Source organism: Lissotriton vulgaris, chromosome 1_1, assembly GCF_964263255.1.
Source record: "Lissotriton vulgaris chromosome 1_1, aLisVul1.2, whole genome shotgun sequence".
Classification (NCBI taxonomy): domain Eukaryota; kingdom Metazoa; phylum Chordata; class Amphibia; order Caudata; family Salamandridae; genus Lissotriton; species Lissotriton vulgaris.
The window spans coordinates 139,043,049-139,115,137 of NC_141685.1; the positions used below are offsets into that span (position 1 = coordinate 139,043,049).

The 72,089-nt window shown below is 46.1% G+C and overlaps 1 long non-coding RNA gene across 1 annotated transcript; it reads right to left on the reverse strand.

The window, feature by feature from the left end:
- Positions 1-1,674: 1,674 nt before the first annotated feature.
- LOC147737799 (uncharacterized) lies at positions 1,675-32,666 on the reverse strand. Its single transcript, XR_015302412.1, has 3 exons — positions 32,560-32,666; positions 3,368-3,438; positions 1,675-1,744 (listed from the first exon to the last, which is right to left on the reverse strand). It is a non-coding gene; the product is annotated as an uncharacterized LOC147737799 (long non-coding RNA).
- Positions 32,667-72,089: the final 39,423 nt, after the last annotated feature.

A 72,089-nucleotide genomic window follows, 5' to 3' on the forward strand; every position in this document is an offset into this window, starting at 1 on the left:
GCCACAAACCGTGCTAGAAATGACAAGAGAAGCGTGGGAACAAGAGAAACAAGAAGACCCACAAAACCTTCTAGAATACACCCAAAGCCTAAGAAAACGCATACAGAAACTGAGATTTTGCTCACGACAATCTAGAAAAAGCTCAAAGAAGCCAGCAGATGCCTTACTTAAAGGAAAGCAGTGGCAACAGTTACAGGTCCATGACTGGGTGCTCCTACTCCTACCTTCCTCTATACCCCATAAACTGGCAGAATGGAAGGGCCCATTTGAAGTTGTTGAAAGGATAGGCCTCACTACTTACCGGTTATGCCTTTCCTTACCTAAAACCCAGATATACCACATAAATATGCTAAAGAAATAGTTGAGACCCCTCCCCAAAGGCACCTATTACGTGTTGTCTGACTCAAAACCTATTCATTCAACAGTGACTCAATTGCCCATAAACGAACATCTAACTATTGGCATTGTAAATGACAAAGTTATTAATTTTGCTATTTTCAAAACCAACACATAAATAAAAAATGTGTCATTTAAAATACAAATAGGTCAAACTTTCCTAATGCGAGACCTATTGCATTGCAAGTGCTTGTTGGCTTTGCAACCCTACTGTAAATAAAAATAAAACTGTATTTGTAAAGCGCAAACTACTCACCCTTACGAGTCTCAAGCGATGGGGGCCGTCGTGGAAATTAAGTCAGCTATTGCCAAGAGTCTCATGGTGCTGAGCTGAGCTGACGCCAGAGCCCGGGATCGATCCATGAACCCTGTGCTCCGAAGTCAGCTGCCCTGGCCGCTGCACCACACCTCTTCACCATTCGAGAAGATGGCATTGACTACTCATTTCAGGTCAGTCATAGAAAAGAGTCTGATAACAGCAATATTGACTTTCTTTTACGCATGCCTCATTTCCACGACAGGGAAACGTCTGGGGGTGGGGTGTGTCTGGTAGCCCCTGTGGTAGACGATGGGATAGAGGATAAGGTGTGCAATGCCATCCCTTCATATATTTCTCCCCTCCTATATTCACAGTCCCCTTTTACCAGTTGTCCGCTTTGCTGTCATCAAGAAGTGGAGAGAGGGGAATTGGCAGGTGGCCCCTTAAGCCGGAGCTGAGGACGGACATCAGAGGATACACGCTTCAAGAAGGTGGGGTGGAGAGCGCGTCAGGTTGGTCAGTAGTTGGTCCAGCTACACATAGCACGGGAACGCGAGGCGGAGAAACCAGCGGGGGAAGACCGGAAAGACGGAGAAGACCTAACAGTGTTCCGAGAGAGAAAACCGGAGCCCAGGGGAGCTCACAGCTTGTCAGCGAGCGGAACACCCGAACCTGGCAGAGGAGGGAAAGCCGAAACAGATGGAGACCAGACCTCACTGAAGGACGCAAAGTCACCACGCCACGGCCCAAGAGGGGCGTGGCTCTTCCAGGTGCGGGGGCGTCTACAGGCTTTTGAAAAGGGGCTGAGTCAAAGAGGGACGGGAGGGGAGGGGAGGCTGAGGGGTGAAAGGGACCCAGGAAAAAGGAAATCAGTGAGACAGAAAAGAAAGACAAGAGCAGAAATCATCTGCTACTCTTCTTCTTTTGGTTGGTCCAACCCCCTCCCTTCACATATATGCATAGCAATTATTTATCCCTCACATCCTCCCTTGATTTAACCATAAAGCAAAAACACTTACCTGAGTCTTTACCTTCTGTCCAAGAGACGACCGCGGCCGAGGCTCACCTAAGGGGCTGAAGTGGAAGACCCTGAGGGAAAGAAGAATATAACAGAGACAATCAATCATTGTGATTTCCTGTAATACTAATAAAAAGTGCATACCAAGAAATTATTCAATGCAGTGTGCTCCTTCTTGACCAACTCTTCTACAACGGGGAGCTACATACTCTCCCTACAGGGAATGGGAGATAGACACACAGAGACCAACAGACACACACAGACACACAGGAAAGCAAAGTAGGGAAACGCTACATACAGTTTGTATATGTTTGCATATGTACATTATTTTAGAAAGATGGTGGAACTATTGATTTTGTTCAATGTGCTTATTTTGCTAATTACTTTTATCTGCTTCTATTATCAGTGCTCTCCACACCACTGGATCCTAGCAAGCCGGGCTGAAGACGGCTGGAATGCCAGAAACCGGTCCTTGGAAGCTTGTTTCCGGTCCGGGGAAGGCATGGCTTGGCAGTTCCGGCTGGACTGTTCCCTTGAGGCACAGGGTCAGACTGATTTGCATATGGCCATGTCTGAACTGGGGTGGTGTGGAGTGCAAAAAAGCGATGGATTTAGGCCCAGATCTCTGTACTGGGGTGAATGTATGACATTGTTCTGCATTCTGTCCATCAACTGTGGTTTTTGCAACTGTCACCTCGAGTGGGATGGGTATGCTCAGACGTGAGTCCCATGCTCTCCACACCACTGAATTCAAGCAAGCCGGGCTGAAGACGGCTGGAATGCCAGAAACCGGTCCTCGGAAGCTTGTTTCCGGTCCAGGGAAGGCATGGCTTGGCAGTCCGGGCTGGACTGTTCCCATGAGGCACAGGGTCAGACTGATTTGCATATGGCCATGTCTGAACTGGGGTGGTGTGGAGTGCAAAAAAAACGATGGATTTAGGCCCAGATCTCTGTACTGGGGTGAATGTATGACATTGTTCTGCATTCTGTCCATCAACTGTGGTTTTTGCAATCTATTATCATTGCAGCACATAAATTCTATACAAGAATTTGGATGGTTCAATACATAATGAAAATGCTAATGTTATATTATTTTTATTTGATTTTGCACAAGAATTACCACTAAGCATAAACTCCTTCAAGCAGAAATTTAGGATTGGTACGTAAAACCACTCTATCTTTGTGAAGTTGAAAGTAAGGCTCTTGCATAGTTAATGCCTGAAGTTCATCAACTCTCCTTAGTGAGGTTATCGTTATGGGGAAAGCAACTTTCCATGATAGGAATTGTAACTGACATTTGTGCATTGGTTCAAAAGGCGGGCCCATTAGCCTTGTAAGGACTATGTTTAAGTTCCACTCTGGAGCAGGGTGAATACTTGGTGGTATAACCCTATTTAATCCTTCCATCAAGACTTTAATCACTGGTACTCTGAAGAGAGATAGGTGTTGGCTATTTTGCAAGTATGCAGCTACGACTCCCAGGTGTAAACAAATGGATGTGTAAGTTAATCCACATTGCTGTAAATACAACCGATAACAAATGATGTTCTGCACAAACGCATCAAGATGATTGATGATGTTGTTACAAAAGGCAACAAAATATTTACGTTTGCTGCATAACATGCTCTAGTAGTAGGCTTTCTAGCTTCCTTGAAAATATTCATACAGTCTGGTTGTAGTTGTAAATAACCAACCTCTATGACTTCAGGAGCCAAATCGCTAGGTTGAGATCTCTGGGAATTGGATGTCTGCTTTCTCCATGGCTCTGAGTGAGGAGACAAGGTGTGAGATGTAGCTTTTTAAAAAAATATATTTTTATTTGCATTTTCAAAACAGCGCGATACATTGTTCAGTGAAATTACTAGATGAATAGAGCACATCATCAGTCCAACAGACTATGTCATAAATACATATATATCGGAATGTAACAGTCTCGGCAGGGGGCCAGAGGCACGTGCGGCATTTTCAACACATTAATCAGAATCGGAGCTAGAACTATCATCATCTGAGGGTGGGTCACAAATGTCCCCTCTATATTTATTCCAGGCCCCCCAGATTTTACTCCATTTCTTCGGACAACCTCTATTGCGATACACTGCCCGCTCTGTAACCATTGCTGTATCTGTATCATGTGTCCAGGCCGCTAGCGTAGGCGACTCCATCCCACCCCACCTCTGCGCTATCTTCCTCTTTGCCATCATCATACCCAGTGACATCCACCCCTGTCCGGAACGTGTGAGGTCATTAGGTTCCCATATATTCAATAGGCAAAGTCTAGGATCTGGTAGTACTGAGACCCCCTCCGATTGAGACATGGTTCGCATCACTTGTGTCCAGTAGGGTGCAATTTTGAAAGTAGGGAAGAAGAAGTTGGGGATGAAGTTCCCACTCGTGGACTTGCTGCCTGTGTCTGCTGAGCAGGTCTGCGATCTGATGGTCTTCTCCTGGGAGGTGTTCTGCTAGGAGATAGATTTTCTGGTGAATCTCCCAATCCCAAATGCTTTATTCAAGGCACGACAGCTGTAGAGAGTTAGTCCCTCCCTGTTTCTGTAGGTAGTACATTGCTGTCATGCTGTCAGTGCAAACTAAGACAGTATTGCCTACAAGTTGGGTTAAAAAAGCTGAGTGCCAGGAACACTGCTAGAAGTTCCAGGTAGTTGATGTGGAGACGTTTGTGTTTGTCCGACCGCAGCCCCTGGACTCTATAATGTTGGAGATGGGCACCCCAACCGGTTAACGATGTGTCTGTGGAATCGGGTCTATGAAAGGCTGTCCTTTTGCTAAGTTTTGAGGGTTCCACCACTGCAGCGAGCGATGGTTGCGGCGGTCTACCAACACTAGATCGGTTAATAGACCCTGGGCCAGATGTACGACCCTTTAATTTTGCGCCTCGCAATGTGCGACTTATTGTGAGGCGCTAAATGAAATGCACAGTAGTTGTTATTACACTAATTAGCGATTCCCAATGGGCTTGTAAATTGCGAGGCTCATTAATATTAATGAGCCTCTCGCAATTTGTGAGCCCATTGGCAATGCCAGCCCTACCACGGATGGTGGCCTGCTGGGCTCAACAGACCACCACGTCTGGGACTGCTTTTTAATAAAGCAGCTTTTTAAAAAAAAATGCAGCCCATTTTTCTTAAAGGAAAACGGGATGCATTTAATTTTTAGAAAGTGAAACGTTTTCGTTTCATTATTTAAGGGCAGGCAATGGTCCCTGGTACCCTGCTCTTAAAAAATATTTTTAGACACAGTCATAAAGTGGAAGGGGACCCATTCCAAATTGCAACTGCATTACCACCCTCTTGAGGAGGGTGGTAATTTGGTGTGTTTCTTGTTATTTTTTAATATTGTGTTTTAGTTCAATTTCTATTGTCTTTATAGGTATTTGCTCCACAGACCCTGTCTTTTCATGTATATCCTATATGAAGTTTGAAGTTTATTGACTTGTATAGCGCTGAATCACCCATGAGGGTATCTCGGCGCTTAAGACAGTGGGGAATACCAGAAACGAAGGAAAGATTAAAAGAGGTGGGTTTTTGACATCTTTCTGAACTGAGCCAGAGTAAGTCCAGAGCGCAGGTGTGAGGGTAAATTATTCCAAAATGCCGGAGAAAGATGAGAGAATGCTTTTCCACCACTACGTTCCTTTTTGACTCAGATGCTCAGAGCATGACCTAAGAGTTCAAGCCGGGGTGTAAGCAGAGAGTTTAATTGCATGATACGAAGGGCCTTGACCATTGAGGGCTTTGTGAATAATGCAGCCTATTTTGAATTTTACCCTTTTTCCTATAGAGAGCCAATGGAGTTGGTTCAGGAGAGGTGCAGAGGGTGTTCTAGCTGGGGCGTTGACAGTAAGTTGGGCAGCGGTATTCTGCCCCACCTGAAGTCTTTTTATGGCAGATTGATTAGCTGAGAATAGGAGGGCATTGCAGTAGTCAAATCTACTAAGCACCAAGGCCTGCATCAAAGGGGAAAAATCCTTCGCAGGAGGCCAAGAATGTAAAAGCAAGATCCTGCAGTAGTGTTAGCGTGAGTATCAAAGGTAAGTTTGTGATCCATCCTGACACCTAGGTTCTTAACCACTTCTTTAGGGGTAGGGGCAGTACCCAGCTCTTCCGGCCACCAGGTACGCGACCAATAAGTGGCAGCTCCTCCAAACAACATAATTTCAGATTTGCCCGCATTAAGTTGTAAATAGTTGGCACGCATCCATGCAGCGATGGCTTTCATGCCTTCAGAGAACATCCATTCGATGTTAGGTGTGTTCTTATCTTGTAGTCATGAGGTTGGTGACTCCTCCTTCGGTCGACAGTGTGCATGGGCTTCGGCTCCATCGTAACATTGTTTTGCCAGTAGGGTTAGATGGAGAAGTGAGAAATAGAAAGGTGTAAATGCGTGATGTATCCAATTCAGATAATACAGATAATACTGGATTAGATAAAGGTAGGAGGAGGGTGGTCGTGTACAACTCTGCAGCTCTACATGCCAAGAACAGATGTATACCGGTAAGTAGCATTTTCCGTTCGAGGCATATGAGCTGCAGATTGCACACTATGCATAGACTATATAGCAGTATCCTGCTTACCGGTGGCTACCTGTATCCGTTGCAGTAGTTTGAAAAAGTGCTTTTAATACAGCCTGGCCCACACTAGCTTGTTGTTTTGCATGCACATCTACAAAATATTGTTTTGTGAAGGTGTGTGGCGTGGCCCAAGTTGCTGCTTTGCATATGTCATCTAGGGGAATGTTCCGCAAGAATGCCATCGATGCGTGTAGAATGAGCTCTAGGGGGAATGGTTAACGTGCGTTTGGCTTTAAGGTAGCATATTTGTATGCATTTTACAATTTACCTTGCACTTCCTGTCTTGGCTATAGGATTGCCTTCATGAGGTGGGGAGAAAGCTACGAAAAGCTGTTTGGTTTTCCTGAAGGGTTGTGTTCTTTCGATGTAGTCAAGTAATGCTCTTATAACATCAAGGGTGTGTAGAGTTCTCTCTGCCACTGAGTCTGGTTGGGGGAAGAATACTGGTAGCTCAATAGACTGGTTTGGATGAAAGGCAGATACTACTTTGGGTAAAAAATTTGAGTTTGTTCTAAGAACTACTTTGTTATGATAAGATTTGAAAAAATGTTCTTGTATGGTTAATGCCTGGAGTTTGCTCACTCTTCTGAGAGAAGTGATGGTGACTAAAATAGCTACTTTCCAAGTAAGGTACTGTAGTTCACATTTGTGTAAAGGTTCAAATGGAGGACCCATTAGTCTGGATGCGAAGCTTGGGCATGTTGCTTTTTGGCGTGTGGCGAACAGATCTATGTCTGGCTGTCCCCACATGTGAAAGAAAGGAAGAAGTATTTGAGGATGAAGTTACCATTTGTGGATCTGTTGTGTTTGGCGACTGACAAGATCCGCTATTTGATTGTGTACTCCTGATAGATGTTCTGCTATGAGGTATATTTTCTGTGGAATGGCCCACCTCCAGATGCTCTGTTCTAGACGGGGTAACTGGAGAGAGTGCCCCCCCGCTGTTTTTGTATGTAATACATTGCTGTCACGTTGTCTGTACGACTTAGGACAGCTTTGCCTAGGAGTTGCGGTTGAAATTAATCCAGCGCTAGAGAGATTGCCAACAATTCCAGGTAGTTGATGTGGAATTGCTTTTGTTGAGAGGTCCATAAACCTTGAATGGTATGGTTTTGGAGAGGAGCTCCCCAGCAGGTGAGCGATGCATCTGTTGTTAGCACTATCTGTGGAACTAGCTCGAGGAACGACCGTCCTTTGGAAAGATTTTTTGTGATCCACCACTGCAGAGAACGATGGGTGCGGTCGTCCACCAACACCAGATCTGTTAGTTGACCTTGAGCTTGGTTCCACTGACGTGCTCGACATTCTTGTAAAGGGCGCCTTTGCAATCTTGCATGAGGGACGAGAAAAACGCAAGATGCCATCATACCTATTGCTGCATGAACACTCTTGCTGATAGTGAGTGCTGTGGCTGAAATCTTATAACTTGGTTTTATATAGCATTTATCCTGATGGGATTGGGATATGCTAGGGCTGTGTAAGTATTCACTGTTGCCCCTAGATATTGTTGCATTGTGATGGTTGGAGATGGGATTAGTCTAGATTTACTGTGGATCCCAGACTGTGAAGCAACTGTATTGTCCGGAGTGTGTGTTGAACACAGCTGCTGTGGGAGTTTGATTTTATGAGCCAATCGTGTAGATAGGGGAAGACATGAATTTGTTGTCTTCTGAGATGGGCTGCAACTACCACGAGGCATTTGGTGAAAACCTTGGGTGCTGTGGTGACTCCGAATGGAAGCACCTTGAACTGGTAGTGTTGACCATCTACCACAGATCTGAGATACTTCCTTTGAGCGAGATGTATTGGAATGTGGAAGTAGGCATCTTTTAGATCTATAGTGGAGAGAAAGTTGCCTTGCTGTAGTAGTGGAAGCACTTGTTGTAAAGTGACCATGTGGATGTGGTCTGATTGAATGTAAACGTTGAGAGGTCTGAGGTCCAGTATTGGTCTTAGAGAGCCGTCCTTTTTTGGGATTAGGAAAAAGGGAGTAGACTCCTGTCCCCTGATGAATTATCGAAACTGGCTCTAATGCATCTTGTTGCAACATTGCGAAGACTTCCTGTTTGAGGAGCGTTAGGTGTTCTAATGACATTTGACACGGTCTTGGAGGAATGTTGGGGGGAGTAGAAGTGAGTTCCAGGCAATAACCATACTGGATAATTTGTCTTACCCGCCTGTCTGTGTGATGGAATTCCAGACAGGTAGGAACTGTGAAATGCATCCCCTGACGCGAGAAGCGCAGGGAAGTCACTCTTTATTGTTAGGGGAGATGCGGGTGTTATTACCTCTGCCTCTACCCTTATTGTTGTTACCTCTGTAATCTCCTCTATTGTATCCCCTAGAAAAGGAGCCCTGGTTGGGACATTTTTAGGATGATGTGGGTGTTCTGATGTATTAGTTTTGGAACCGGCTCTATAAAAGGAGCGACGAAAGGAGCCTCTGGCAGATGGTGACTGTAAGGCTCCCATAGACTTTGCTGTTTGTGTCTTTTTTTATTTTTTCTAGAGATGCGTCGACTGCAGGTCCAAAGAGGTGCTGTTGATCAAATGGTTGATTTAGGATCGTATTTTGCACCTCTTGCTTAAATCCAGATACCCTGAGCCAGGCGTGTCTATGTAGCAGAACACTAGTATTTATTGCACGTAACGCGGTGTCAGCTGCGTCAAGCGCACATTTGATTGAGGTATTGGTTATAAGTTTGCCGTCTTGTATAAGGTCAATGGGTTTGTCCTTATATTCTTGGGGTAGATGTTGAATGAGCTTTTCCAGCTCATCATAGTGAGCACTATCGAATCTTGCTAGAAGGGCTTGTGTGTTTGCTATTTTCCAAGAATTAGCAGCTTGAGACGCCATACGTTTACCTGACGCGTCTAATAACTTGGATTCTTTGTCAGGAGGTGGTGTGCCACCTGACCCTTGGGAGTTTGCACGTTTGCGTGCATTGGCAACTACTAGTGAATCTAAGGGAAGTGGGCCCTTAATGTACATAGGGTCACTGGGAGCTGCCTTGTATGTTTTATCTACTCTGGTGTTAAGACCCCTAGCTCTAACTGGGTCTTTGAACACCACAGGAGCATGTCTAAGGAGGCCTTGTAGCATGGGTACGACATGAGTAGATTTTTGTGGTTGGACAAAAGTCTCCAATAAAAAATCTTCTTGGGGGCGGAGCTTGCCGGCAACGATGGCGGACGCCTGAAGTGAGGGCTCCGCACCATCACTCCATATAATCCAGCAATAATCCTGAAATAGCCGAGCCCCGAGGGCTCCGGGGCTGTCGCCTGACTCCCGGGGATGCCTGGCAGTGGGAGAGGAGCCACGGAACATTTCCGCGCCGCCGGAAAAGAACGCGACCAGGAACGGAGGCGGACTGGGCCGCAAAGCCGGGCTCTTGCTTGACCCTTGCCCCGAAGGGCGTCACACGACATGCGGCCCGCCGGACGGCCCCTGCCACGGTGCATCCGTCCACCGGATCAGAGCCGCCAGAGAGGAGCGGACAGTAGCGGGTGCCGCTGACCCCACCCCCCCTAGGCAAGAGTGCACGGGGGGCTGCTGATAACTGCCTGGATCTGCTGCAACGCTGCAACCCACGAAGGGGAAAGTGCCTCGTTGTGGCGCGGCGCCATTTTGTCCTGGCCTGAGGGGAGCTGCCATTGGGGACACGTGCAGACCGGAGGGACGAGGTGATGGCCTCAGAGGCTTGACAAGCTGATCCTGCCTGATAGTTTGCGACACTGCGCCACAGAGTCGAGGGGGCCACGATCACGCTGGCGGCGCGCACCTGGATAGATTAGGTGAGCCCGGGGGCAGCTGGGGAGCGCGACTTTGGAGGTCGCTTGCCGGCCAGAGGGACACGGAGGAGCTCCGTGGAGTGATGCTGAGGAGGGGCCAACTGGGGGCTCGGGAAGCTGCAAAAGAACGAGGGACGCGGAGGTACGGAGTTCCCCCCCCCCTGCCCACTACGATCCGGTGCTGGGACCTGCGCGGGAGCTGCACACACTTCACGGGCCTGGTGGAGATCTGATTCACCCCCCCTCCTCACCCGCTGACCGGTCCTAAGGTGGAGGGGGATTGCCCCGTGCCCAGGACAGTGGGCCCAGGGCTGAAGCGGACAATAACCACTGGCAGTGAACCTGAGGGGAGTTGCAGTAACTCGGAGAGCCGGGCTGGGGAAGAGTCCAGCTGAGAAGAGAGCGGAGTGTGTGCAGAAGACCGACTGTGCGGAACCGGGTTTAGAGGTGGCGACTGCATCACTCACGAGAAGGACCCGTCTTGCAATTGCTGAGGAAGGAAAAATGGGCAAAGGTGACAAGACACAGTCCAAGCTGGCGTTTGAACAGCGCAAGTCGAAACCCCCGGAAACTCAGGACTCCTCGCCTGCACAGCTGAGCAGAGGCCCGGAGAGCACGTTCTATGCGGACATTAAGGGCCTCCTAGTTACTATGGAGAAGGGCCTTCAAGACAGCATGGCGGCGATAGGTACGAAAATTGACGCCCTCACTTATCGCATGGACCGAATGTCTGAGAGAGTGGGAAAGCACGCGGAGAGGCTAGACATGTCTGAGAGGCGCCTGACTGAAGTGGAAGAGGCCCAAATGGACCTAGATAAGGATCGCAAACAGATTGGTAAACTCCTCCAGGTCATTCAAGACAAATCAGAAGATTTGGAGGCCCGCTCTCGGCGCTCTAATATACGCATCACGGGCCTACCGGAAACGACGCAAGTGGGGAAGATGGAGCTGTTTGTGGAGAAATTACTCACTACGCTGCTGGGTGACGATGTCTTTTCGACTATGTTTATAGTGGAGAGGGCGCATCGCACGCTGGGCTCGCGACCGCGTCAGGGTGCCCCACCGAGGCCAATCATAGCGAAACTCCTGAATTACAGGGACAGGGACACTGCCCTCCGACTGGCCAGAGAGAAAGGGAAACTGCAATACGAGGGATCGTCCATTTCGCTCTACCCGGACTTCACGGCGAGGGTGCAGGAGGAACGTCGCCATTTTGCCCCGTACAAACAGCAAATTCGAGACCTAGGGTTGGACTACGCTATGCTTTATCCGGCAAAGTTACGTATTAACCGACAGGGACATTCCCTTATTTTCACTGACCCTAAGGAGCTACAGAAGGCGCTTAAAACATGGACAAAGGAACGGAGGAACAGTCCCAGGAACCAGGAAGGTGAACAAGAACCAACCAGCGGGCTGGAAGACCAAGAATAGTGATTTGGAAATGAGCCATGAACAAGCGGCCTCTGGCCGTCGAACGGGGGCATGATCCCGAGGACGATCAGAACAGAGTTGGCCACGGGCCCCCGGCGGTCCGGGGTTCGGATGGTTCCAGCTCGCTACAGGAATGCGAGAACTGCGGAGTCACCGAGCACTGGTGAGATCATTCCTGGTTAATTATTTGTTGTATTGATGCGAATGCACGCTGAAAGGTTTGGACAATGGGGTGGACTGTAGCCGATGGATCTGCACAGTAGATTGGTGTAATACTGGGACGGGGGGAGGGGGTGGTACAATATTGCTGCTGTTGGGGGTTGCCGTGGTGGCGGGGGATGGCTCGGGCCTGGGGCTTGAGCACAAAGACACTTAAGGAGAGACGGAGCTACGAAGCTCTCAATGCCATGATGTGGTATGAAAGTACTACCTGTGCTGATATTGGCGACCTCTGCCTTCGCGCTGATCGCACACATCTGTCCAGATAGGGAGTACTTGGGAAGAGGGGAGGGTAGGAGGGGGGATGTTCTTATCAAGCTAGGCCGTGTTGTTGGGGCTGGTCTGCTGTGGGAGGAGGGTGGGGGTTTCAAGGGAAACTGGGAATGTTATTGTTTGTTTGCTGATCTAGGGTGTATTTCCCCTCAGGGGACTAAAAGTGCTTGCTCTAAACTGCCACATGTTCCTACCGCTCACGACTCGTGAATGGGCAGCGGTGTCACAGCTCACCCATATATACTGAACCGCACTACTGCACCACAGGTCACGCCTTGATGGCTGAAGTAACGAGTACACAGACAAATGCACAGTCCTCCTCGCTCAGCGCCCTTACCTGGAATGTCAGAGGGTTGAATGACTACAGAAAACTCAGAAAGGTGATAAGCTACCTCAAACGTCATAACATCGACATAGCACTCCTACAGGAAACTCACTTACCGCTCACGAGTAGGATGCTACACAACAGAGGCCTGGAAGGACATATAGCGGTGGCGGGGTTCACTACACATGCAAGGGAGTCATTACGTGGGTAAACCCCAAAACGAACATACAAATACAGACGCTCAAGGCGGACTTGGAAGGCAGGTATGTTATAGCGTCCTGCAGGGGTCTGAGGTTGGACCTGCTAGTTGTCAATACATACGGCCCCAACTATGACTCCCCTGAATTCTATGACACACTAGCTAGTGAAGTTGGTGGACACGATCACCCGCACATACTATGGGGAGGAGTCTTCAATTTGACGCTTAACCCGGATAGGGACAGGTCCTCTGGTCCCCCCCGAAGACCCTCGGCGGCCGCGCAGTCGCTCACCGCGAAACTGCTAGTGTTAGACATGAGGATGTGTGGAGGAGTAGGAGTGCTGGCCGTGATGGCTTCACCCACTACTCTGCTTATCACGAGATACACACCAGAATTGACTACTGGTTTGCTACTGCAGGAATCAACCAATCTATTAAGACATGCAAAGTACTCCCGCGCACACTGTTGGATCACTCCCCAATACTAATAGTCGTAGAGACCCCGGTACGGAGGATCGCCCCTTTCACATGGCGCTTCCCACCATATTTGCTTCTTGACCCGATCTTCTGCGGTGAATTAGCGGAGTCGATCGACGTATTATTTGAAAAAAATGTAGGGTCGGTAAAGGACTTCCAGACAGTATGGGAGGCCTTTAAAGTCTACATACGGGGTATTGCAATGTCTAAACACTCAAGTGTCCTGAAGGCGACGAGGGGTAGGCTAGCGGAGCTGGAACTCCAACTACAAGCCCATGAGGAACAGAGCCGCACCAGACCGGACGACGCGACTGAGGAGGAAATCAAGCGCCTACTGATAGAGTTCCATGAAGTAGCAGATAGAGAGGTTCAACACATGGGCAAATATGCAACGGCTTGTACGTACGGGGAGGGGGAGAGGCCCGGCTTGGCGTTGGCTAACATCCTCCAGGGCCGCAGAGGGAAGCAGATGATTTCAGAGCTGAGAAAGGTAGATGGTGACAGAGTTACGGATGAGGCAGATATTGCCGCTGTCTTCAGAGACTACTATTCAGAGCTCTACTCTTCCAGAAGCGGGGACATGTCGGCTGACATATTGGACTACTTGGAACACACAAAACTCCAGTTCCTTCTGAACTCTGAGAGGGAATTCCTCATGTGCCCCATACAGATTGATGAAATCAAAGATGCCCTAGCTTCAATGCGATCGGGCAGTGCGCCGGGTATAGACAGTTGACTTTTATAAAACCTTTCAGGAGCAGTTACTACCGCATATACATATGCTACTGGGGGACATCTGCGAACAGGGCAGTATGCCTGGCTCTATGAGAGAAGCCATGATTGTCACAATTCTGAAACCGGGTAAAGCGCACGACGACTGCGGATCATACCGTCCGCTGTCACTACTAAACGTAGACACTAAATCACTAAATTATATGCCAAAGTCCTGGCTACTAGACTAGCACTGTTGGCCCCTGATTTAGTGGCCCCGGAACAGGCGGGGTTCATGCCTACCAGAAACCTGACTTACAACATCAGAACGGTGCTAGGAACCATCCAACATGTGAAGCAAGATACACCGGCTGTAGCGCTTTTCTTAGACATGGAGAAGGCGTTTGACTCAGTGGAATGGCCGTTCCTCCTCCAGGTGATGCGGCGCATGGGACTTGGTGAGCCCTTCCTTCAAATGGTGGGCGTACTCTACGAGGGGCCCTCGGCAAGAGTGCGAGTGGGCAATGCAATCTCGGCGCCTCTGTACATAGGCAGGGGCACCCGTCAGGGGTGCCCACTATCCCCCCTACTATATGCACTAGCCGCAGAGCCACCGGCATGTGCGCTGAGAGAATATCACAGCCACAGGGGTGTTTGTTTCCCGACATACAAAATAGTGGTGTCCATGTATGCGGACGATACGATGTTGTATGCGCACGACCCGGCTACTTCGCTCCCCCACTTCTGAGAGAGGTGGTACGGTTCGGTGCACTATCCGGTCTTAAAGTCAACTGGGCAAAATCGATGGTGCTGCCCTTGACCCCGGTGACCACACAAGTAGAGACTGAGTTTCCTCTGAAGTGGACCGACGACCCGATCAGGTACTTGGGGATAAAAAGTTGGGGTTCCACAGGGCTCGGTGCTGAGCCCATCACTGTTTAACATCTTTATGTCCCCCCTGGCGGCGGCGGTGGAGGCTTACGGGGCCCAGATCGTGTCCTACGCCGACGACACGCAACTACTCTTCACTTGTGGTAAAGATCAACCATTTGATGGAGAGAGTATCCGGGGTTGTTTGGGCAGGGTTTTCGACTGGTTCCAGCATAACAACCTGAAGGCCAACTCCAGTAAGTCGGAGGTCCTATTCTTCGGCTGTGTCACCGACCCTGAGTGGCGGCAATGGTGGCCATATGAAATGAGCCCTCCTGTACAATCATCTGCGGTTGCTAAAAATCTTGGCGTCAAACTTGATAATAAGTTATCACTGAGAGCGCACATCCTGGGTCTGGCCGGAACCTGCTTTGGTATTCTGAAGATGCTCCGCAAGTTTCTTCCACTGCTTTCTGCGGAGCATAGGCGGATTACAGTGCAGGCGCTTATCGGGTCCCGGCTCGACTATGCCAATGCCCTCTTTCTTGGCCTCCAGGACTTCCTGGTCCAACGCCTTCAGGTGGCACAAAACTCTGCTGCCCGTGCCATCTTTGGCCTGCATAGGCGGTCACGAGCCTCTGGGTTGCTGCAGAAGCTTCATTGGCTGCCTATCCGTAAGCGGATTATGTTCAAATCCCTTACGTTGATGCATAAAGCCCTGTTTGGCTCAGGGGCTGGGTATCTACGGCGTAGATTGGCCTTCTATCGTCCTGCCCGCTCACTGCGGTCCGAATCTCTTTTTACTGCCGTGGTGCCACGTGTGCGGAAGGCGCGGACTGGGGGCCGTTCCTTCAGCTTTAAGGCACCCCAGTTGTGGAACTCTCTGCCACTGGCGCTACGCAGTACCTCTAATCTGCTTCAATTCAGGAAGAGCCTGAAGACTTGGCTTTTTAATGTTTAACTGTTTTCTTTGCTGGGTTCTTTCTTTCTTTTCTGTATTAGTTTTTTCTTGTTATGTTATTACACACGGAGCCGCCTGTGGAAAGCGCCGGGACACTCTTTTAGAGTAGCTGTGCGCTATATAAGTTTATTTTAACATAACATAACATAACATAACATAACAAATACATGTAGACCTGGACCTGCTCATTAACCAGAACTATGGCAGGGCGGTCAGCAAATTGGAAGACGACATAGAGGTCTGGAACAAACTGCCGCTTACACTCATGGGCCGCATAGCCATTATGAAGATGGTGGTGTTACCAAGGTTCCTGTTCCTTTTCAATGCTCTGCCAATCGTGCTCACTAGGGCCTTCTTTCAACGCCGGACTAGCCTTATGATAAATCTAGCATGGGCAGGGAAACAGCCAAGAGTCAAATGGTCGACGCTCACTCTGCCGTATAGTATGGGGGGCTTAGCAGCCCCGGACCTTGAACTGTATTACAGGGTGGCACAGGCATCACACCTCCACACTTGGATACATGGAGACAGGCTGATCCCACATGTCCGAATGGAGCGTCTATTCGCGCATCCGTTGTCACTCCTGGCAACGATCTGCAAGCCGCAGGATCGTCGAACAGGGATTTTGGACTCTGTCACCTTAACTAACCACGCCTGGCACTCTCTCCTGAGTCGACAAGGCGGTGCCTCGCTATACTCACCAGAGATGCCATTAGATTTGATGCTATGGCTTCCACCCATGGCTGAAAGGGCGGTCACGAGTGAATTAGCAAAACTAGGATTCAGCAAAGCGGGTGACCTGTTCCGGGACGGCGTAGTCAAAACCTGGGAACAGATACGTGGAGATAGTGATAAACCCCCACTCCTTCAACGCTTTCACTTTCACAGGACCAGGAGCGCTCTCATGGAACTACTGGGCCCGGATATGGCGGAACCCCCAGACGTCCCTCAATTGACATATGTCATTAAACGAAAGGAGCCTCAGAAGCTCCTCACGAACCTCTATAAAGTAGCCATGTCACACGGTGAGCATCAACTCATGAAAGCCAGACTAGCATGACAAAGAGACCTGAATGCCTCGATTGATGACGCGACGTGGCGATATTGCTGTGAGAGCACGAAGCGAATCTCCCTCAACGGTAAACATCGGCTAATACATTTCAAGTTTCTGCAGAGGGTGCACTACACACCGGAGAGGCTTCGCAGATACGGACTGTGCCCAGAGGCGAACTGTGAACATTGCCACGCGGCTGATGCTGACTTCTTGCACCTAGCCTGGACCTGCCCAGGCATACTGGCATTCTGGTGCAAAATCTTCGCGGAAATGAGCAGAATCCTGGAAGTAGACGTAGCCCCGGACCCAGGCTTGGCTCTCATTGGCAACTCAAGAAGTCTCCCTGCTGCGCTCCGTAGGCTTACGGACAAGGGGTTGTTAATAGCCAGGAGAGTAGTAGCCCAATGTTGGATGAGAGGTCCGTTGCCCACCAAGACCAGATGGGCGCGGGATATGCTGTACTGTAGTACTCAGGCGGAAACCTACAGCGAATTGCTACCCCCAAAGAGCCGCCCAAAGATTTTCTGGGCGTTCTACCAAACTTACCTACGAGAGCAGCAGAATACGCACCCTAGTGACTCGGACAATGAGTTGCTGGGTCAGGCGGCGACCGGACCCTCGACTCTATGACATGCTGACGCTAACTACTGTCTGTGCGAGAGTAGATGTGAGGGAGTCACTGTTGATGGGGGGGAAGACGGGGAGGAGTATTTGTGGAGAGCAGGGAAATAGGACCTCACCAAGGGACACATAATACATGCACGGCCATGTTGAGGAACTTACAAGGACACAGACATGGAGGCAAGATGACCAGGGGTGGGACACGCTCCCCACTGGGGAGCGAGAGAGCAGCGGTGGAGGCAGGGTGACAAGCCAAGTTGTCACACCTTAAGAATTAGAGACGAAGCACATGTTGACTGCATGAGGGAGGGGGGCGGGGGGGGGGGGGGGGAGTTGGGATGTTGTTGGCTTGAAGAACTGGTATGCTGTGACACAAGAAATAGTAGAAGCAGGGAGGGGGTTTCAACTAGACAGTGCATATATGAAACACATACAACACGTCGGGGCACACTTTGAAATATTACAAAACTGCCTTTGTCGACAAAAAGGTTAGTCTACACAGCAAACGAACTGCACTACCTAAATAAAACCCTACACAAGATACATGACCCCCCCATATGCCAAATATCTGATCCTATTGGAGGGCCTTTTCTCTGCACTCTTTGCACAAATTGTAATTTGGCTATACCTACACCACAGAAATTGATACATGCAGCACTACTTAACGCTCGCTCGCTTCCATGTCACAAAATTGAAATATTAGAGTTGCTTAATACCTATGCCATCGATCTCCTATTTCTTACCGAAACATGGGGAGACGATGCATCTGGACCAGATTTTAAAGCTGCCATGCCAGAAAACTATTGTGTCTATAGACAGGACCGCATTTCTGCACATAAAGGCGGAGGGATTGCAATTATATACCGCAACAGCCTCCGCGTTAAAGCCATCGACTTAAAGCACAGGAGCTGTGAGGCACTTGCCTTTACGGTTATTCTTACCATGAATCAATCTTTCACAGGCACTCTTTTGTATCGACCTCCTGGCTCAAGCACTACTTTTCTCTCACAACTCCATCAATTGAGTGAGTTAGCCGTGGACCATAAACACTTCACTGTTTTGGGAGATTTTAATTTTCATCTCGAATCCCAAACTGATAAAGACACCGACCAGCTTATTAGTGATCTGCTCACTGTAGATCTTGTACAACTGATAACTGCTCCTACTCATAAGGCAGGACATACGCTTGATGGTATTTTTACCAACAATCCTTATATCATCAAGAACAAAATTCTTCCTCTAACATGGTCAGATCACTTTGCCATTCTATTTGACATTAAAACTAAAATGATAGCTTCTACAAATTCCTCTCAGAATTCCTACCGAACTGCCAGAGATTGGAAAAATTTAGATCACAATCAGCTCTCTCAGATTCTCACTGACGCTTTCATGGACATAGACAACGAAACTGACCCCAATAATGCCGCTACCAGATACACCTCCATTCTAGAAGGGGCATTTTCCGTACTCGCACCTTCCAGAACTTCCAAACATAATAGGAAGGTCCCTTCGGCCCCATGGTTTACTGAAAATCTTAGACTTCAACGACAACATTGTCGTAACCTTGAGCGCCATTGGCGCAAACACTACAATTCTTCAGACAAAACAATATACAAAGCTGCACTTCATAATTACAAGCAGAGCATAGCAACAGAAAAAAATATCTATTACACCACCCAAATAGATCAAGCTAGGTGCAGCATGAAGAAATTGTTTGAAGTCGTAAACCACCTTGCCGAACCTTCCAACCCTCCTCCTCAAACATCCCAAACACTTTGTAACAATTTGGCTGACTTCTTTTCCGACAAGGTCACATCTATATTTAAGGATTTCACTCCAAATTTCAACAATACGGACCCTCTAAATACTCCGACAAATTCGGTTCCCACTGCTCTAACGGAATTTACTACTATACATCCACAATACATTCATAAACTAATTCTGTCAATCAAATCTGGTTCCCCACTGGACCCCTGTCACCCCTCCATACTTAATACTATTCCAGACATCATCACTTTACCTCTGACACACATTTGTAACACTATGTTTTCAACAGGTTCTTACCCCACTATTTGGAAAAATACTGTAATCAGGCCACTTCTCAAAAAAACGTCACTTGATCCTTCATTACCATCCAGTTACCGTCCTATTGCATCCCTACCCTTCCCAGCTAAGATCTTTGAATCTGTCATGAATAAACAACTGTCTGACTATATTCAAAATAATGACCTCTTAGATGACACCCAGTTCGGTTTCCGACAAGGTCACGGGACAGAAACTGCCTTGATCAAGGCGGCAGATGAAATAAGGACCACGATGGATAATGGCGGACAGGCTGTCCTGATTTTGCTGGATTTATCGGCGGCTTTCGACACGGTCGATCATTCTACTTTGATCGGCCGTGTCGAGGCCATCGGTATCAAACACAAGGCCAGAGACCTTATCTCATCTTTCCTGGCCGACCGCAAACAGGCAGTTAAGCTAGGTACCTTCACGTCTCCTACTTTCAGCCTTCCTTGTGGAGTCCCTCAGGGTTCCTCGCTAAGTCCGACCCTTTTTAATATCTACGTTTCGGACTTAGCGAGGGTAATCAAAGCTTACAACATCAACCTAACAACATACGCCGATGACACCCAGTTGGTACTATCCATACACAGAAATGGACTCGAGGTTGCAGCAAACTTCAAGGACGGCATGAGGGCCATCAGCAGTTGGATGGCGTCCAACTGCTTAAAACTTAATTCAACTAAGACAGAGGTCATGCTTTTTGGAAGTATTCAGCCTTTGTGGTCCCCCTTATGGTGGCCGGAGGAAATGGGAACCCCACCGCAACCTGTCAGTAAAGTCAGAAACTTGGGAGTAATATTTGATGATAAACTCCTTTTCCATCATCACGTGAACGCGGTAGTATCATCATCATTTAACATCTTAAGGAAAATAAAAAAACTGCTCCCATATCTACCCATGACTGCTGGAAAAACACTTATATCTACACTGGTGTTTTCACGCACTGACTATTGCAACGCCCTTTTCCTCAACGCACAAAAAAAGATCATCTCTAAATTACAAATGGTACAAAATGCCTCTGCCAGAGTTCTTCTGGGCATTTCAAAATCTAGCTCTGTATCGTGTTACCTGGACCAACTGCACTGGCTTCCAGTCAGAAGTCGTACGAAGTTTAAAGCCCTCTGTATTGTCTATAAGGCAATAAACAATATGGGACCTAAATTCCTTACAAGTTCCCTTAAGCCTCTGGCTTCCTCCAGAACGCTTCGCTCCAACACGGCTCATCTGCTTCAGATACCCAGAACAAGGAGAGTTAAATGGGGAGACAGATGTTTCACCATAGCAGCTGCAAAGTTATGGAACTCCCTTCCTTTGAAAATAAAATCTAGCCCATCTCTTATCACTTTCAGAAAACAGCTAAAGACATGGCTGTTCTCTCAACGCTACGATTAATCATATGGCTGAGATACCCGCCACCCCCTCTCAACACGATCCCAAAAGGAGGGAAACCGGAAACAGTTCTTAAAGTTTTTGGATGTGGGAGGGAGTGACCCTCCCGCGGCCGTATTTATTAAAACAAAAAATTAAACATTAAACGTTTCATGTTATGTACAATTTCATTATCACATTGCGATGTTTGGCTAATCTTAACATATTCTCTAATACAGAGGTTCTCCTAGCCGAACTAGCATCCTACAAAAAACATTCTCTATAAACATTGAAATTGTACATCCTAACGTTTAAGGGCCAACGGCAAGGTCATAACCGGTGTCAAGATCCCTAACCAGACTTACCCCTCCCACTTGGGAAGGGCGACAGCACAGAGGCTTACCTCAAGTGCAACTACTAACAATTTCCCTTGACTTGTCGGGGGCACTTAAGACTCGACGCCATTTAAAGGTCGTTCGAATACTTGTGTGTGGTATCTAGAAGGTATCGTGGACCTCCCCCCACCCCACACAACTTACCGCATCTGCCGTCGCAGATGACACTGGCCCCGGGAAATTCCTCAGGAGGGGGCTGTAACCCCTCCTACACAGGAAGGGGCCTTGACCGCCTTTCCTTGACTTCCGGCGACCCGCCCTTAGACGGGACCGCCTCCCCATTGAGGGGCCAATGGCCACCTCCCCCGAGCGCTCCCATCCGTGTTGGGTGACGCCCACTCATAGGGATCTACCAATTAGTGCTCACCGATCATGACCTTACCGCCTACCAAAACATAAATACGACGATTCTTACTCGAACCTATGACAACATTGGTCGCTACGACCGAAAGAGTATGCTTAAAATGCAACACTACATCAAGTCATTTTAATCGTAACAACCTAAACGATATTCACCATACTTTATTAAGATAAACAACAAAACTGAAACTTTCACAACCTGTAAACGAAAACAGCAAAAACATACTTAGAAAATTCACTTTATTGCACAACAACTTGCTGTCCTCAGGGGCTGGTGGGTGGGTCAAAATTGGCTCTTCGTTCTGTCCCGAGCTCACGTGTAGCGAGGAGGTGCAGCTTCGGAGCACAAGAACAAGAGGACGTCTTCTGGTCTTGCGTCTCTTTTTATCCGTCTTCAGGGCGGGCGTAAACCCGCCCCTGCCCGTCCCGTGGGCGGGGCTGGTTACGTCGGTGTCTAGGCCAGCCCACTCTAGAGCGGGAAAAAGCGCGCCCCGGCTACGCCGCTTCGGGCATACCAGCCGAGACGCGCCTCCCGCCAAAAAATGGCTTCCCGGGGGGATCGAGGCACTCCGCCATACGTTCGGGGGGACCGAGTGGTCGCCCCTTTCCATATGGCTGAGATACCCGCCACCCCCTCTCAACACGATCCCAAAAGGAGGGAAACCGGAAACAGTTCTTAAAGTTTTTGGATGTGGGAGGGAGTGACCCTCCCGCGGCCGTATTTATTAAAACAAAAAATTAAACATTAAACGTTTCATGTTATGTACAATTTCATTATCACATTGCGATGTTTGGCTAATCTTAACATATTCTCTAATACAGAGGTTCTCCTAGCCGAACTAGCATCCTACAAAAAACATTCTCTATAAACATTGAAATTGTACATCCTAACGTTTAAGGGCCAACGGCAAGGTCATAACCGGTGTCAAGATCCCTAACCAGACTTACCCCTCCCACTTGGGAAGGGCGACAGCACAGAGGCTTACCTCAAGTGCAACTACTAACAATTTCCCTTGACTTGTCGGGGGCACTTAAGACTCGACGCCATTTAAAGGTCGTTCGAATACTTGTGTGTGGTATCTAGAAGGTATCGTGGACCTCCCCCCACCCCACACAACTTACCGCATCTGCCGTCGCAGATGACACTGGCCCCGGGAAATTCCTCAGGAGGGGGCTGTAACCCCTCCTACACAGGAAGGGGCCTTGACCGCCTTTCCTTGACTTCCGGCGACCCGCCCTTAGACGGGACCGCCTCCCCATTGAGGGGCCAATGGCCACCTCCCCCGAGCGCTCCCATCCGTGTTGGGTGACGCCCACTCATAGGGATCTACCAATTAGTGCTCACCGATCATGACCTTACCGCCACAGGTCCGGATAGTTGACCGGCTATCCGGACCCCCCACAAAACTCCTACCTAAAGGTCATGTTTTAACGATTTTAACCAAGCTAGGAAGTCTCCTATGAGTAACTCATTGCCCACCCTCGACAAATGCACACCATCCCTCAAATACATACTGTCATCATTAATACAACTATGTGAGATCGAATGCAATGTCTTGGAACGGAACAACCTACTCACTTTGTTATTCAATTTTTTAACGGAATGATTCAAAGCAGGGATCGAGATAGCTCCCCGCCACACTTTTCGTGGGATCATATGAGACCACGCAATTACACACCCCGGAACTCTCCTTGCTAACCAACTTACCGTGGAAAGCATAGCTTCCAGGAGAAGTCGTCTACCGGTGGTGACTAAATCATTGCCCCCCAAATGTACTATGACTATGGACGGCGGTGACCTCATCCGCTCTAACAAACCCTCAAAGAATGCTTGAAACTGGTCAATCCAGAGACCGCCCCTTCCGTGGAAGGACACTCTGTACCCGTATTCACCAGGTACGTGAATCATATCACCTGCTTTGAATACGTCTGCGGCCCGTCTCACGTATGAGTGGCCTACGACCCACACCTCCTTTCTCTCAGCCGGTGATGTGTGACCGCTGGCCTGGTGTTGGGTCAACTGCACAGTCCGCCCTGCCACACAGGCTTGCGCAACTGAAAACAAACAAAAGACAAGAAGCGTGAGTACATGATTACAGCTTCACAACATGTGCAATCGCACGTACCTCTTATAACAATTGGAGGACCAACGCCCCACACGTTTCACTTGTTCTACATTAAGACCCCTGGCTGTAGCTTCAGTGGCAGCCCCTATACGAAAGGAATGGGTCCCAAATTCACCCGGGTCCAAGCCCGCTGCGGCAATGGCCATTGCAAGCACCCGCTGAAACTGAAACCTCGTCAGCGGGGTGGCGTCTATATGCCTCAACAATGTCCCCCCCCATGATGCCACCCTTCGTGCTAGGTAATCCTCTAAGCACTGTACCGGACACATGGATGACTCGGGAATCCTGCGAATGATCGTGCAGTCCCCCCTCCCATCTTGGTCAGACTTGGACCTGAGAAAGGAGACAACCATCGCATCACCCCTGATCTGAACATGTTCCCTGCACAAGCCCCCCGCCACATCCTGTTTGTTCCTTGCAACTAGCTCACTAACTCTCATAGCCCCGTGAAATGCCAGCGTAAATGCAGTCCGGAACAAACAGGCCTCGAAAGGGGACGAGCATGTGCTAGGGAGTGTGGCCAGTAACTGGGACAATCTATCAAAACCTATCGGTCGTCTTATGTCCACTCTGCGACCCTCAAGACGTTGCCACCCACGCAGCGCTTTCTGTACTGTAAAAGACGCTGTGGGGTCCAGGATGCCATGGGCCCTGGCAACAAAGGAAATGGCGGCACGATGCCTTTGGGCCGTAGCCACCGATTTCCCAGCCTTACGTAAGGACATCAGAAAAAGTACTACCCACTCTTCCTGACCCCACAGTCCCCCTCTCTCTGCCCCTAAAAAGGCTAAATAGGCCTGAAACGCCCCTTCATATGCCTTCCTTGTCCTGGGTGCTAGACTCTCTCCCACGAGGTGACGAAGTTCGGGGCACCGAGAGACCAGAGAGCTTCGGGGAAGGGTGCCGGCTCTGGGTCCGCTGAAGGAAGGAAACCCAAGAAAGCCTGCATGTGAAAACGAGACAGTGCATCAGCAGCCTGATTCAACACCCCTGGGACATGTTTAGCTCTGAATATCACGTTCAGTTGCATACAGAGTAGGACAATTTCCTTAAGCAGCCTCAAAATCAATTTACAACGGGCTGCCTGACTATTGATGCATTCTACCACGGTCATATTGTCGGACCAGAACACAACAGAATGATCTCTGAACCCTTCCGGCCAGGTTCTCAGGGCCACCAGAATGGGAAAAAGTTCCAGGAAGGCAATATTACTCGTCAGCCCTTTTTCGTGCCACCATAGGGGCCACCTTTGTGCCGACCATTTTGTGCCGAAAATGGCGCCAAAGCCTATGCTTCCTGCTGAATCTGTCCATAGCCCAAGCTCTTCGGAGGACACGGCTGGCTTGTTCCAGACGACTCGGCCATTGAAGTCCGCCAGAAATGCTAACCAAATCCGCATGTCCTGGCGAACCTCGGCCGATAACCTCGTGCGATGATGACCCTCTTTTAGGCCAACCATCGCTTGAGCAATTGAGCGGGAAAAGGGGCGAGCCATTGGGATCACCCTCAAGGCAAAGTTCAACTTTCCCACTAATTGTTGCAACTGATGTAGCGTAACCTTGGATACATGTAAACATACTTGGAGGGCTGCCCTGAATTTCAAGATTTTGCTAGCTGGTAAACGGAAACACCCCTCCCTTGAGTCCAACTCGATCCCCAAAAACTCGAGGCAAGTCGTGGGACCCATGGTTTTACCCGGTGCCAATGGTACGCCAAAATGACCCATCAACACACAGAATTCAGCTAAGGCCTGGGCACATGCGGGATTTCCGGCGGGGCCAAGGAACAAAAAGTCGTCAAGGTAATGCATTACATTTCGGTAACCCGTTTTCGTAGTGAACACCCATTGCAGGAAAGTACTGAATTGCTCAAAGTAAGCACATGATATGGAGCATCCCATTGGCATACACCTATCCATGTAGAATGACCCCTGGAACCCGAATCCTAGCAGACGCTGATCGTCTGGGTGTACCGGGAGCAACCGGAACGCTGACTCGATGTCTGATTTCGCCATCAGCGTCCCGGGCCCCAGGCGATTCAAGATGGCTACTGCCTCATCAAACGATGCGTATCGCACCGAACAAACTTCTGGATCAATTGCTTCGTTCACCGAAAGCCCATGGGGAGCAGACAGATTATGGATCAAACGGAACTCACCTGGGTCCTTCTTGGGGACCACCCCTAACGGAGAACAAACGAAATCTGGTACCGGGGGTACACTAAACGGGCCGGCGACCCGACCCCGGCTAACCTCTTTCTGGATTTTTTCTTGCACTACAGATGTATGTTGGAAAACGGAAAGTTGGTTTTTGCACATCCCTACACCCTGAAAGTCCCCCACCGGGATGCGGAAACCATGTGTAAAACCGTTCCGCAGCACCCCGGCAGAAGTCCGATCCGGGTAGTTGCTGAGCCAGGGAATCATTGCCAGGGTATCAATCGGGGTTGGTAAAGGCGCCCCTCGGCCCAGCTTAGACCTGTTTGGCGCCTCCTTTACCCCCATTCTCACTCGATCTGGCTCTGCACGATGACTCAGGATGGGATGATCCACACGTACTACATTCGTGTTTGAATTTACACGACCCCGGAGGCCTGGTACACTTCCCCTTGTTGAAATTAAAACAGAAACCCTTTCTCCCTGTATTGCCCGCGGGTCTCGACTGGTCGTCGGTGCTCGTACTTGGTCGAAAGGGTGTCCCCACATTTTGGCGGGAGTAGTCAACAACATTGCTCCCGACCAATGGCATTCTTAACATCCCCGATTCCTTCATCTTATCCCATGTTAGAGAATCGTAACAATCCCAAGTCAAACTCTTGTTATGTTCCTTTTCTTTCCTGAACAGATTGTCGTAACAAAACCAATGGTTACCCTGATACGTTGTCGAGTAACCCATAATCCGTGATTGGTAAACGGGAAACTCAGGGAGCAACTCGGGCTTACGTTCCCCCAAAATCGATGTAAAAATACCCCATGCATTGCCCCAATTGCCAATGTTCTCATTTACCTTAAAGGCGGCCATCTTTGCGCGCCAAACACTCGGATGCATTAAGTCCTTCTGACTTTTCACATGCTCCACATCATAATGATCAACAAGCAAGGAAAAAATATTCACGTATTCCCCTGCCCAGATCTTTTCCTTTATGGCTAAAGGCACATGTTGTCCCAATCTCTCTCTACGAGAGGGTGCTGACTCGTCCCTTGCAATCGGCAATGGCCGCTTACCTGAACTGGACGCAGCTTCTGCCGCTTGCGGCTTGTCTATCCCCGCCAATGGCGCAGCCACTCTAGCTGCCTCTCTCTTCTCACGAAGCCCTTTTATCAGCGCCTGTGCCTCGGCAGTCGTGGCGCCATCACTACTATCCCCCAACCAAGCTGCTAGCTGTGCCGCCAGCTCGGGGGGCATGTCATCCTTGGGTGACGGGGTGACGACAACGGGGATTGGAATTCCCTCCATTGGAACTGGGGTCGGCGCCTCGAGCGGTGCGGAGGGAACCGGGGCGTCTCCACCGGCTGGAACCCTTTTCGGTCTCTTAGGTCCACCCCCAGCCGGCGCCGGGCCCGAACCCTCCTCCCCGTCTCGCTCCGCCAACCGTTTCTTTATCTCGGACACTTCCTTGCAAAGGTTCCGCACCATCTGGTCGGTCGACATTTTCTTAAGGACTTTCTTCGGCATCTCTCCGAGGAAGTATCTGGAAGACAAAGAAAAAGATCAAAACGCTCAAAATTGGCTCTTCGTTCTGTCCCGAGCTCACGTGTAGCGAGGAGGTGCAGCTTCGGAGCACAAGAACAAGAGGACGTCTTCTGGTCTTGCGTCTCTTTTTATCCGTCTTCAGGGCGGGCGTAAACCCGCCCCTGCCCGTCCCGTGGGCGGGGCTGGTTACGTCGGTGTCTAGGCCAGCCCACTCTAGAGCGGGAAAAAGCGCGCCCCGGCTACGCCGCTTCGGGCATACCAGCCGAGACGCGCCTCCCGCCAAAAAATGGCTTCCCGGGGGGATCGAGGCACTCCGCCATACGTTCGGGGGGACCGAGTGGTCGCCCCTTTCCATTATCCTTCTAATTGCTATCTAGAGTCCTAATTATTGGCGGCAGCCCTTAGCCCTCAGCGCCGAGACACCCTTGGGTAATTGCAGCGCTTTAAAAATTGCATAAATAAATAAATAAATACGCCGCCGGACCCCCGGGTTGTCGGCTGACGGGCTGTGTAGCGAAGTGATTGTGAACTGTCTTACATGCATAAGTTGCGGCCGGCCCGTGAGGTTGTAGGCCTGAAGCCGTGTAATTTGAGTTTGTGCATTAATAAAATATATTTTAAAAAAAAAATCATTCTTCTACGGGGTCTAAATGAAGCTTGAGCATGTGATATGTAGCCGCTCTGTTGATTAGTTGGGCAAACCCCAGATTGTCATCCGGTGGGGATGGTTTTGAGCGGTAGAAGTCCGGATCATTTGTTTGATCGGGATCAGTACTGTAATCATGCCATGGGTCTGGTTCGTGTGGTGAATCATCAGGATCTAGTGGCATTATGTTTCATCTAATTGCCCATGCCCTTGTGAATTGTCACTATCCTCTGATTCTGGAGAGTTTGGTGGTGAAATTATTAAATTAGGGTTAACAGGTGGTGGAGGTGAAGTGTTAGTCGCTATATTAATCTTCTTTGGAGGAACTGGAATTTGTGGTAAATGATCTGGTTTCCTCTTTGTAGGTGGCTTTGGGTGAATAAAGATAGTAGTCTGCTTTGGATCCGGCAAGAAAAGCTCTTTGTTTTTAAAAACAAAAATAATATGGGGGCTTGGCAGACACAACTAAGCACACCTGACGATGCTATCCGCAGCATACTCAAACCCTTGAGGTACTGCTAACCTATGGAGCGTGTAGACACCCAATTATGCATCTTTACAGAACAAACCGATCAGATACAGTAGGCACTACACACCTGGGCCCGAGAGGCCTGGCATTTAGACTTTGGCATTCCAATGGAAGATCAAGACTGGCAGCGGGCCTGTGAACTAATACGCATGGTTTCTAGTAATGCCCATTTTCGACTGATACATTATCATTTTCTGCAAAGAACCTACTTAACGCCACAACACCTTCATCGAATGGTCGGGTCTTGCCCAGATATATGCTTGCGCTGCAACACTGTGGGGCCGATTTCTTACATTAACCATGGTCCTGCGATGAAATACACTCCTTCTGGCAACCAGCTGTCATAGAAATGGTGCATGCCACACAATAAAAGTATTGAGCTGACACCCAAATGCTGGTTATTAGGCCTCTTTAGATGCCAGAAGGGCACAAGATAATCTATACATTTGGTCAGTCGCCTATGGGACTGGAATGATGTAGAATTGCAATCACATGGCTGCCCCAGCATGCCCCAACGATTGCGCTCTGGCATAGAGATGGGCCTCTTCTTCTACGGCAGACGCTTCTATCTCGTCTTGGTCAGATTCTTCCCCGAAGATATCCAGAGTGTGTTGAATGCTTTGACGCTGTCTCTCTCGCCATCGAGCCTGATGATCGGGTAGAGTCCTCTTGGACCGAAACGACTTACAAGCGTTGCAGTCTTCCTCCTTGTGCGCTGGAGAGAGCCACAAGTTACAAACTTGATGTAGGTCGGTGCGAGGGTACTTGGCGTGGCACCCAGGACAGAAATGGAATGGAGTCCGTTCCATTTGCAGATGGCTGGCCCTACGCAGCAAGGCCCGACGGTTGCCCGCGAGGTTTTCTATCGAAAATGGGGAGTTTGTCGATCTATTTGAAACGCGGAGAAGAGGTAAACGGGTACTGAAACAATACCGTTGAGGGTAGAGTGGACTGCGCACTGAGGGGAACCCGAAGAGCGGTTTCAGAGCGCAACAATACACATCCAAACCTGTTTGGTGTAAAAAACAATGGAGTTGATGCCCATGCGCACTATCACCGAAAGGTGGAGTAACCTTACCTCGTGACCGGAAAGACTTCTTCAAAGAAAAACAACTTGCAAACATCCGGACCCAACACAAGATGGCAGGAGTATGCAAAGCATGTGCATCTACAGCATACATGCCTCGAAAAGAGGATTAATGGCCCCAAATCCCTGCCGTGGTATCTTGTCAAGTCGTGGCTAAGTGTGCCATGTGATGTGGTAGGCTATAGTGCTTGGTGTGATTTGGTCATTTTTGACAAGGTGGAGTGCTGAACGGTTTGATTTTGATCTTTGTTTTTGGGATCGTGTGAAATAGTGCGGTACCTACCGTATGATGTAAATTAATTACATTGCTAATATACCATAAGGATGTGGGGTGAGTGTTATTAGGGTCGAAGCCTTGCTGATTATTCGCAGAATAACAGGTCTGGGAGGTCACTACTGACTAGAGCAGGTTAGCAGCTGCACAGGCCTTGGGCATTGATCCTATTGAGGATAATATGTGACGGGCCACTGGTGACTGGAGCTGGCTAGCAACAACGCTGGCCTCTGGTATTCATTACAAGCAGGGTAACAATACATGTCAATATGACTGGATCTGGTTGGCAGTAGAGTTGACCTCTGGTTTTGAATATTTGCAGGATTTAAAGATACAGGGTCACTACTGACTGGAGTTACTTAGCAGGATAATAGGCCTCAGGGGGCCAATACTCACTGAAGTTGGTTAGTATGATCACTAGTCCCAAGGTGCTACTAATGACTCAAGTTGGCTAGAATGATAACAGGTCCCAGGGGCCAGTACTAACAGGAGCTGGCTAGTAGGCTTACATACAGGTTCAAGGGGCCACTACTGACTGGAGCTGGCTAAAAGAATAACAGGCCCAAGGGTGGTGGGGTGCGAGTGGCACCAGTGACCGGAGTTGGCTAGAAGCATTGACGGCCTTTGGTATTGATTAAATGCAGGATTCCAGGTCACAGGAGGCACTGCTGAATATGGCTGGCTAGCAGCAGTGGTGGCCACTGGGAAGAAGGAATTGAGAAAGCATAACTGGATATACTGGTTTCTTTAACACCGATTTGGTTACACATGAATGCCACAACGTGCATTGATATATTACATTACCAAATTACAATATTCTTATATTAATTTGATGTGACTGTTCGCCTTAATATGCCTGCAAAGTTACATGATTCTATTAGGGCCCAGAACCAATTTATTTAGTGATGTCCATCTGCACAAATTGAATATTGACAAACAGGAGTGTTATTTCCAGAAACAGTGAATTCTGCAGCTTTTCTGTGTATCTTTTATCTGCATCTCACGGACTCCTCACATTCCTCTCGAGAGAAGATCCTGCCTCCTACTCATTAGTGTTGTTTTAGTAACGGCTTCTATCGCGTGTTCATGTTTCATTGACTTATATTAGACGAAAAGATTATAAAAATACATTGTGTAGCATTAGCATTATATACTCCAACTTGCTTTAGGGCGGATGCTCTCGTCCATTGCACAGACAATTGTCACTTGTTAGTTTCCTTGGCCTTTTGCTATTTTTGCATTAAATGTATGATAGATGTGTTGGCCTCCTGGTGTGCTGTGTTTTATTTTACATATCATAAGAGATGACGCGGAAATTGACAATCCAGTGTACACAATCTTCATATAAATCAACTCTCAGTATACTGTTCTGGAGGTTCAGTCCCACAGACATTATCTCTAACTGAACACCCTAGGAAGCATGTGCTTTTCACACCAGTTGCCCTCTGATGCGGCGTCCTCACTATTGGATAAGTCAATATGGCCTGAATTTTAGGAGGGTTACCGTAACTAGTGCACTCTGTTAGAGAGTGCTCACCTGTGGTAGTAAGAAGTTAATAGGCACCTTATCACCTATGCACGGTGCAGGGCTTTGAGTTACAGAGCTCCTCACGCTGTGGAGAAGATTAGTTCACAATTACCCATTTTCCCATATTTGGTCCTGATGAAATGCCAACAGATTGCTCCATGACTACACAAGGCAAGAAAAACGTTGACCTGAAGTAAAGACCCCAGCTTACCAGCAGGTCCATAGGTGATCGATACTTTCACACAGTGATAGGGGCCATTAGTTCCTCAATTTCTCTGCCACTATTTTTAATCTCAACATGGACCAGGAAGATCACATTAACTATATTGTGGCAACTGGTCGATAGTTGATCTTATATTCAGACTTCACAAATCTCACATCTTATGACACAACATCTTCCGTCCTACTATGCTCATCCGGCTTACTTAATAAAAGATCTGAGACAAAGTGCCCTCTTGTGGTGCCCGATTTAGAAAAGGGGGTGGTGATGAACAGAGTGTCTGAGTTAAACAGACCACTCTTACCCAGTCCAAAGATCAGGGCTTTATCCATCACCGTTATTTATCTCACTGCCCAATCCCAGCTCAGAACCTGACTATATGCAAATCAGTCTGTCCCTGGCCCAGTGCATCATGGGAACAGGGCAGACTAAACTACCAAGCCAATTCTTCACCAGAAAGGAGACAAGCTACCGGGGACCGGTTTCTGGCATTTCAGCCTTCTTCGGCCCGGCTTGCTTCAATCCTGATGGAGCAGTGAGAAAGGGACTCATGTCTGAGTATACCCTGCCACACCTATAGTGGCCAAAAACGATTTAGAAAAGGGGGTGGTGATGAACAGAGTGTCTGAGTTAAACAGACCACTCTTACCCAGTCCAAAGATCAGGGCTTGATCCATCACCGTTATTTATCTCACTGCCCCATCCCAGCTCAGAACCTGGCTATATGCAAATCAGTCTGTCCCTGGCCCAGTGCATCATTGTGGTGCCCGCCAGGCATTGTAGTGCCGGCCTGGTGAGGAGTATTGCCCAATGATGAAGCATGTCACCGTCAGGTGAGTGAACGCAACTTGTCTTAAAAGCACATGCTTCCTAAGGTGTCTGCTTTCAGTTACGGATAATGACTCTGGGACTGAACCTCCGGAACAGTATACTGTGATTTGACTGATTTATTTTAACAAATGTACATAGCAGATATTGGCCCTTCCTTGTGTCACAAAAATGATCGGATACCAGCCTCGGAGCACACTTCTTACAGAAGAGTACGGGGTTATCATGTTGCTGCTACAAGCTCCTTACCTGTGCGAGTTATCGGGAACGAAGCAGAGGCAGACCCAAAACCAGCCACATGTAGAGATCAATGACAATTACTGAAGAATTAATGGAGCTTCCAAGCTGGTGACCATTACTTAATTGACCTTGAAAATAAAAGACACGTTTTTAGTATTCTGGTGACTCATGACCAAAAAAACCAAAGGTTATAAATTTAATAGTGTCTCAAATACTTAAAAAATGGAACTGGATGTGCTGAATCGGATGTTGTCCCAGGTCATGCGTGACAGACACCTTCCACCACTATTGCTTATGGGAATTGTAGTTTTGTTTTTCTCATTAAAAGGATGGTCTCTAAAGTCCCAGTGTTCTAAGCAATGTTGGTCAAAATCAGAGGCCTGACGGAGGATGAAGCATGACACTGCTCTGCTTAGCAGTGAGATGACTGACAGTTCCCCAGCCCTTCCACTCTTTGACCTACAGAGGCTCGTTGGCAATTAATATTTTTTTGCAACGACAAAGAAACTTTTATTGCAGTTTCTGTCAACTGAAGAGATAAAACGCCTGGGCGTGTTTCATCAACTATAGAAAAACATGAACAATCAAGAACATGAGTTTCTGGAAAACTATCAAGCACCCAATCAGAATCAGCCGCCCTTCACACCCAGGAATTCTTGAGGCTTTGGAAAGAGTGAATTGCACGTGGTATAAGAGGAACACTACATGACTCAAAGTTCACTTCTCAGGGATGTACTGAAATGCCAGCCTCATGGCACACTTAGCCAGCTCTTCACCTCCTCCTCCTCCTCAAACTGTTGACCAGCTATCAGGGCAAATGAGCCTGCAGCAAAGCATCGCTGGCTTGGTTCCACACCTGAACAGACAAGGCGGTCAACTCCATACTCCTCCAAGTCAGCAAGCACTCGGGTCGGGCCAGTCCTAACCCCACATGAATGTTCCCCATCACAACTATTTTAATGGTACTAAGTTATGTTTCTGCCAAATGTATGAGTCAAAAAGTGAAAGGTTTTACTATGAAGTGCTGACAGAGAAATCATGAAGTTTTTCAATATTTCTGAGTCTGCCACAGTACACAGGAGCATTATTTCTCGACAGCAACAGATCATGTATGTGCCCTGTAGAAAGCATGTTTGAATGAAACATGGAATGCATTGCAGCCAAAAATCTATGCAACAACATAGAGTGCAAGATAACTTGTGTTATTATTCCAGCAGAACGAAATGCCATTCCTAATGTGTACGTTATTTTAAAGACAAACCCAGAAAAATGTCAGTGTTGTTCTTCTGCCAGTTAAAAGACTATCACCATTAATGTGCAGGAAATAAAATACTATGAGAAATCCGACTCTATGGCAGGGTGCTGCCTGCCACTATATTGCAGGTTACTTCCAAAATAATCTGATTTATACATACATACTCCAGGGTGCTGACGGCTATCGGGTCTGCACACAGCAGACTGGAGCAACTCAGGAAGGAGGTAAGCTCTACATTTCATCTTAAGCCCTTAGGTTACATTCACAGCCTGATGGGTCCGGAGCACTTTATCCTCGGTCTAACTGCGCCGAGCAGATGGACTTAGCCCATCATAGGCTGTGTTGTGTGCTGGGTGATGCCTGGCATCTTATTATCGTTGGCGGGAGGATGAAGCTCTGATAGGAGCTACTACAAGAAGAGCAGAGAAACAGGACCACAGATCGCCGCAGAGCAACAACTGCCCAGAAGCTGAAGAAAGAACTCTGGAACAGCAAACCTCCTACACCCTGGAGATTCTCCAGGATAAGCAAATGATGGTAATGAAATGCAAACTGCAGCATTAAGGTCACACACTACAACATCTTTCCCTTTAAACCAAAGGTAACAGCCTACAATAAAAAAGTAACCAAAAAGCAACAAAACTAGAAAATGCATTTCCAAATGCTGCAAAAGAGAAACAGTTAATACAAATGAACTATATTAAACTTTGTTGGTACCTTAGTAATGTACTTACTTCTTAGCTTCACTCCATCTGCAGCAATAACGCTCTGAAAGGAGAAATTACTGCTGTGAGTCTCAGAGTCTTCAGTGTTACTGGTCTCAGTCACGAAGACTGTGGTGTCGGAAGATAACTTTCTCTTATTTGGCTTTATAGTTCCCACAGTCACGTCATCGCTTTTAGCAGACACGCTACTGTCAGCAGCATCACAACTTCAGGCAGACCTGCAATGCGGATCTCACCACTCACATTGGGTGAACAGACTTGTCTCTGCTACATACATCCACTCTGTTCTCAAACTTGCTTGGGGCTGCCAAAATGCAAAGAGCTGCAATTTATTCGCCACACTTTCCTGACTACCTTGTTTTATGTTATGTTATGTTATGTTATGTTATGTTAGGTGAAACTTCTTAAGCGCACTAACACCAGAGGTTTCTTGGCGCTAACTGACAGAACAAAAACAGAATCCCAAGGCAGAAACTTAACCGGTGCTGGAGAACAGAAAAGTTTTTAAAAGCTTCCTGAATTGGAGTAAGGAACCATTAGATTTAAACCATTTGTTTTAAAAAGGTATGACATTCAAGCGTGATTCTTGGTTCATCTCCAAGCTGAATATTTTTAGAGGTTCTATTGCCACACAATAGTAGTCCCATATTTCAATTTGTCCACAGGGTGCTTCAACCTTGGTAGGTTATCACCTGCCTGTTTTGCAGATAATTTCACATAGTTTCTGTAAGAAACTGAATTATTATTTGCGGTAGATGAGGAACAATCACAACCGTTGTCAGAGTGAACTTTCAAAGCCATTCAATTAACCTAGGATCAACCCCCTGGTACCTAGGCACCGAACAGGCAGGCTTGACTTAAGGTAATATGTACAATATTTATGCAGAAACCAAAAAAGTAAAAGTAAAAATGCAAAACAATAAAAAAACCAAACCAAAATAGAAAAATTAAAGTAAAATGTATTTAACAAAATGACACTAAAATGACAAAATCCAATAAGGGGAATGAGATATGAACTGTAACGCTGTAAGAATCACCAGGTGCCAATGGATGAAGGGCCCGGGCATGGATTAGTCTCTCTGAAGCTGACTGCCAAGTCAGAGGAAACCGGAGGCCATGGCCAGCAAGCACATAGTGCAGGAATTAGCCGCAGTGGTCCAAGAAGACATCTAGTGCTCCAGGCTCAGATAGGGCTGCTGGCCTACAGGGGGATTCACGGCAGGTTTGGGCGCAAAGTGCTTAGAGTATTGAGAACAAGCATCAGATGCCCAGCAGGGCAATAGCAGACGGTCGAAGGCAGCAAGGCCAGGACGAGACTGAAAGGGAGTGACAACTCTGGCCCTCACCATCATGCAACAGTGTGAGGACAACCCGATGACAGCCACCCACTGGGGCTGGGACCCCCACGACAAGGCAAGCCGGTCTGGTGGTGTGGTAAGAGATATAGCAGCCATGTCCTCAGCGAGAAGCAAGAAGGATCAGAATCTAAAAAAGATGCTGACCATGCTCCTGATGACAGGCAGAGGAGTAGGGAGGCTCTCCGCAATGACACAAATCAGCCAAGATGCAGACACCTCTGAAGCCCCAGTTACCCACGCCTTTTTAGAGTCGCTATTCGGTGCATTACGAGGCGACTTGCAGACGCTTGCAGACGCTGAAAAGGGAAATAGCGGGGGAGATGAAGGAGATAACCGATGGAGGCCGCACGTTCCCAAACGGCATCAACGTCCTTACTCCGGCTCAAGGCTCCACATAGCAATCTCCAGGCACACACAGAAGACCTGGAGAACCGGTCTTGGCGAAACAACATCCGCGTTAAGGGAGTTACTCCTGAAGAAGAAAGGCCAGACATCACACAATACCTGCAGGGTCTCTTCAGGAGCATACTGGGCGCCCCCACCGGATATTTTGGCTTACATGCCAGACTTTCAACTAAAAGAGTGTATACTAAGTGCTGCCAGGGACAAGCAACCACTAAAATATCAGGCCGACTCCATAGCTTTGTACCAGGACCTGACTCTAATACCCCTTCAAAAGTGTTGGGTGTTCCGAGTGGCAACCAAGCGTCTTCGAAATCAAGGAATACCGTATTCTTTGGGTCACCCTTTCCGGCTGATTTTCATATGGCAGGGCAAACTCCTCCAGCTCAGATCCATGCAGGTCACTTGCCAGGTGCTGGGCATCGAGAATCCAATCCAGGAGGAGAAAGAGGGCCCACAGACCAAAACTCCTCGAGAAAGATGACATAAGCTACACGAGAGGCGTAGCACAGAGTGAGCGACGAGACCGGACCCCAAGACCATGGCACAAGAAAGACTGGCAGTGCTGGAGACACTGTCGAAGGGGACATTCCCCATGATGACACCGTGAACGACTGAGGGACAGATAAGTGACATTTGCAAGGCTGGGTGGGCGGCGAAGAAGTCTGCGGGGAGCGTTGAGACACGGGGAGTGTAGAGACACGGGGAACTGGCCACACACGTTCCCAACTATTCCGACTTCCGAGGACGCGCATGCACGAATGGTGGGCCCTGGTCAATTTGAGCTTAATGGGTTTCTAAGTTGGGGTTAGGGAGGGGAGGGTGGAGAACGGGTATGCAGGTTAAAGGCGTTGAAAAGAGGATCAAAGGGCAATGGAGGCCGGGCAGACGTTGGGAGCACAGGGGGAAGAGGGATCACAGGGACCCAAATACTGGCCAAAGCTGGTGCACTCACTATGGCGCGCTATTTCCTAGCCCACACTGAAAATTCTCACTCTCAATACGAGAGGTCTCAACAATCCCAATAAAAGGAGGTCCATCCTTTCCTACCTGGATAACATGGAGGCAGATGTGTGCATCCTCCAGGAGACACAGCTCCTCTGCAAAGATTGGCATAGAATGAGGTCACAACTCTTTCCCCAGCTGTTCTTTTCATCCACCCTGGATAAGAAGGCGGGTGGCTATTTTAGTATCCAAACGTTTTAAGGGGACAATGGGAGAAAAGGTGGCTGAAATGAAAGAGGTTGATGGGAGCAGGGCCATCGATAGCGCAGTTGTAGGTATGAGTATTTTAGATGCCGAAATTGTGTGGCAAACAGCCAGAGTTACTGCTCCCGCAATCACCCTTCACACGATATACAATCAATCCAGGGGCTGCGTCAATTGCCTATAGATAGAAACGGCTCCTCTCCCTCACCCACCAATAACCATTTCAAATGCCAACCCCACCAGGGATGGTGTTAATAGGTTAAACAGGCCCAGGGGCTCGAATCAGATCAGGTTGTCAATTACCTTGTGCATTAATGTTCCTGCCGCCCCAAGTATGAATGGCTAATCAGGATGCCCTGAGTCTGCCGCCCGCTGCTTGCCCTTATGTGTTGGTACTGGCAGGAGTACCTACTTTAAAGAGGGATCAACATGAGCCATGGGACCAGCTACGCAATAAATGTGCGGACTGGCTATCAAGGCATAGAAGCTCCCATGTATCCGAATTGAAGGAAAATAGTGATCCTGCTATTAGGTTACCTCTTGCCCTGCCAGTACCTGAGTGTACTATTCCCACACCCCACTTATCCCCCCTATGCTAACGAAGGCCTCAGCAAGTTCAGACCTCCGTATCTTAAGCTGGAATGTTGCATGGTTGTACTCTAAACTTCACCAGCCAGATTGGGTACAACGTATTAAAGACCAAGATATCCTTTTATATCAGGAAACATGGGCCACAAAAGAATTGCATATTGAGGGGTTTGAATGCCATAATATCCTAGCAACAACCCCCAAGCAGGGTCGACCATTTGGGGTTTTTATCAATCTGGGTGAATATTAAGACAGGGGGGATGCATAAAAACTGTACATACAGATAACAATAATGTTCAAGGCATATTATTTAATAGGGGAATTTCCTTTTGGATAATTCATTTTTATAACAATGATTTTCATTCTGTTCCAAATATGTATTTTATAAATGTGATTAATTTTATTGCATCTATTGGAAAATCCAAAGACTCTTTCAAGTCAGTAGGAATCTGTCTGGGGGGCGATTTTAATGCTAAGCTATCTTTGTCATGGTCAAGTGAATATTCACACAGCAGCAGACAAACATGCAATGGGGTAGAGAGCTAATGGACCATTTGACCACCCTTAACTTAATTAATGTTATGGAAATTGATGCAACTACAAAAGATAATGCCCCCCTGAACCGCCCACAGAGGGAGGGGCTGCTCATCTACAATTGATTATGTTTTTATCTCCCCCGCTTTAGAAGCAAGCTTGCTTAAAGCCGAAATTATGGCCACAATCTTTGGGGACCATAACCCAATACAAGTAACGTTACCGATGTCTCCAGTTCCAATGCCTCAGACAGAATGTGGTGCTCGGGATCTATCACCATCCACAGATAACCTCAGACTGGGCTGGCGAGGCATTAATAACGCAGACCGATTCAGTTCTATGGTTAGGGGAAACATGAATCTTATTAACATCTCTTCAGAGGCCCTGTTCCACACCCAGTGGCTATCAGCGCCTTTACCGAACTCAGTGGAGCCATTAAATCCTTGCTGTCTAAACCCATTTGTACAGTACTGCGCGAACCTCGATGGTTCAATCAGGAGTGCTCAATTGCCAACAGGAAACTCCGCAGGGCCCTATCTCAAAGCCTTAGGTGTAATGATTTGGTCAAGTCCTTAAGGTTGACATATAAGCAGGCTATTGCTAATAGGAAGGAACAGTTATTAGGTGAGCACTGGGATGCGCTCATTAATGCTGCCAGCTTAAATAATGGGAATATATTTTGGACTACCATTAAAGAGTTAAGATCAATGGGACAACCGCTAAGTGCCATCAGCTGCAACATAATGAGCACTACCTGGGAAAGTCACTTTTCCACTATTCACCAAGAGCCTGCTTTTGAATCTGACCCTTTTATGAAAAGGGTGCCACCTGGAGACTCATTATCAATAAACGAGGTAGAGGAGGCTATATGTAAACAATGGGAATATATTTTGGACTACCGTGGAGAAGCGTGGCTCAATGGTTAGAGCGGCAGACCCTGATGCAGAGGTCTGGCCCGGGACCAGGGTTCAATTCCCGCCTCGGCGGCTCTTGGACTCAATTTCCCAGGACCTGATCATTCTCGCCCCGGTGCCTAGTCTAATCATGGGTCCCACTCTGTGACTCTGGGCAATAGCTTGCTTAATCTCCACAACGGCCACGCCAGCGCTTGGATGCCTGGCTTCACCTTGGGGGTGCCCAGGAGTGGACATTTCACAGGAAAGCCAGGATGGGTTCCACAGCGGTATGAATACAGCGCTACGAGGCCTCCGGGTAGAAGTGCGCTATATAAATACTCTACATACTCTACATGTCAGAGTGCGGGCAATAAAACTCCAGGCTCTGATGGGATGCCCATCGATCTTATTAAATATAAACCAGAATTTTGGGCCCCCCTGTTGTTAAATATTTTTAATAATCTAACCAATGCCCCACTGTTTAAGACATGGTGTACTAGCACGATCGTTCCCATTTTTAAAAAGGGCGATTGCACACAACCTTGTTGCTGTAGACCAATCTCCCTCATAGATAACACCCTTAAAATTTTAGGCAGAGTTTTATACACAAAAAAGTTAACCTGGACAGAGGACAATCCGATTTTAGAACAATGCCAACTAGGTTTCAGGGGTAAAGTTGGCACAAACAAGCAATGTCTTCATCTTAATTTGATGATAGGGAAGTACACTTTTGCACAGCACTCGCCACTTTACTTAGCTTTTATGGACCTTTCCTCAGCTTTTGATTTTGTCAATAGGTCCCGTCTATGGTCCATCCTTTTAGAATATGGACTGGATGAGACCCTTGTTCATTTTTTTGCCTATCTCCATACGGACCTGAAAGCGCGGGTCAGGATTGGTGGTGGGGAGAAGTTTCCAATGACATCAGTGTAGCTAGAGGGGTCAGACAGGGGTGTGTTCTGGCCCCCCTCCTATTTATCATATATATAAACAATTTACATAAATCACTGATCACACTAACTAATGATGTTCCCAGAATTTAAAGCAAACCTCTCCCAGTGCTTTTATATGCAGATGATGTGGTTTTAATTGGTCGCACACCAAATGCACTATGCACTTTAGTTCGAGGCTTCACAGATTTTATGTCCGTGCTAGATTTATGCACAAATTTTAAGAAATCTTTTATAATGCCTGTGGGCCAAGAAAATGTCCTTGCACTGCTACTTCCCCTTATCTGGGAATGGTCTTCGCTGCGAACGGCACCTTGTGGGAACACTTGGCATATTGTAAATGTAAGTTCTCGAGGGTTTTTAACTCAGTGGAGTGGTGTGGCTCACTGGTTAGAGGCGGCAGACCCGGGAGCAGAAGTCGGCCCGGGACCAGGGTTCAATTCCCGACGCGGCAGGGTCGTGGACCTGGGTCAGCGGACTCGATAATTCTCGCTTCGGTGCCTACTCTAACCAGGGGTCCCACTCGGCAACTCTGGGCATTAGCTTGCCTAATCTCCACAATGGCCCCATCAACGCCGGGGGTGCCTGGCTCCACCTTGGGGACTCCCAGCAGGGACAATCCCACAGGGTAAGCCAGGACGGGTTCGCCAGCGGTATACAGCACCAGGATGCCGGCTGGCAACAGTGCGCTTTACAAGTAATACATCACATTACATTACATTACAATCCTCAGTCTCCCCGCCCTAAAAGATCGCGAACAATTGCAGCCATTTTAAAGATTTTTAGGATCCAGTGTGTATCAATAGCTACCTATGGGGCAAAGGTATGGGGTGTTGCCAAATGCTCTTGCGTCCAATCAAAGGAAAATAGATTTTGCAGAAAACTCTTGGGCGCTCCAATCTCCACCCCTCTGTATATATGTCACTGCAAATTGAAATTAGGATACATTGAAGACATCATAAGGGCCCGCCCGCACTATTTTGGCTAGCCATAATGAAGAATCCCGAGGCTTCTCTCACAAGGGACATCATAGAGGATAGTCTTCGCTGTGAGAAAGGGATGGACATTCCATGGCTTCCTGGGGTAGTCAAGAGTCTGGAAAGTGTTAACCTTGGTAGACTGTTTGCCAACTCGAACACAGCTGTAACAATGGACAAAAAAGTTTTAAAGACAGCATTGTACGCACTTTATAGCGCGGAAAGACTAGAAAGGGAATTTAATAAACAAACTGTTGCAAAATGTATATCCATTGAGTACCCTGAGCATTGTCTACCAAGTGATATCGCACTACCGATGTCCCAATGGGAGAGAGGCCTCCTATTCCGTCTAAGAGCTGGGACAGTAAGATATTTGCTTTGTTTTCCCTATGGGTGAATCGCAAAACTTGACTCCCTGCCATGTCCATGTGATGGTCACAGCGGTCAAACGCTTTTACACTTTTTAGTATTTAGTAAATACTATATGAAATATGCACAATGGTTGTTAATTCCGTATTTTAAAAAATTGTCATCTAATAATTTAACAGACGCTCTTGACTGCAAATTTAAATTGGACACTGTTGCATTGATCTTGCGCTTTGGCACCATTTTGAGAGTAGCTACGGCTGCACGGATATCTATGTGCGATCTATGAAGTCATTCGTATAGTACTATTCACAATATGCACTTTACCAAGGTTTACTGTTTTTTGCTACATTATGGATTGGACATTGCTATCTATATAGTTTTCTAATGGTTTTATCCTATACATGTGTTACTTTTATGGATATGTTGCTATCCGAATAAAGTCTTTTGGATTGGGATTGGATTGGCTACTTTCAGTTCTCTCATTCTTGAATGGGATTAGAAGGGTTTATTTAAGTTGGATGCTGCTTATGGCTTTCCCTGACAGTGGTCTGTGGATAATAATAATAATAATAGGGACATTTATAGAGCGCTGAGGTACGCGCACTGGCGTGTCCACGCGCTGAAAAAGTGGGAGAGGCGGCAAGTAGGGAACACAGCTGCCGAGCAGGCAGTTACTTAGCATAGAGGTGGGTTTTTAATTTCGCTCGGAACCTCGCTTCCTCAGGTTCCAGGCGCAGGTCCACTGGGAGTTTATTCCAGTAATTTGCCGCTAGGCACCTAAAGGACCTGCCTCCCATGCGGGCTTTCTTAACCCTGGGGATCCTCAGCAGACCCCCACCCGCGGATCTGAGCGCGCGAGCAGGTTCGTAAACTTCAATCAGTTTCCTCAATGGTCGAGGTGCCCTGCCATTCAAGATCCGGTGACAGGTGCAGAGGGCTTTGTATTCCACTCTGCTCCTCACAGGAAGCCAGTGTAACTTCTGCAGGGCCGCCTTCGAAGGCGCCCTTTTGGGCAGCCTGAGGATCAAATGTGCTGCCGCATTTTGCAGCACTTGGAGGCGTGCCATGCTTTTCTCTGGTGCCCCCAGGTACAGCAGGTTCCCGTAATCCAACCTGGCGGTCACCAAAGCATGTACCAGGGTTTGACGGGCTTCAATCGGGAGTAGGTCCAGGACTTTCCTCAATCTCTTCAGTACCCCAAAGCACACTCCAACCACCCGATTGATCTGGGGCCTAAAAGTAAGACCCGCATCAAACCATACCCCCGGGTTTCTAGCCTCCTGGCAGGGGGTGGGAGTTGGTCCTAAGCATGGTGGCCACCATGTTGATGACCAGGCAGACTGGGCTCTCCCTACCACCAACACCTCTGTCTTGCTGCCATTGAGTTTTAAACAGTTGATGGCCATCCACTCGGCAAGTTCTTTCATGCACGACCGGAAGCCATCTGCAGCAAGACAGGGCGTGTGTGACAGGGAGATAACCAGTTGCGTATCATCGACATACGAAACCAGTTGGAGTCCATGGCTCTCCACAATGGAGGCTACAGGCGCGACATACATATTAAAAAGGGTCGGGCTCAGGGACGAGCCCAGAGGCACGCCTTGGCCCAGCTGTACCCCTTTAGAATAGCAGTCGCCTTGCCTCACTCGGAAACTTCTCCCCGTGAGGAAGGCCTGGATCCATCTCAGCGCGGTGTTAGCGATGCCACCTCTGTTCAGACACTGTAGCAAGGTGGTATGTGCTACAGTGTCGAACGCCGCGCTGAGGTCAAGCAAGATCAGGGCCATAGTTTGGCCTTCATCTATGCCCTGTCTCAGATGTTCTGTTGCCATAAGAAGGGCGGACTCAGTAGAGTGACGTGGTCTAAAGCCAAACTGCGTGGCGTGGAGTAATCCCGTCTCCTCCACATGGTTCATGATTTGGGTATTTACCACCTTCTCCTCCACTTTGGACAGGAAAGGCAGGAGAGAGATGGGCCTCAGATTTTCTAATACCTCAAAAGCAATGTGGGGTTTCTTCCGGAGCGGGAGCGCCACTGCCTGTTTCCACCCCTCAGGCAACATTCCCGATCTGAAGGAGGTGTCCAGGACATGCCTTATGTAAGGCTCCAGTGCTTCCAGGCTGTCCCCCAAATGTTTCGGGGACACCGGGCCCAAAGGGGAGCCTGATTTAACAGAGCGGCACACCCTGACTAGGTCCTCAGGAGGGGGGGTACTAAAGTTTGTGAGAAGCCCCGCAGTCTCTATATCCTCTGATGCTACCTCAAATTCAGCCCCTGTAGGGGGGGGTTAGGAAAGGTTGAGTACATTTTCTCGACTTTGATGGAGAAGTATTCAGCGATGCGGTCACATGATTCCGTCGAGCAACTCTCCGGATCTGCAGATGAGTCTATGGTGGTCAAAGACCTATAGATGCCGAAGAGTTCTTTTGCCGAGTTTTTTTGCCCCTGAAATTTGTCCTGCATAATAGGCTGCCTTAGACTTTTTAATCAGCCTGTGATGGAGGCGCCTTTTTTCTAAAAACAGTTCCCTGGCCTGAGTATCATAGGACACCCTCCAAACTCTTTCGGCTCGCTTACATTCCGCCTTTGTTTTCCTCAGCTCTCCACTGAACCATGGGGCTGATCTTTCCTTGCGGGCACATGCGGATGTGCGGCAGAGTGGAGCAGTCTGGTCAAGCACTTCTGTGATGCGCTTATTCAGGTTAGAAACCGCCGTTTCTATGTCCTTACCACCAGGCTGGCCATCTCTGATTAGAGCTCGATTAAAATCCTCCAAGGAGAATTTAGCCCACTTCCTCCTTAAATAGTTCAGGGGGGCATGACTAGGTTTAGTGGCTTTGGGGCTGTTTATAGAGAAAGCCATCAAAAAGTGGTCTGTCCAGGGGATCGGTTCAGTTGCGGACACCTCAACCCCTCCCCAGTTAGCGAAAACCGGGTCCAAAAGATGCCCCTGCCGGTGCGTAGGGCTTGAAAGCTTCAGTTCAAGCTGAAGGGCTTGGATATCCCGACAGAATTCCTTCACTCCTGTATCCTCTGGGCAGTTTAGGTGCAGGTTCACCCAGTAGGAGGAATTTGTCCCTACGCAGTGTTGCCTCTGTTAAGCTTTCTAACAGACTCTCCCTGAACTTGGTGCAGGGCCCTGGGGGTCTATATACAAGAAATCCTTTGATCGTCATACCCCCGTTGATTTGTATAGTGAATGCTCCCGCCTCACTCTCAGCGACCAACGTAAACTCCAAAAAACAGCCCAGAGTTTTCCTAAAAATAATAGCAATCCCCCCTCCCACCCCCACTGGCCTATCCTGCCTAACCATGGAGTAACTCTCCGGCATGGCCTCGATGATATCCGAGTCGGAGAACTGGTCTAACCATGTTTCCGTGAGGAACAATAGGTCGAGCTTTCTCTCCATAAGCAGCTTGAAAATGTCGAGTCTGTGCTTACGCAGTGACCTCACATTAAGGAGACCACATGTGAGTACTTGCTCCGCCGCATCTTGCAGCAAGGTGGTAAAACGGAAACCACAGTGAGCACATTCCACCTCCTTACTAGACATGCCATGCCTGCATGATTGTGAAGTGTCTGGACATAAACTGAGGAGCTGCTCCCTGTCCCAGTTGATCTTACCAGTAGGGGTTCTGGCCCTAGCCCGCAGTCGGCCGCGGACGGGCGCAAACGGGCTCGACTTTGGCGACACTGCGGCGCGCCTTCGTCGCGCCCGCTGCGCTGCCGAGTATACATCCGCCTTATATGCCCCAGAGCGAGTGCCTCAGGAGCACTAGACCGCTAACCGGTCTCCCCCGCTCACCGGAAGTAGCAGTCTCGACCTTCCTCGCCCTCCGCGCAACGGTGCTAGTCACCGCGTCGGACCAGGGCGGGAAGGAGTGAAGAGATCAGCCCCGGCGTCCGCTACAGCAGGTAAGCCTGCAATTAACGTGACCCAGTATTTTTAAAAGTTGATATCAGGTACAATTTAAAAAGCGCTATAAACGCAATTAAAATCCTCAACGCCGAGCACAGTGGCTGTAGACACTGCCACTGCCTACTCACCACCACGCGAGCCGGCTCCTCCAGTGCCTTATATGCCCCAGAGCGAGTGCCTCAGGAGCACTAGACCGCTAACCGGTCTCCCCCGCTCACCGGAAGTAGCAGTCTCGACCTTCCTCACCCTCCGCGCAACGGTGCTAGTCACCGCGTCGGACCAGGGCGGGAAGGAGTGACGAGATCAGCCCCGGCGTCCGCTACAGCAGGTAAGCCTGCAATTAACGTGACCCAGTATTTTTAAAAGTTGATATCAGGTACAATTTAAAAAGCGCTATAAACGCAATTAAAATCCTCAGCGCCGAGCACAGTGGCTGTAGACACTGCCACTGCCTACTCACCACCTAACTCATGTTCCTGCAGCTAGCAGAAAATTAATTTCCAAGTTCGGGAGCTCTCTGAGAGGCACAGTGACAAGAGCTGACTCACAACTTTTTGTGTATTAAGTTTATGTGCAGGTCAGTGGTGTAACAAAACTTGAGCCCTCCCCCCACTTCCCCCCTGCAAAAAACATGGACGCTCTCCTTCCCCTAGACTGTCAGGACCTCTCGGGCCAGAATTAATTAAATTAAGGGTGTCAAGTATTCATATTGTAACTTCAAACTGCATATTGTTTTGTATTATCATGCATCACACTCTAATCATGGCAAAGTGTAATATTGTTTTAAACCTTCTTTGTCTAATCAATGTAGCCATGTAACTTGCTTTTTATGCGCAGAGTTTAATTCACTGCTCTGGGTAAAAGCAGCGTGTTCTGCTAATCCTTCCCTAACTTTCCAGAAGTGTCAGAGGCAGACAAGCTCGCTGAGTCATTCTTGGTTACTGAGTGAATTGGTTAAATTTTTGCAACATTTCTTCCGTGAATCTGTTTATTCTTAAATGATTGTGACAAGAGGCTCAGAGAAGATGTTTATGTATTTGTAAGGTGCATAGCTGCCCTTAGGCTTCCCAGCGCTAAGAGAAACATAACTACGGTGGACTAAGTCAAGTTGCCTGAGATCGGGAGTTGTTAGGGAAAGAGCAATTTTTTGAGTCTTTTCCTGAATGCTAATTCGTTGGTTATCATGCGCATGTCCCTGGGTAGTGTGTTCCACATTTTAGGAACCAAGTGCTTGAAGGACCTTCCTCCCCATCGTGCTCTTTTTATTCTGCCCTGTTGCATAAGAAGATCCTCTGATGACCTTAGGGTCCTACTCGGAGTATAGTGTGTAACCAATTTTTTGATTAAGACCAGTCCTCTGTCATTCATGGCTCTGTCGGGATACAGTGCCTTGAACATGATACTCGCCTGGACTGGAAGCCAGTGAAGTGTCCTCAGGGCTGCCCTGACCGACTGCTGTTTCAGGATTTGTAGCAGGGTTCTTGCTGTGGCATTCTGTACTGCCTGCAACCGGTTAATGGCGTATTTTGGTGCCCCCAGATACAGCGAGTTCCCGTAGGCCAGCTGTGACACGATTAATGCTTGGATCACAATTCTACGAGATTGTTCAGGTAGGATGGGGAGAATTTTACGAAGCATATGGAGTAAGCCAAAACATTTGCCTGAAAGTTTCTTTGCTTGGATCTCCATGCTTACATTTTTGTATAGCCAGATTCCCAGGTTTTTGATGGCAGTCTTGGGGGTTGGTCGTTCTTCCAACTGAGTAGGCCAGCTTATAAGATTCCTGGGGACTGTTTTGTTTCCCAGGAACATAAGTTCAGTTTTATCCCCATTCAGTTTAATGGACTATTTACACATCCATTCAGCTATTAGTGTCATGCACGGCCCTAGGTTGTGGTGTTGGGAGTGGGGGCCGTTCGTCACTGATAATACAAGTTGTGTATCGTCCGCGTACAACACTAGATAGACCAAATTCTTGTACAATCCCTGTAAGAGGATGCATGTAAATATTAAAAAGTGTGGTGCTCAGTGCAGAGCCCTGTAGGAGCAATCTTTGATGAGATTTGTTAAAGCAAGTGCCATTTGAAGATGCAAGTAGTGCCTGCGTGCACTTGCGGCACGTTAGAATGTCAGCGTGCGTGCGCTCGCAGTCAGCTCTTTTTGAAAGCACACACTCATGCTTGTGGCGCGCCCCTCCTTGCTCCCGCAAGGCGGATGCCGCCACAAGAGCGAGTATGTGCTTCCAAAAAGAGCAGAACGACAGCTAAAGGTCCTCCTATGCAGCGCATGCGCGCTGCTTATGCGAGACCTAAAAATGGCATCCTGTATGGTACCCTTTACATGGGTGCTTGTGTTTATCAGTTGTTTCAGTTGCATGGCCTCCTTGTCATGAATTAATCTAACTGCTGTGGTATTAACTGGTTCATCCTGATGGAATTTAAAGTCCCCCAATAATGTAATGGAGCTCTTGCTGGCAACCATGTCTGCTATTAAGCTGGGAAATTCCTCTAGGAATGGAGTGGGGGTTCCAGGGGGTCTATAGAGCAGTGTGCCTGAAAACGAGTTCGTAGCCGATGTTTTAGGCTGAATTGTACAGTTTCACTGTTGGTGGTGGTAATGGACGATATCATGCATTCATAGTCTTTTTTGTAAATGATTGCTACCCCGCCTCTCGTTTTTCCCATCCTATCTTGTCTTTGGATAAGGAAATCTGGGGTTAGTCCTTGGATTATGTCAGGGGCGGACCAGTCTTTCCACCACGTTTCAGTAATGAAGAGAATGTCAAGTTATTCATTCTCTATTAGCATTATGATTTCTGTGGTGTGTGCTGGCAAGGATCTACTGTTAATAAGTCCCATTTCTCATTGTTCATTCCTTGTGAGCCTATCTAGTTGTGGTGGCCCTTCAATCTTTCCTGAGTTAAACTTAGTCCGGCAGAGAGGGCATGACATCTTCTTCCCTATCAAGCTTGTTGGTGCTAGAGTCATCTCACAATGGGCTCTACCCGAGTATCTCAATGAGAGTAATACTGCTCTATCACATGTGATGAGCTTACCGTTTTCTGGGACGAATCCGCATGGTTCCTTGCCCATGACCATGTCCAGACGCAGACGGGCTAGCCTAAGGCACGCCCACAGCGTACCGCTGCGCGTCAGTGCTGCGGGCACCATAAGTAGGCTTTTGCTTAACTACTAGAGTGCTGACCTGTCCCTCGCTCCCCATGAGGGCGAGTCCTCTCAGCTGTGCTCACTGGTCCTGCCCCGCCCAACTCCCGTTCTACTGTTCGACGTAAGTAAGTCAGGCTTCCCCACAGGGAGTGAGTATTCAATTCAATTTCAGTTTTTAAAAAACATTTGTTTCAAAAAGCTTTACATTTAAAATGCGATTGTCTTAGAAGCGTTCAGAGTAACTTTAAAAGCGATACATTCAATCATTCAAAATACTCTGGTTTAAAAAGACTGTGCAACCAAGCAAGTTCTCAGTTAGTACTCTCTGGTACCGTGTATCTGACCTGTGTCAGTTTCTCCGATTCTTCCTGTTTCTCTTAAGCCATGGCAGCTTCTTGAGCTGTGCAGGGTGTGAGCATCTTGAAGGGCAGCCCCAGCTCTACCCCTCCCACTCCCCCCAATGGATGCGCTATGGCTTAGCAAGAGAAACAGGAAGAATCTGATCTGAGCCTCTTGTCACCATACATTGGGAATAAACAGATTCGCTGAAGAAATGTTGCAAAAATGTAACAGACTCACTCAGTAACTCGAATGACTCAGCGAGCCTGTCTGCTCTGACACTTCTGGAAAGTTAGGGAAGGATTAGCAGAATGAGCAGCTTTTACTCTCATGGGACCTCCGAGAGCAAAGGAGATACAGCGGCCCTGGCTCAACCCCGACCCCTTTTCGAAGAACATGGAAATACACATGTAGCTGGGGCGGTTGCCAGGTAGGATCTAGATCAGTGATACTCAAAGTACGGCCCGGGGGCCGCATAAGGCCCTCCAGGTCTTTACATGCAGACACCCCGGGAGCAGCAGCACTCGAGTCAGAACTAACATGAAAAAGAAACGTACATATACAGCAAACACTTATTTAAAGGTTAATTGCAGTTAGGAAAAGGAAGTAAATAGGCCCTTAACTTTAGGAACACCTTCATTCTTAAAGGCAGCCACTAGATATACATGCTTTGTTTCCCTACCCCGGCTTTACACCCTGCTGGCATCAGGGCGGCCCTCGGTGACACCATAGACCAAACTTTGCGGCCCCCGGGAAAATGTTTGTGAGTACCCGTGACCTAGATCAACAAAAGATGGAAGTAGTTAGACTCGAGGACGAAACAGAAGCATGCATCTCTAAAAGGCACAAACAGGAACCAATGAAAACAAGCATTGACATAGCCAATAGGCCTTGCCTTTGGGACCTTATAAGTGTTTAGCCATGCAACAGTTGATGCTGTTGCACCAAGGATATTGTGCTGCATAACTAAATACTTGTAAGGTCCCAAAAGCGAGACCTACTGGCTATGCCAATGCTTGTTGTTCATGTTTAGCTATATAATAATTAGGTATTCAATCTTTCTATCTCATGGCCTCACCTGGGGTTTAATATGGGTGCTGTGGTCCCTGTTGTGGGTCTGGCACCCTTGGCTGGCCCTGCTGAGCTTTCTAAGGTCTTTTCGTAACACCAGGACTGAACTAAAGAGGGCCTGTGGATGACAACTGTGCATGCGCTGAGGACAGACACAGCCTACCAGGGCGGAGCGCGGGTTAAAGAGGGCCTGTGGATGAACAACTGTGCATGTGCTGAGGACAGACACAGCCTCCTGCCGCCGAGCGCTGGTTCAGGAAGGTCTTGAATTAACACAGCCTACCGTGGATTAAAGAGGGCCTGTGGATCACAACTGCGGCGGAGCACGGGTTACGGAGGCCTTGGGTGAACAACTGCACATGCGCGTAGGACAGACACTACCTCCCGCCGCCGAGAGTTGATTCAGGAAGGTCTTGAATTAAGAATCTGGAACTCACTTCCTCCAAACAATAGAAAAATTCCAAACACGGCAACATTCAAGAGGGAAGCGAAGATCTTCCTAATGAACAAGTTCCTCCCTTAGGCAAGACTTTCCATCAGTACTACACTGGAATCTTGATGTAGAACTTAATGGCAATACACATCTGGATCATTCAGAGAGGATCAGAGGTACACCTCTGTACACTAAACAGATCCTAAATGTGTTATTGTTGAAACTGCTAAGAAAGACATATACCGGACTCTAATATATATTAACACTACTATACCGTTGTACTCTAACTGTAACACATGTAACTGAGAAACGCTCTGATACCCTTGGGTCACGTTCGCGCTATACAAAACTCTAAAAATAAAAATAAATAAATACAATATGTTGTGTGTTTTGTTTCATTAATTTTCCAGACCATATATTGATCTGCATACCTTGGTGATGTATTCTAGAACTGTCTTTTCATTCAAACAATTGCGACACCTAACTGAACACATTGTAGCCAATATCATTAGATACCCAGGTTCTGAAGGACATGGGGCAACCCCATTAATTTTTATGGTAACATTCTAAAAGTGTCATTTTCAGAATTGTAATTTAAAATTCCACTTCAACATGAGTTAGGATTTTAAATTAGGATTCCAGAGACACCAAACGTGAACCAAACATCTCTTACCTTTGGGAAATTACACTTCTAAAATGTAACACAGCAACTCCAATGTTATCCTACGAGAGAGAGATAGGCTGCGCTGTAGTAAGAAACAAACGTAAGAGCTTTTCACTGCCAGGACATGTAAAACGTAAAAGCACATGCCCAACTTTTTAAATACTACACCCTGCTCTTAGGGCAACCCAGGGCCTACAATAGGGGTAACTTACAAGTATTAACAAGCAATGGCATAGCCAATAGATCTCACCTTTGGGACCTTATAAGTGTTTAATCAGAGCTTTTGATTTTGGCAATGTTTTTAAGCTATGTTACCCAAGTAGACAGATATGCCTAAGTAGAAAAGAGAGAGTTTGATGTACCCCACAATTGATCGTGTTACTGTGGATTAAAACGATACACAAACCCTAATGCACAAGCAGATGTTAAAAGTGCTTGTGCCTGAAGCAGAGGGACCGTGAAGTTTGCAAACTTAGTTTGGTGTGGGTGCAATTCCTGCATTGTCTATTTCTGACGAGTTGCCCTACCACTGCTGAACAAGGCCAATGGAGGCACCAATGGGTGAGGTGGACTGGCCTCAAGGGTTATGTGACCTCAGTGCCAAAGTCACTGTCGCTATAGCGTGTGCTGCTTCATAGGCCTGCCTGCAAGACTGGAGGTGAACTTCGGTATGGATTGTGGTCTAAGGTTAACCCATACCTGCCACTGCTAGGGTCCACCTGCTGGTGCTAAGACACTAGGGGTTCTAAGGTCCAGTGGGGCCTTCTAAGGTCTAGCATGGGAATATGCTCCCTCAGGAGAATGGTCTGGTAATGAATGCTGAACCTGGTTCACCAGTTCCAAATTCGGCATCCCTGGCCATAGAGCCAAATTCTCACCCCCACTGAACACCAAACTGCCCCACTGAGAAAAAGGAGTCCCATCACATAGAATTAAAGCACCACCTGAATATCTTTTGAGGTGTTATTCCTCTGGCGCAGTAGGGACTACTTTATAGTGTATTGCACTGATTTAAGAGTATACAAGCTGTTTGTTTTGTTCTCAGTAGGGGAACCAATCATTGATTTATTGTTTTTTTTTATTTTTGATATATGTATGTGTTTGATATAGGTTGTATATGTTGTATATATTGTATATATGTAGTGTATCATATATATGAGTGTGGTTTAATTGTTTGTGTAAAGATGTGTACATTGTGTATATATGAAAAATGTATATGTACTAGTTTGTTGTGACTATACTGTGTTTCTTTTCCCATCACTTGAAACGTACACAAGCTGTAATAGCAGAAATTAATTTGTCCTTAATAAGAATAGAGATTAGCAGGGTAATTAATTGAACTCTGGCTGGAAATAAGTGTTTTTGATTGACCCCTCCATACCATTCTTTTGTGATTTTACATCATTGATGTTATTGCCCTGGTATTTAGGAGTAATTTGGGCATGACCCCTATTATGTATATACGTGTCCACTGAGAAAAACTTGCACTGCCTTTAGCTACAACCCAATTGTGCCCCGCTATAAACACCTGGATGAGACTCATTTCAAACTATGCACTCGACAAGAGCAATATGCTGCCTGAAAAAAAAAAAGTAATAACCTCCTGGAAAAGCAAACACTTATAGCGAATGCAAGATTAAGTAAAGCATGTGTAATATTAACTGGAACAACACGGTTACCTTAACACTTGTACACTCAATATTTAGAAATCAAAGAGTGTTTTTGCCTGAAAAGTAAAGGGCATGACTACAGGAATAGGAAGGGACCCGTTTCAATGCCCATTGCTTATATCCTTACAAAACGTAAGCAGTATGATTTAAAAAGACCACATCCCTGAACACAGAGCCGTGGTACACATTTTATAAACTATAATAAGGAAAACAGCCGATAAGGATTGCATTAAACGTTTTCCACTCCACGCACCAACAGAAAGACAAGAAAACGAAAGTACTGTTTCACTGGCAAACTCCGTGAAGTGGCGCTAATCTGTTTAGGTGTGAATAAAACCAATCTGGCCTCTTTGCGACCCCTCTGTTTGACTTTACTTTGTATTTTTCTTATTTTGAACCTTTTTTTCTCTTCATCCCTAAGGCTGCACTTTGGAAAAGAAAAATTTGAGAAAAAGACGACATTTCCAGCAAAAGTGTTTCTTTCTCTTTTGGATCCATTTCACAGGGGAACAAATGAAGGGAACGAGAAGAAAGAGAGGGTAATAGCCGTTTCTTGAAGTCACGCTTTCATTCAGCAAGTGAGGAAGAGCGAGACAGAGAGAGTGAAGAAGAGGAAGAAAGGAGGGGGCTGCTGACCGCGGCAAAGCAGGAGAAATGGACACTCTCCTAGTCAGAGTAGAAGGCGGAAGTGCCTCTTTCTGGCTAGACACACCCAGGCGCAGCCTGTGCGTCGATGGGTGCGTGAGTTGAAGCTCCCATGGTATAAAAAATTCAGCAACAATGAGAATGTAAATTTCCCTCAAATGTGCAGGTAAAGAAGTGTATTGGCAAAGATTCCTCACAATGTAGTATAAAGCTGTGCAGCGATAATGCATCTCACCTAGTGTAGTAAACATCAGTGCAGTATACACATTTTCACTGTTCATGCCCCGCTGTAGTGCAGTACAAAGCAGTCCATTGTGAACGTAGTCCTCATAGTGTAGTAAAACGTAGTACAGTGTGCAAAGATTTCTCATAGTGTGGTAAAAAGCAGTACATTGCACAGAGATTTCTTATAGTGTGGTAAAAGCAGTGCCCTGTGCACGGATTACCTCTTTAAGCTGTAAATATCCCTTACAGTGCCATGAAAAGCAATGCAATGTGCACATATTTCTTATAATTAAGTAATAAACACGTACAATGTGCACAGATTTCACACAGTATTGTAAAAAGCAGTCCAGTGTGCAAAGATGTCTCATACAGTATCATATTACAAGTAATGCAGTGTGCACAAATGTAAAGATTAAGCTGTAAATACCTCCGTGTGCAGTGAAATGCAAAGTAACATGCAGGATTTCCCAGAGAGCAGTAAAAAGCAGCACAGTATGCACAGATTGTTATATAGTAGGCTCTCTCCACCTCCTGGAGGGGGGGGCAGGTTTGGAGTCTGAGGGGGTGGGGGGCAGATCTGGGGGCGTCGGTGAGGGTCTGAAGATGAAGATAGCTGCACAGACACCCGGAGAGTCGTTCCGCCTCTGCAGTCAGCTGAACACAGAAAGAAGCCGGATGGAATCAACATCTGATGCTTGTGCTGACTCTGTCGCCCCTGACCCGCAACACAAGTTTCACCATGATTGGGCCATACTCAACAATTGGCCGGTGTACTATCAATAGACCCTCCCCATCTGTCTTTACACCCCCCGCGTTTGCACGCATGCGCATAATTATGCGCGACGGGGGTGCGAATTTAGTTAGAACACCGGCCAATTGTTGAGTATGGCCCAAGCATGGGGAAACTTGTGTTCCGGGTCAGGGGCCACAGAGTCAGCACAAGCATTAGATGCTGATACCTCCGGCTTCTTTCTGTGTTCAGCTGCCAGCAGAGGCGGAAGGACCCCCCCTGGGTGTCTGTGCAGCTATCTTCATCTACAGACCCTCACCGACCCCCCCCAGATCTGCCCCCACCCCCTCAGACTCCAAACCTGCCCCCCCCTCCAGGAGGTGGAGAGAGTCTACTATATAAAAATCTGTGCATACTGTGCTGCTTTTTACTGATCGCTGGGAAATCCTGCAAGTTACTTTGCATTTCACTGCACACGGAGGTATTTACAGCTTAATCTTTACATTTGTGCACACTGCATTACTTGTAATACTGTATGAGACATCTTTGCACACTGGACTGCTTTTTACAACACTTTGTGAAATCTGTGCACATTGTACGTGTTTATTACTTAACTATAAGAAATCTGTGCACATTGCATTGCTTTTCATGGCACTGTAAAGGATATTTACAGCTTAAAGAGGTAATCTGTGCACAGGGCACTGCTTTTACCACACTATAAGAAATCTCTGTGCAATTTACTGCTTTTTACCACACTATAAGAAATCTCTGTGCAATGTACTGCTTTTTACCACACTATAAGAAATCGCTGTGCAATGTACTGCTTTTTACCACACTATAAGAAATCGCTGTGCAATGTACTGCTTTTTACCACACTATAAGAAATCGCTGTGCAATGTACTGCTTTTTACCACACTATAAGAAATCGCTGTGCAATGTACTGCTTTTTACTACACTATGAGGACTATGTTCACAATGGACTGCTTTGTACTGCACTACAGGGGGGCATGCACAGTGAAAATGTGAACACTGCACTGATGTTTACTGCACTTGGAGAGATGCTTATCGCTGCACTGCTTTATACTGCACTGTGAGAAATCTTTGCCACCACACTTCTTTACCTGCACATTTGAGGGAAATTTACATTCTCATTGTTGCTGGTTTTTTTATACCATGGGAGGTTGGACTCACGCACCCATCGACGCGCAGGCTGCGTCCAGGTGTGTCTGGCCAGAAAGAGGCACTTCCACCTTCTACTCTCACAAGGAGAGAGTCCACTTCTGCTCTGCCGCGGTCAGCAGCCCCCTCCTTTCTTCCTCTTCTTCCCTCTCTCTGTCTCTGTCTCGCACTTCCTCACTTGCTGAATGAAAGCGTGACTTCAAGAAACGGCTATTACCCTCTCTTTCCTCTCGTTTCCTTCATTTGTTCCCCTGTGAAAGGGATCCAAAAGAGAAAGAAACACTTTTGCTGGAAATGTCGTCTTTTTCTCAAATTTTTCTATTCCAAAGTGCAGCTGTTGCAATGTATAAAAGTAATTTGTAAGGTAAGTAGATCCAGTAGTCGTAGGTATTCTTGAAAGGGTGTTTATTAATTAAAAGCTGGTAAATAGGTAAATAGGAAGGCCCCACCGGGAGCAGCATCCAGCTGCTCAGCCCCACTCATTCAAACTGACCACACATTCAAACCATGCACACAGGAACATTCTAATGACATCACACACACAGGCTGAGCAGCAGGGAAAGAGACGATCAGGATATAACACATCTCCCTCTTTTAAAACAATGAACACAAAAGAAAGAAAGAGAAACTAAATACTGTATGTCCTGATGATGACAAAGTCAGGATTTCAAATTACAAATAAGCAGTCAACATAAGAAAATGAATGACTGTAAATAACATTATGAAATAGCAATATATCATAACATAAAAATTGTTGCATAAAAGATGAAGAGAGGAACAATATCTTCTCGCACAAAACCAGAGAGGAATCACATAACAACCATCCCCCATCACAAACAAAACCCAAAATATCACCAATCATGGCAGTTGGCCAGACTGTCACGAAAAGCAATAAAAGGGAATCAAACTAGACAAAATGGCGTCCCAATGGAATAACAAATTTAGGACGTAGGAGTTCCCACGCTACCCGACACACAGTTAAAATAAAGCATAAAGAACAAGGCGCATAACACCTAGTGCATGGGGTACATGACACCCTAAGTGAATGTACTCAAATTTCAACATTCCGCACGAGGTACATGACTCCCTAGCGACTCTCTGTAAAACTGAACACCTCTAACTGAATAGAGCACTTTCGTGGTTCAACAATATAAATCATGAATAAACAGAACTGAGGACTCTACAGCCTCATATAATTTGATCTGAAACAAATGGAGCACCTCAAACCATGAGCACGTATGTGGCTCCGCAACATATGCATCCTAAAAATCCAAACTGGAGAACTAATCTTCAGAAAATACACTTAAACAGATGGAGCGCCTCAAACAATGAGCACTTATGTGGCTCCGCACAATATGCATACTAAAAATCCAAAATACACACTAGCATTGAACTCCTCAAAACATATGAGCACTTAATGTGGTTCAAAGCAATAAATGTAGACTCTGCACGACTCTTCGCAGTAAAAATGTGAACTCCTCTATTAAAATAGAGCACTATTAAATAAGTGGTTCATCAAAAATACACAAAATTAAATCACAAGACCTACCTATAGTAGTTCCAAACGCTCCAACTAAGAATCACTAGAATTAATTTAAATTTTTGCATCTCAACTCAATTAACGCACTCCTATGGCTCAACTAATTAAAGCCAATTCTACAAAGAATGAACTCCTCAAATAAATTGAGCACAAATGTGGTTCATTTCCATAAAATAAAAATCTAGCACTCCCACGACTTTGCATAGTAAAACATGACCACTAAAAATTCAATACATAAGTGACTAAATTCAGTAAGGGTAAATTAACCAATTAAAATGACAGTAAAGGAGCACATTAAGAAAACTCTCATTAAATAAATATTTCGTGTAGTAACAGTAAATCAAATCATATTATTTGAACATATGTAAACAAGCGTAAACATATCATCACAAGTACACATGTGATTATCAAATAATCCAAAACAAGAAACTAAAACAATAAAAGTAGACACCGTTGTCATGTTGAACAGCTCCACTTCTTCAGTAAGGCAGGTAAATGACATTCACAAAATTGAATCCAAAGTGTCTAACACGAATGGATAATATTTTCCTGTATTCGTGCCATAATGAAAAATAGACACTAGATGGCGCAGATTGAACAGAATTAATGTATGCAGTACGTAATGTAGGAATTTTTCGAAGAAAACAACTCCGGTGAGCAACCTGTGGCAGTTTCGAAATCAATTTCAGTCAAATTGTTTAATACAGTACCTTTCTCATGAAGAACAGTTTGAAAATGAGCCCGATGTTATTGTGGAGACAGGAGCACAATAAAAGAACTTAGGCAGTCAGTCATTCGTAATCTCGACTCTCTTCCAACTTGCCATGACAGTTTTTTCCAATGATGCACGTACGTGCGCATAAACCCTGCGTGAACTTGACCCTTCATGACGCCGATGCACGTTCATAGATGACGGCGCGTTCTACAGAATCACCAATACTGTGGTAGTATTCTGTTGCGTCATCATTCAGTATCCAGCCGGCCAAGAAACAGTTCTTCAGCTGATGAAAACGACCGTTGGAAATACGGTGAGTAAAATACAGTCAGGGTCAAAATTTTCACTAAGCCAGTAATCAGTACACCGGGGCTCGATGTTAACCCCCGATATGCAATCTTTGCCGCCTCACAAAAATTGCTGAAAGGTTCACATCTTTTAATTTAATATTGTTTTTTTGATCTATGCCCTTGATAATATAAATTGTCATTTTAAGTTGGGATCTGAACATCGTAGCACGAACGGTAATAAGGTTTTCCACTGTTTCACTCTGACACTCAGTCATAACTTTGACATTTTGACGGTCTTGTTAATAAATCTGCCATTTTTAAATTCAATAAGCCACACAAAGTCCAACGCAGCAGGGAAAGAGATGATCAGGATATAACAGCAGCCTTAGGGATGAAGAGAAAAAAAGGTTCAAAATAAGAAAAATACAAAGTAAAGCAAAACAGAGGGGTCGCAAAGTGGCCAGATTGGTTTTATTCACACCTAAACACATTAGCGCCACTTCACGGAGTTTGCCAGTGAAACAGTACTTTCGTTTCCTCGTCTTTCTGTTGGTGCGTGGAGTGGAAAACGTTTAATGCAATCCTTATCGACTGTTTTCCTTATTATAGTTTATAAAATGTGTACCACGGCTCTGTGTTCAGGGATGTGGTCTTTTTAAATCATACTGCTTACTTTTTGTAAGGATATAAGCAATGGGCATTGAAACGGGTCCCTTCCTATTCCTGTAGTCATGTCCTTTACTTTTCAGGCAAAAACACTCTTTGATTTCTAAATATTGAGTGTAAAAGTGTTAAGGTAACCATGTTGTTCCAGGTAATATTACACATGCTTTACTTAATCTTGCATTCCCTATAAGTGTTTGCTTTTCCAGGAGGTTATTACTTTTTTTTCAGGCAGCATATTGCTCTTGTCGAGTGCATAGTTTGAAATGAGTCGCATCCAGGTGTTTATAGCGGGGCACAATTGGGTTGTAGCTAAAGGCAGTGCAAGTTTTTCTCAGTGGACAAGCATATACATAGTAGGGGTCATGCCCAAATTACTCTCAATTACCAGGGCAATAACATCAATGATGTAAAATCACAAAAGAATGGTATGGAGGGATCAATCAAAAACATTTATTTCCAGCCAGAGTACAATTAATTACCCTGCTAATCTCTATTCTTATTAAGGACAAATTAATTTCTGCTATTACAGCTTGTGTACGTTTCAAGTGATGGGAAAAGAAACACAGTATAGTCACAACAAACTAGTACGTATACAGTTTTCATTAATACACAATGTACACATCTTTACACAAACAATTAAATCACACTCATATATATGATACACTACATATATACAATATATACAACATATACAACATATATCAAACACATACATATATCAAAAATAAAAAAAACAAAAAATCAATGATTGGTTCCCCCACTGAGAACAAAACAAACAGCTTGTATACTCTTAAATCAGAGCAATACACTATAAAGTAGTCCCTACTGCGCCAGAGGAATAACACCTCAAAAGATATTCAGGTGGTGCTTTACTTTATTCACAAAATTCTACGTGATGGGGACTCCTTTTTCTCAGTGGGGCAGTATGGTGTTCAGTGGGGGTGAGAATTTGGCTCTATGGCCAGAGATGCCGAATTTGGAACTGGTGAACCAGGTTCTGCATTCATTACCAGACCATTCTCATGAGGGAGCATATTCCCATGCTAGACCTTAGAAGGCCGCACTGGACCTTCGAAGCCCTGGTGTCTTAGCACCAGCAGGTGGACCCTAGCAGTGGCAGGTATGGGTTAACCTTAAAGGTTACCACAATCCATACCGAAGTTCACCTCCAGTCTTGCAGGCAGGCCTATGAAGCAGCACACGCTATAGCGACAGTGACTTTGGCACTGAGGTCACATAACCCTTGAGGCCAGTCCACCTCACCCATTTGTCCCACCATTGGCCTTGTTTCAGCAGTGGTAGGGCAACTCGTCAGAAATAGACAATGCAGGATTTGCACCCACACCAAACTAAGTTTGCAAACTTCACGGTCCCTCTGCTTCAGGCACAAGCACTTTTAACATCTGCTTGTGAATTAGGGTTTGTGTATTGTTTTAATCCACACTAACAAGATCTTCAATTGTTGGGTACATCAAATGCTCTCTTTTCTACTTAGGCATTTTTTTTTGTAACATCATTTTTATTGCAGTACCAAAATTTTGTATAAACAGTACAATCATGGATAATAAATCAATACAGTGTGATGGTGCACAGTTGTTCGACGACCATTATTATACTGCCCGTGTCCCCTCATCCAGATGGCCTAGCTGTGGCGATAGTATGTCCATCTCCTGCATCTTTTCCCAATATCCAGTTCTTGAAAGCACAGGAGGACGTGGACCGCATTTAAATTTTCGCCCCTCCCCCTCCCCCTATCAAGAACCCCCTCGAACTCCCCAACACCCCACGCCCCCCCCCTCCCCCCATGGCTGCGCTGTAGTGGGATCCTAGAAAATGTAAGGTCCGGTTGTACAAGAAGGACTGTAACATTCGCTAATGGTGTGCTCCTGGCGTGTTGGTGGGTTCAGCTATATCAGAGTCTGTGTCCTCCCCTTCCTCCTCTCCAGTACCATCCCGGAGTGCCTGCACTATAATCTCCCACGCCGATGCCCTCTTCAAAGCTTTCTCATCCGCAGCCCTTTTAGCCAGCTGAAATCGCAAAGTGCTTTCGCACGCCGCCCACTTCAAGCATTCATTGTACCAACGCTTGTACGTGGGCCCCTGCCTTGATTTCCAATTCCTGGTGATTTCCCTCTTCGCCAATATCAATCCCATATCTATAAACCTGCTGGTCGTCTTATTTTTAGGTGTGTGAGGAAACCAGTGTAACACTCCCACTGCTTTGGTATATTGTATCTCTCTATCTGTGGCGTTACTCAGTGCTTTCCCAATCTCCTGCCAATATTCCCTCAGCTGGGGGCAATCCCAGAGCATATGCCCCAAGTCCAACTCCAGTGTGTTGCACCTAGGGCAGGCCGCCTGTTCCACCCCAAAGTACTGCTTCAGCTTCCCTGGAGTAAGATATGCCCGGTGAAGAATATAGAAATGTATAAGTTGGAATCTGGCGTTTCTCGTGCTCTTCCGCGCCCTCCGCAGCAGTTGACCCCAGGTGGCATCGGGAATCTCCATTTGGAGGTCCAGTTCCCATTTAGCTTTCAGGGTGTTAAGCGGCTGCAGTGTTTCTCGCAACATTCGGGAATACAGACAGGTCACTGCCTTAAAGGTTCCCGCTGCCATTATCGTATATTGGCACGCCATAGAGGTAGCAGGTTCCTGCAGCCCTTCGCCCCAGTGCTCCTGCATGGCGCCAGTCACTGCTGCGTGCAAGAGATAATCTCCTCTGGCTAAGTCAAATCGCTCCTGCAACTCCTGGAACGGAAGCAAGACTCCATCCTCGTAGAGGTCGCCCAACATCTGGACCCCAGCCTCCTCCCAGCCCAGCAATCTCGACCAATCCCCTCCATGAGGTAGGGCCGTGATCATGCCCAGCGGAATCTCTGGTGCATACATTAGACGGATTCCCGCCCGTTTGCGCGCCCGGTTCCAGCAGAGCCAAAACGTCTGCTCCTCCACCGCCAGGTCCCTGACGAGCAGTTTCTGATGAAGAGTAATATACGCCAACACATGACGCGGGGTGCCCTCATCTCTGCTTTGTTCTGGGCCTCGGTACACCCTCGCGACCTCCTGGGTAAAGGTTTGTAGCTGTGCCACCAGATAATAGCACTCAAAATCGGGAACTGCCATACCACCCTCATCCTTGGGCCGCAAGAGGGTATCCAGCGCTATTCGTCGCCTACCCGTACCCCATATAAAAGCTATTGTCAGCGATCTCAAACGGCGGAAGACAGAGCCTGGTATCCAGACCGGTTGGGTTCGAAAGTAATATAATAGCCTAGGGAGCGCCACCATCTTCAGCAAGGAGACACGACCCGTCATTGAGAGTGGCCCAGAAGTCCATATTCCCTTTCAAGGCGTTAATGCAATGGGTGATATTACCATCCAGCATATCTGCAGGTGTATGATATACATAAACCCCCAAATAGTGCAAGCAATGAGGCTCCCATCTAAGTTCCTGTGTGGTCAGAGGGCACGGCTCTCCCCGTCGCAACGGGAACAGGCAAGATTTGGTCCAATTGACCCTCAGGCCCGATATCCTCCCGAACAATTCAAGTAGTCGCCTCGCACCTGCCAATTCCTCATCTGCATTAGCCAAAAACATCAACAGGTCATCAAAAACACATCCAGCCTGACACGTAGTCTTTTCTACTTAGGCATATCTGTCTACTTGGGTAACATAGCTTAAAAACATTGCCAAAATCAAAAGCTCTGATTAAACTCTTATAAGGTCCCAAAGGTGAGACCTATTGGCTATGCCATTGCTTGTTAATACATGCAAGTTACCCCTATGGTAGGTCCTGGGTAGCCCTAAGAGCAGGGTGCAGTAAAAAGTTGGGCATGTGCTTTTACGTTTTACATGTCCTGGCCGTGAAAAGCTCTTACGTTTGTTTTTTACCACAGCGCAGCCTATCTCTCTCTCGTAGGATAACTTTGGAGTTACTGTGTTACATTTTAGAAGTGTAATTTCCCAATGGGGAGAGATGTTTGGTTCAAATTTGGTGGCTCTGGAATCCTAATTTAAAATCCTAACTCATGTTGAAGTTAAATTTTAAATTACAATTCTGAAAATGACACTTTTAGAATGTCACCATAAAAATTAATGGGGTTGCCCCATGTCCTTCAGAACCTGGGTATCTAATGATATTGGCTACAATGTGTTCAGTTAGGTGTCGCAATTGTTTGAATGAAAAGACAGTTCTAGAATACATCACCAAGGTATGCAGATCAATAAATGGTCTGGAAAATTAATGAAACAAAACACACAACATATTTTATTTATTTATTTTTATTTTTAGAGTTTGTATAGCGCAAACGTGACCCAAGGGTATCAGAGCGTGTCACAGTTACATGTGTTACAGTTAGAGTACAAGTGTATAGTAGTGTTAATATGTATTAGAGTCCGGTATATGTCTTTCTTAGCAGTTTCAACAATAACACATTTAGGATCTGTTTAGTGTACAAAGGTGTACCTCTGATCCTCTCCGAATGATCCAGATGTGTATTGCCATTAAGTTCTACATCAGGATTCCAGAGTAGTACTGATGGAAAGTCTTGCCTAAGGGAGGAACTTGTTCATTAGGAAGATCTTCGCTTCCCTGTTGAATGTTGCCATGTTTGTAATTTTTCAAATTTTTGAAGTGAGTTCCAGATTCTTAATTCAAGACCTTCCTGAATCAACGCTCGGCGCCGGAGGTAGTGTCTGTCCTCCGCGCATGTGCAGTTGTTCACCCAAGGCCTCTGTAACCCGTGCTCTGCCGCAGTTGTGATCCACAGACCCTCTTTAATCCACGGTAGGCTATGTTAATTCAAGACCTTCCTGAACCAGCGCTCGGCGGCAGGAGGCTGTGTCTGTCCTCAGCGCATGCACAGTTGTTCATCCACAGGCCCTCTTTAACCCACGCTCCGCCCTGGTAGGCTGTGTCTGTCCTCAGCGCATGCGCAGTTGTCATCCACAGGCCCTCTTTAGTTCAGTCCTGGTGTTACGAAAAGGCCTTAGAAAGCTCAGCAGGGCCAGCCAAGGGTCCCAGACCCACAACAGGGACCACAGCACCCATATTAAACCCCAGGTGAGGTCATGAGATAGAAAGATTGAATACCTAATTATTGTATAGCTAAACATGAACAACAAGCATTGGCATAGCCAGTAGGTCTCGCTTTTGGGACCTTACAAGTATTTAGTTATGCAGCACAATATCCTTGGTGCAACAGCATCAACTGTTGCATGGCTAAACGCTTATAAGGTCCCAAAAGCAAGGACTATTGGCTATGCCAATGCTTGTTTTCATTGGTTCCTGTTTGTGCCTTTTAGAGATGCATGCTTCTGTTTCGTCCTCGAGTCTAACTACTTCCGCCTTTTGTTGATCTAGGTCACAGGTACTCACAAACATTTTCCCGGAGGCCACAAAGTTTGGTCTATGGTGTGACCGAGGGCCGCACTGATGCTAGCGGGGTGTAAAGCCGGGGTAGGGAAACAAAGCATGTATATCTAGTGGCTGCCTTTAAGAATGAAGGTGTTCCTAAAGTTAAGGGCCTAGTTACATCCTTTTCCAAACTGCAATTAACCTTTAAATAAGTGTCTGCTATATATGTACGTTTCTTTTTCATGTTAGTTCTGAGTCAAGTAAACGGCATCCCAGTGCTGCTGCTGCCGGGGTGTCTGCATGTAAAGATCTGGAGGGCCTTATGCGGCCCCCGGGCCGTACTTTGAGTATCACTTATCTAGATCCCCCCGGCGACCGCCCCAGCTACATGTGTATTTCCATGTTCTTCAAAAAGGGGTCGGGGTTGAGCCGGGGCCGCTGTTTCTCCTTTGTTCTCGGTGGTCCCATGGGAGTAAAAGCTGCTCATTCTGCTAATCCTTCCCTAACTTTCCAGAAGTGTCAGAGCAGACAGACTCGCTGAGTCATTCTTGGTTACTGAGCGAGCCTGTTACATTTTTGCAACATTTCTTCAGCGAGTCTGTTTATTCCCAATGTATGGTGACCAGAGGCTCAGATCAGATTCTGTCAGGAAAGCAATTCCCTCTGGCCACATTAATCAAAACAACATAAAATAAAACAAACAATGCAGGCAAACTCAAGAACAGTGCAGTAGAGATCCAAATTCTGAGACAACAAATAAATTACCAAATGCACAAGTTTATTTAAAATATTGTTAAAAACCGAATTAAAATAATATTAGTCAAAATCAAGGGAAAACAGACAATATAAGGAACAAATAATCTTCACAATTCATCACACAAGTTCCTAAAGTTCAAAAAGAGGAGGAACTCAGAAAGGTTATATTCAGCATCAATCAGAATAGTCCTTAGTTAATAATATGAATTCTCTCCCCCAATCCTCAACGCGTTTCGACAGGCCAGAAAAATTGCAGCCGTCTTCTTCAGGAAAATTATTAGCTGTCTTCCCCAGAAATACTATGATTTAAAAAAGAGATAAGTCTCATCATCAAAATCAAGATTATAAACAAAAGTTATACACAAGGCTAAAATCCATCTGCTAACCAGAATTTGAATTTTTTTTACCACTGCTCAATACAATACAACACCTTTCATCGACATTTACATAATAAACATTACAAAACATATAAAAAGTCATATCATTGCTGTTCTTGAGTTATTTCCAGTTCATCACATTTTGGATAATAACAACACATTTTGGATAATAACAACATATAACCACGACATAGTGTATTTTAGAGGCCACAATATTGTTCAGTACCACACAGGAGTAATATCAAAGTGAGCGTTTACATAAATTGTTTGTTGGGAATACTCTATGTTGCCACATCAGAAATGATTGTTTAGAATGGTGATTGTGATTCCAAATCGGCTTAGGTTGTTTCTATCCTAGGGTTTCATATTCCCTGGCAATCCCAAGCTATGCCCCAAATGCACCCTAATAATAAGTTCGTACTGACCTTTAGAGAGGACTTGATAGTCTGAAAAGGTGCTAATAGCTCCTGCTGAATTAAAGGGGAAATTTTCTCTTTTCTGTGCCGTAAATACGTGCAGACTGAAAGAAATATATAAAAATATACATCTTAGGAACCCTTCTTATATACAATTGTATTGGGATGTCTATTAGCAAGTTACGGACTAATACACTGGCTCCCTCGGTCGATAGTCATCTAATAAGGACCAGTAGTTCCAAAAATGGTTTGTCAAGAAATCTAATTGTACTGCCTTTAAAAGTCTTTGTTAATTTAGGAAGTACACGGATCAGATACTCACATATAGTTTTTGTTATAAATTCCTCTCAATAGTAGGCGCACATATTCCTTTAAGCATCAACCAACGATTGGTTCTTCATAGTGCTTAGCATCCTAAAATAAAGCAAGTGTATCACTATACGTATTCTTTTGAACATAACTCTTAAGAGAGATAATCTAACTATTCTACTTACTAATGAAGTCTTGAAATCTTGTGTGCACGCGGTAGTTAGGTTACATGAATTAAAACATCCCGGAAATGGAAGCACTGGGAAAAGAGTTAAAATGGGATATATTCAGTTCCCATGCTGCATACATGTAAGACGATAGTTAATTAAACCGAGCTTATACTCACATTAGATAATCTTTACGCCAACTCATAAATGAAATAGGGCTGCCTTCGTCTTCCCAGTCAGTGGTGGCTACTGCTCCTACAACATATATAAAGCGTAGACACGCCTAAGTATCGGGATATTATCTCCATGGGGTTTATTATAAACATGGTTCCTACACTACGAGCTATCACATACCTTTTAAACGGAACCGGTAAACTTCCCGCGTGTCTTCTCCGTGGAGTGATATCAGCTATGCGACTTAACCAGTATATACGCCGTTTAAATACTTTCTCATGGCGTCCGAATACGGAAGTGAAACTTTCACCGCCAGAGTTAAGCATAGACATAGAAAGGAGCTCGTAGTAAGCTAAAAAGACTTGTCGAAAAATAACCGCCACAGTTGCGCGAAAAAATGCAAGAAGATGTTATCACGAATTTTCATTTATCGCGCAATCAACGTTTTTAATTTCCATCCTTTCAGTGAATATGCTCGAAATATCAATATTGGATTATTAGTATTAGATAGACCGCGCGAAAAAATGCAAGAAGATGTTATCACGAATTTTCATTTATCGCGCAATCAACGTTTTTAATTTCCATCCTTTCAGTGAATATGCTCGAAATATCAATATTGGATTATTAGTATTAGATAGACCGCGCATGCGCATAAGTGCGTATATGTACGCATGTGTGCGTCTATATACGCATATGCTTCCAGAACCTATCAATCAACTATTCTAGACATTTCCATGGAATATATAGCCCTGTTATTGTTGTTATACTGCTTAAGTTGCTTATGTGCCTATGTAAGCGTTTCTAGTGGGCTAACCCTAGAAACTATGGCACCCACTCGTTGTAATGAACTTACGCCAACACATGAGTGTGTAAAGTATCTCTATAATTATTTATTGAGATACATAAGTACCGGTCCCCTAATTATCACCAGATCTGCCTGTCATATGTATGCATATATACGCATAAGCTTCCAGGGCCATTCAATAAATTACTATAAGCCTGTCCATAGAGTCGTATTATTGTTGTTGAATTACTATGTAAGCACATGTTTCTATGCTATCTATAGAACTGGTTCCTCCTATTCCATATAAAAAGTACTTATATCAATACATAAATGTGTAAGACAACTCTTTACTGATTCTTGAGATACAGTGTTTCTACTAGTGATGCAGGACCCCTAATCATCACCCAATCAGCCTGTCCCGGGAATTAAGTCCATTTCTTACCGTGTCAAAATAGGAAATGTACCATTGTTCTCTTTGTTTACGTTTATTTATAATATTCCCACCTCTCTTTCCTATTTTGACTCTCTCCAAGATAAACCACTTGAAATCACATTCACCATGATTCTTTTCTAAAAAATGTGAAACAATTGGGGCAGTCATCTTTTTGGTCCTAATAGCTGACCTATGTTCCTGCAGTCTGATCCTAGCTTCTCTACCAGACTGCAGGAACATAGGTCAGCTATTAGGACCAAAAAGATGACTGCCCCAATTGTTTCACATTTTTTAGAAAAGAATCATGGTGAATGTGATTTCAAGTGGTTTATCTTGGAGAGAGTCAAAATAGGAAAGAGAGGTGGGAATATTATAAATAAACGTAAACAAAGAGAACAATGGTACATTTCCTATTTTGACACGGTAAGAAATGGACTTAATTCCCGGGAAGAATGGGACAGGCTGATTGGGTGATGATTAGGGGTCCTGCATCACTAGTAGAAACACTGTATCTCAAGAATCAGTAAAGAGTTGTCTTACACATTTATGTATTGATATAAGTACTTTTTATATGGAATAGGAGGAACCAGTTCTATAGATAGCATAGAAACATGTGCTTACATAGTAATTCAACAACAATAATACGACTCTATGGACAGGCTTATAGTAATTTGTTGAATGGCCCTGGAAGCTTATGCGTATATATGCATACATATGACAGGCAGATCTGGTGATAATTAGGGGACCGATACTTATGTATCTCAATAAATAATTATAGAGATACTTTACACACTCATGTGTTGGCGTAAGTTCATTACAACGAGTGGGTGCCATAGTTTCTAGGGTTAGCCCACTAGAAACGCTTACATAGGCACATAAGCAACTTAAGCAGTATAACAACAATAACAGGACTATATATTCCATGGATATGTCTAGAATAGTTGATTGATAGGTTCTGGAAGCATATGCGTATATAGACGCACACATGCGTACATATACGCACTTATGCTCATGCGCGGTCTATCTAATACTAATAATCCAATATTGATATTTCAAGCATATTCACTGAAAGGATGGAAATTAAAAACGTTGATTGCGCGATAAATGAAAATTCGTGATAACATCTTCTTGCATTTTTTCGCGCGGTCTATCTAATACTAATAATCCAATATTGATATTTCGAGCATATTCACTGAAAGGATGGAAATTAAAAACGTTGATTGCGCGATAAATGAAAATTCGTGATAACATCTTCTTGCATTTTTTCGCGCAACTGTGGCGGTTATTTTTCGACAAGTCTTTTTAGCTTACTACGAGCTCCTTTATATGTCTATGCTTAACTCTGGCGGTGAAATTTTCACTTCCGTATTCGGACGCCATGAGAAAGTATTTAAACGGCGTATATACTGGTTAAGTCGCATAGCTGATATCACTCCACGGAGAAGACACGCGGGAAGTTTACCGGTTCCGTTTAAAAGGTATGTGATAGCTCGTAGTGTAGGAACCACGTTTATAATAAACCCCATGGAGATAATATCCCGATACTTAGGCGTGTCTACGCTTTATATATGTTGTAGGAGCAGTAGCCACCACTGAATGGGAAGACGAAGGCAGCCCCATTTCATTTATGAGTTGGCGTAAAGATTATCTAATGTGAGTATAAGCTCGGTTTAATTAACTATCGTCTTACATGTATGCAGCATGGGAACTGAATATATCCCATTTTAACTCTTTTCCCAGTGCTTCCATTTTCGGGATGTTTTAATTCATATAACCTAACTACCGCGTGCACACAAGATTTCAAGACTTCATTAGTAAGTAGAATAGTTAGATTATCTCTCTTAAGAGTTATGTTCAAAAGAATACGTATAGTGATACACTTGCTTTATTTTAGGATGCTAAACACTATGAAGAACCAATCGTTGGTTGATGCTTAAAGGAATATGTGCGCCTACTATTGAGAGGAATTTATAACAAAAACTATATGTGAGTATCTGATCCGTGTACTTCCTAAATTAACAAAGACTTTTAAAGGCAGTACAATTAGATTTCTTGACAAACCATTTTTGGAACTACTGGTCCTTATTAGATGACTGTCGACCGAGGGAGCCAGTGTATTAGTCCGTAACTTGCTAATAGACATCCCAATACAATTGTATATAAGAAGGGTTCCTAAGATGTATATTTTTATATATTTCTTTCAGTCTGCACGTATTTACGGCACAGAAAAGAGAAAATTTCCCCTTTAATTCAGCAGGAGCTATTAGCACCTTTTCAGACTATCAAGTCCTCTCTAAAGGTCAGTACGAACTTATTATTAGGGTGCATTTGGGGCATAGCTTGGGATTGCCAGGGAATATGAAACCCTAGGATAGAAACAACCTAAGCTGATTTGGAATCACAATCACCATTCTAAACAATCATTTCTGATGTGGCAACATAGAGTATTCCCAACAAACAATTTATGTAAACGCTCACTTTGATATTACTCCTGTGTGGTACTGAACAATATTGTGGCCTCTAAAATACACTATGTCGTGGTTATATGTTGTTATTATTCAAAATGTGTTGTTATTATCCAAAATGTGATGAACTGGAAATAACTCAAGAACAGCAATGATATGACTTTTTATATTTTTTGTAATGTTTATTATGTAAATGTCGATGAAAGGTGTTGTATTGTATTGAGCAGTGGTAAAAAAATTTCAAATTCTAGTTAGCAGATGGATTTTAGCCTTGTGTATAACTTTTGTTTATAATCTTGATTTTGATGATGAGACTTATCTCTCTTTTAAATCATAGTATTTCTGGGGAAGACAGCTAATAATTTTCCTGAAGAAGACGGCTGCAATTTTTCTGGCCCGTCGAAACGCGTTGAGGATTGGGGGAGAGAATTCATATTATTAACTAAGGACTATTCTGATTGATGCTGAATATAACCTTACTGAGTTCCTCCTCTTTTTGAACTTTAGGAACTTGTGTGATGAATTGTGAAGATTATTTGTTCCTTATATTGTCTGTTTTCCCTTGATTTTGACTAATATTATTTTAATTCGGTTTTTAACAATATTTTAAATAAACTTGTGCATTTGGTAATTTATTTGTTGTCTCAGAATTTGGATCTCTACTGCACTGTTCTTGAGTTTGCCTGCATTGTTTGTTTTATTTTATGTTGTTTTGATTAATGTGGCCAGAGGGAATTGCTTTCCTGACAAAGTCAATAGTTGGTACCCCATCCCTTTGGTAGAGGGTCCCTCTCTCTTTTATTAGAGATTCAGATCAGATTCTTCCTGTTTCTCTTGCTAAGCCATAGCGCGTCCATTGGGAGGAGTGGGAGGGGTAGAGCTGGGGCTGACCTTCAAGATGCTCACACTCTGCACAGCTCAAGAAGCTGCCATGGCTGAACTAGAGAAACAGGAAGAATCAGAGAAACTGACACAGGTCAGACCCACGGTACCAGAGAGTACTAACTGAGAACTTGCTTGTTTGCACAGTCTTTTTAAGCCAGAGTATTTTGAATGATTGAATGTATCGCTTTTAAAGTTACTCTGAACGCTTCTAAGACAATCACATTTTAAATGTAAAGCTTTTTGAAGCAAATGTTTTTTTAAACTGAAATTGAATTGAATGCTTACTCACTGTGGGGAATCCTGACTTACGTCGAACAGTAGAACAGGAGCTGGGCGGGGCAGAACCAGTGAGCACAGCAGAGAGGACTCGTCCTTGTGGGGAGCGAGGGACAGGTCAACGCTCTAGTAGTTAAGCAAAAGCCTACTTATGGTGCCCGCAGCACCGACGCGCAGCGGTACGCTGCGGGCGTGACTTAGGCAAGCCCGTCTGCGTCCGGACATGGTCAAGGGCAAGGAACCATGCGGATTCGTCCCAGAAAACGGTATGCTCATCACATGTGATAGAGCAGTATTACTCTCATTGAGATACTCGGGTAGAGCCCATTGTGAGATGACTGTAGCGCCAACAAGCTTGATAGGGAAGAAGAAGTCATGCCCTCTCTGCCGGACTGAGTTTAACTCAGGCAAGATTGAAGGGCCACTACAACTAGATAGGCTCACAAGGAATGAGCAATGGGAAATGGGACTTATTAACAGTAGATCCATGCCAGCACACACCACAGGAATCATAATGCTAATAGAGAATGAAGAACTTGACATTCTCTTCGTTACTGAAACGTGGTTGAAAGACTGGTCCGCCCCTGACATAATCCAAGGACTAACCCCACATTTCCTTATC